At 35.8% G+C, this 72,089-nt stretch overlaps 2 protein-coding genes and 4 pseudogenes across 2 annotated transcripts; all 6 read left to right on the top strand.

Moving 5' to 3' along the window:
• Window positions 1-3,087: 3,087 nt before the first annotated feature.
• LOC143616812 (uncharacterized) lies at window positions 3,088-4,895 on the top strand. The gene is made up of 3 exons (XM_077089533.1): window positions 3,088-3,335; window positions 3,414-3,900; window positions 4,495-4,895. Exons 1-3 carry the CDS (start codon window positions 3,126-3,128, stop codon window positions 4,767-4,769), a joined length of 972 nt encoding a protein of 323 aa, XP_076945648.1. The 5' UTR covers window positions 3,088-3,125; the 3' UTR covers window positions 4,770-4,895.
• Window positions 4,896-16,021: 11,126 nt separating this feature from the next.
• On the top strand, window positions 16,022-17,729 carry LOC143616813 (UDP-glycosyltransferase 76G1-like). The gene is made up of 2 exons (XM_077089534.1): window positions 16,022-16,674; window positions 16,835-17,729. Exons 1-2 carry the CDS (start codon window positions 16,071-16,073, stop codon window positions 17,686-17,688), a joined length of 1,458 nt encoding a protein of 485 aa, XP_076945649.1. The 5' UTR covers window positions 16,022-16,070; the 3' UTR covers window positions 17,689-17,729.
• Window positions 17,730-40,940: 23,211 nt separating this feature from the next.
• LOC143616810 ((-)-kolavenyl diphosphate synthase TPS10, chloroplastic-like) lies at window positions 40,941-52,380 on the top strand (annotated as a pseudogene).
• Window positions 52,381-54,464: 2,084 nt separating this feature from the next.
• LOC143616811 (cucumisin-like) lies at window positions 54,465-57,961 on the top strand (annotated as a pseudogene).
• Window positions 57,962-59,712: 1,751 nt separating this feature from the next.
• LOC143616809 (cucumisin-like) lies at window positions 59,713-63,187 on the top strand (annotated as a pseudogene).
• A 439-nt stretch (window positions 63,188-63,626) lies between these two features.
• Window positions 63,627-64,809, top strand: LOC143616816 (cucumisin-like; annotated as a pseudogene).
• Window positions 64,810-72,089: the final 7,280 nt, after the last annotated feature.

Here is a 72,089-nt window from a genome sequence, read left to right as displayed (position 1 = left end):
ATCCATGAAAACTGCGGAATAGGCCGAACAAAGCGGTTAATGATACACACATACAAATAAACAGCCAAGTAAACGTCCTCAACACATGGGATACTGCGCGACTAAAGCTCATAAACAAGTTTAAGACTCTAAGTTTGTATGAACACATGCACATCCCAAAACATTAAAAGCAAAAAGGGATTAGGTACGAGATTACTCACTTGATAAACGATGCGGTGTAAGATAAAGCAAGAACCAACTTTAAACAAGCACAAGTTAACCTATAAATAAGATTATTGTTTTAACGATCTGTTTTAAGTCTTGATTATAAGTTAGCATAATTAATAAGTAAATTATTATATACAATATATATATTACCGGAAAAGCAGGGCAGAATCAGGGAGGAAGACGGAGGCAGAGAGGGAGGCGGCAGAGAGCAAGGAGGAGGTTAAAATAAGTGTTTGTGTGTGAAGTGTTAGGAAAATAACATTATTATTTATAGGGAAACCCTAGGAGACATAAATCCAGAAAAAGGGGAAAAGATTCCAAGACAAACAGAACAAGACAAAACAAAAGATAACAAAAGATATCAAAAGATATGGCAGCTGCAGGGGGCAAGATAAAGCTGACAGGGAACAGTAAAAAGCATGGGCGGGTCAGATAAAGGTACTGGTCAAGCATGGCAAAAGCAGATCTCAAAAGATTATGTCAGTCACTTTATCTGCCAACCAATGGGGTTGGCGCGCATGCTGCGCCGAAAGCAACTTTTCAGACATAAAGCAGATTAGGTCAACAGCTCAAAAGATAAGACAACACAAAAGCAACGGCTAGATTAAACAGAAGAAAAGACTCAAGACATAGCGCGAGAAGGCTGGAGCGCGAAGGCAGACACAGAAGGTCAAGAGAGCGCGAGCGCGAAGGCAGACAGAAACAACCTTAACGCGTCGCGGAAAGAACTACATTTCCAAGCGTGCCGCGGGAAGAATCACATTTCTTAGCGCGCCGCGGGAGGAACTAAAATTCCTAGCGCGCCGCGGGAAGAACTATAATTCTTCGCGCGTCGAGGGATGAACTACGATTCTTAGCGCGCTGCGAGAAGAATTAAGATTCTTAGCGCGTTGCGAGAAGAGTTCGTCTCGCGTATCGCTGAAACAGGTGGTCTTCACGCAGGATTCCTTGTAAGGGATCTGGCGCGTGGAGCTGCGCAGACAACCTTAGGCGGGAAGGAACAAAGGACAAGCAAAGAGTTAGAAGAAAAAGAGGGAAACAAGGCGTAAGGGCGGGACGGCGACAAGAGGGAAAAGAAGGCGGAAAGAGAGAAGAGGGACGGGACGGCGGAAAGAAAGAGAGAGAGGCGGGAAGGAAAATATATATTATTATTATTAAAAGTAAAATATAAGTATAAATCATAAAAGAAAGAGATCGGGTCAGATAAACGGGTACCTGGGTCGGGTCGGATCGGGGCAGATGTCACAGGGGGAGCCGTAAACATCGTCGATCTTGTTGAATCTCTCAATAAATTCAACAAAACCGTGGAGGTGGTCTCTAATGACAAAAAGGAAAAAAGTCGAATGAGAGATTTGGACTTCCTTACAAGAGACTTCAGTAACCTAAATCCGGTCGATCAAATGCTGGTGGAAAAACAAAAGGAACGTATCCGAAAGAGGTTGATCGAAGAAGACCAAGCCGAAGAATAAGAATAATGTTTTTTTAGTACTTTAATTTTTATTTTATTTTTAGATATTAATGTGTTTTTTTTAATGTGTGTTTTTTTAATAATTTATGAGTTTTTTTAATAATACGTCTTTTGAATATACTTATAAAAAAATTAAAAAAAAAATCCGCTGGAGCCCCTGCTGGAGCCCCTCCACACCAGGGCCAGGGGCTCCAGCGGGGGCTCCAACACCCATCTTATCCAGTTTCTCTCTCTGCCACACGTCACAATATTATTGGCTGGAGCCCCCACTCGCGCCCCCGTTAGAGCCCCCCACACCCCTCAGCCTAATTCATAAACACACATTCAATTCAATCAAAATAAATAAATGACAAAAAGTTCATGTTAATATGTAAAATCACGGGATAATTATGCAACAATTTAGCAACAAAAGACTGTTAAAGTTGATACATGTAGACTTTGTTTAGGAATCTTTTCCACAACCTAATCATTTCAGATCCAAATCTATGATCTCATTATCATTTATCATGACTTTCATTTCATATTTATTTATGCATCTATATATAAAAAACTTACAAAAAAAAAAGAAAAAACCCTGGAATCCTTGAAATAAAGCAAAGCTGTCTCATGAACATTCCCTCCACTCTCTTCAATTTCTTTATTCACCCACATCACTCACACACTTCTTCACCTCACCTTTATTATCTATAATATATATAAACGAAGATATAAGAATCCTACGTGTTGTGATGTGGTCGCTTTCATTTTTTTTAGAGTCACCAGATTTGTTTGATTTTTGAATGGAGGCTTCTTATGCATTTAACCCAAATTCATGGTTATAACATCTCATTTGACCCAAATTCATGCTTTCAATTTTTTGGAGTCACCAGATATTTCATAAACAGATTATAACATCTCATTAAATTAAAAATTATTCTCACCAAATTATTGATGTAAAAATCCTATAAAATAGGATATAATAAAAATGAATATATGATTTATTTTAAAAAAGATATATATATATTATTTAAATTAAAAAACCAATTTGATAGTAAAAAAATAAACAGGTCTTGGGTTTCATCAAACCATACGTATATTATTAACTTTCATAAATATTATTTAAAATTAAAAAACCAATTTTATAGTAAAAAATATAAACGGGTCTTTGGTCTCATCAAAACCATAAAGCTTTTGAACCGGGTTATAACATCTCATTTATTTGTGAAACAATTTATTATCAAACCATAAGTATATTATTAACTTTCATACAATAAAAAAATATAAATTTAAAAAATAAATAAATATTAAAACAAAAAATATAAAACAACCCCGTAATACAGGAATTAAAAACTAGTTATTATATATACATACATATATATAATCCTTCATATCATTCCATTTTATTTCTCTACCCACACAAACTCACCAAACCTCTCCCATTTCCCATAATAATAATAATAATAATAATATTATGTCTGACACTCTCGCCGACCTTGCTACCTGGCTCCCGTCGGACTTTCTCTCCGTCTCCGACCACCACAAACCACCCCCTTACGACTTCACCTCTTCGTCTTCCTCAGAGAGTGACGACGATGACGTTATCCTCCCCGGGTTAACTCACCACCGCTTCACTCGCTCTGTCTCCTTACAAGAGCGTCTCATAACCCCATACCCTCCCGAGGTAGTTAACGTTGTCTCTGGTCATTTTACATCTTTAAAATATAATAAAATATTAATTTGTTTTTTTTTGTTTTATTAGAAGAGGGTTTTTTTCTCCGGTTCACCGGAATCGACTTTGAACCGGAACCCAACGACGTCGTTTGTTAAGCAAGCAAATGAAGACGCTTTGAACTTATTCTACGCGGCTGCCGGAGAAGTGGCCAGAATGAAGATGACGACCACCGTCAACCACGGAGGGTTTGGTAACAGAACTCTACTCGGAGCTCCACGTCCTCTCGGACCTCATTATAATCAGAACGAAGCGTTTTTCTGGCAACAACTGCTTCGAGAGAGGGTTAACGGTAGTCGGTTTGTTTCCGGCAGACCGGTGGGGTTCGGTCAGTCTGCGTGGCCTGTTCAAAGGTGTCAACAACCCGTTAATGACTTCGGGTCGAAACCCGTACCCGGTGGATATAACTCCGGTTGTGGCCGTACAATCCCGGTGGTTAAAAAGGGTTGTGCCGGTACCGGCGTGTTCTTGCCGCGTAATTACAATAATGCGCCTCTGGAATTTAAGAAAACCCCAGGTATGTTTATTTATTTATTTATTATTATTATTATTATTATTATTATTATTATTATTATCATCATCATCACTAAAATGTAACGGGTGCAGTTTTACCCGGTTATTTGGGTTTCCGTATGTGGGGTTTCTTAGTAGGGCTGGTAAAAAAACTCGCAGCTTGAAGCTTGGGTTTGTGGCTTGATTGATAAAAGTTTGAATAAAATTACAAAACCAGCTACAACCCTAGCAGAGTGGTCTTATTTATGTAACCGAGCCAAAATTGACCAACCACTCGGCTCGTCTCTTTTCACTTCAAAATCGAGCTCAACCCTAACTAAGCTGCCCCGTTTAATTTCGAGCTTAAAAGTTAACACCACCCTTACTTAACCGTATATTTAGAAATGGTTATTTTTTTTAAGAAAAGGAGTTTGAAAATTAGTGGATTATTTTTGGCTCTTTAGGTTTCAAATTTTAAATTCTAATATCGACTGTTTCAAGTTTTTAACCTTCAACCCATTATTTTAGTTTGACTTTTTCGGTATTAATAATCAATAATCATTATTTATTACATTACGATTAATTTATTGATTAATAATTTGAATTAATATTTCAACAGCATGTTCGCCTACTAATCCGCCAGCTAAAGGGCCACAATATTTCAACAAATCCATGGACCACAATATCCCACAACCTCAAACAAACATTCATGGCATGTTTTCCCGACAACATCAAGTCCAGCCATTACCACACCACCACCTAAAATATGACGAGCTAGCAGCACTGATCATGGCCCACAGACAGAACACCTTGATGGTAGCACAACAACGTCGGAACAGCAGCCATGATGTTGTACAACCAGAAGTGGTCCTCCCTCAAGAATGGACATATTGACTCCATTTTTCATCCAAGGGTAAAATTGTAATTTCACCCAAAAAGTGAAAAGGTAGATATAGATGGTACAACACAATAGTAGCAGTAGTAGTAGTTGTGGAGGTTTAAACAAAATAAATAAAGGGGATCCAAGGTGGGATTAGGAGAAAGGTTTTGTTTGGGGGTGGTTTTTGTAAGAAAGGAAAAGTGTAATGGGTAAGTGGTGAAATAATAATAAGAAAGTGTTTGTTTTTTTGGTGAAAAAGGGTGAGAATTGTATTTTGGGATGTGGAATGTTTGGAGAAGTTGTCTCTTTTATTCAAAATAAATAAAAGAGAGCCAAAGTTTGGTTTTGAATGATTCTGATCTTGTCAGTGACTTGTCTTTCTTCATGCTTCTTAATTGTCTTTTTTATTTTTTCCTCAACGAATATATTTTGGAGTATTAGTTGTTTTTAGCCAGAAGTATAATGCATAATTTAGAAGTTCAAATTAGCAACTTTCAAAATGAAATATCATACATCAACCATTTCCTACTAAAGTTTGAATTTCTTACAGTGATGTTACAACGTAAAAGTAAATGACATCACAAGACATACACATGTGAGAATCAAACACATGACCTTTATAAGAAAAGGCAAGGGATCCTTTCACACCACCTTGAATCTCCATACACCATTTTTTGTCTTATACGGCTCGTATAGGGCTATACGGTCGTATAGGACCTGAATCGTGTAAGAGGTTGTCTGTCATCGTTTATCGTGCCTTGAATAGGCCTATACGGCCGTACAGGCTTATACGGGTCGTATAGGCCTATACGGCCGTATAAACACTTTAAAAAAAAAAAAGAAATGATGACCATATATACAATATATGTGATTTATACGGGTCGCATTTGTCTCGTTTATAGACACTTTTTTTTTTAAAAAATGATGACCATATATACAATATATGTTATTTATACAGGTCATATTTGGTTCATTTATCTTAACGAGTTTAAATGTTGAGCTCAAGCTTAGCTCGTCCAAAGCTCAAGACTGTCTAGGCATATTTGTTGCTTACATATAATAAAAATTTGAGGTTTTTTTAACATCTAGTCAACATACATTAAAATAAAAATGCATCCCAAAATTTGAGGTTTTTTTAAATCGTTTTCCGGCAGCGATTAAGGCAGTCTGAATGTTTCTGCAAATGTTTTCTATACGGTTGTATAGCCCTACACGACCATATAGCTTTTATTTTCTACACGGTCGTATAGCCCTATACGACTAGTATAGCTTTTATGGTTTTGTCTGAATGTAATATGAGACGTTTAATGCCTATACGGTCGTATAGGCTGCAAAAAGCTGTTTTTTTTGTCCCTTGTCAGGCATGTATACCCTATACGACCGTATAGGCCTATACGAGTCGTATAGGCATGTGTGGGTGGTGTGAGAGGATCACATCCCTAAGAAAAACCTTATGAGAAATCTTTTGTCCATATGAGCTAACTTGTGATTGCATTTTGAACCAGTTGTAAAACTAATGTTCTTATTTAACTTTTGTTTTATTTATTTAGTTTTTAAATGGATATCCGGATGACCCATTTGTTGCGGGTTTAATTCTTACGGAATGCAGTTGTGGTGATTTTAGAAGAGAGTTGATTAAACTATATATTAGTAGAACTATAAGGTTTTGTCGACATATCGACCTAGTTGGTTTTCGATTTCCGTTCTCTAAAACTATGGTCGGAGGATCAGCTCTTAATTTTCGAAAAATTCGATTAAATGAAAAGTTGAATATCCATAATTGCTAAACTAAGATTTATAATTTTACTTTATGTTGTGAACCTTTTCTCTTTTGTCCTAATGTATGTATTTATGGAGGTTATGCTTTCATTATTTCATCACGAATTTAGGCTGGCTTTTACGCTACTAGGCTACTATCATATACCCTTTAAAACCCATCATGCCTCACATGTGATGGATATTGGATAACCATCATCTAAGTCCTCAAGTTACGCTGGACACCAATTAATAGCTTTTGATTACATATAAAATCATGATTAGATATTAGTAAAGCGTAATTTAATAAATTAATAAGGTATTTAAACTTTTATTTCTTAGTTCATATATAAACTCGCTTTTGAACCTATGTATTACACGAGATTGTCAAATGATAAAACTAAATAATGTCTATCATTTCAATTGTGATTTTCAAATACGTATTAATTAAGATACCAAAGTTACGTAGTTAGTCAAACCTCATGTATAGAAATAACACTTAAATCAATAATGAATAAAATCCACTATGTCATAACCCATTTGACAAAATGGTTTTGACCTATAATCAATGGATAAGTAAAATGAATGCGATAAGAAATTATGAAATAGGAAAAATGTAGGTCTGAAACTTAAACTTTGACATTTTCTTTTATTAGTATAGTAAGAATAGCTTTTGAACCCGTGTAACACATGAGATTTTTCAAATGATAAAATTAATAAGGTTAGTTATTTTAAATAAAGACATAATAAATGGTGAAAATAAAATTAAGAAATTTGCACATTAAGTTGTTAGTGAAATCAAATCAACGAATATGCACATTAAGTAATTTCGAAATCAACTAAAAAACATAACGTGTTTACAGTACGTCGCGCACTACTATAACATATATTATTAATTAATACTTACTATAAATTAAGTAAATTATTTTAAGCAAAATAACCACAATATAAAAGATTATAACTAATCGGGGTTATACAAACAAACCAAATTAAACACATGACCCATGAATAGTATGAATTAAGGAGAACATATATTAGAAAAATAGAAAATAAATTAAAGTTAGGAATGAACGTGGTTAGAACATATCATCTTTTTTTATTTTTTTTTGTTTATTAAAATAGTTAGATATATGCAGATGAATTATTTTATCATTCGTAACTTCTTTTACCATTTTCATAAGTTTCATAGTAAAAAAAGAATAACGCATAGGTAACTTATAAAGAAGTATATACTGTGACATTCGTCAATTTCGGGTCACCTTTGTTATGTAAACTCGACCCGTTTGTAACCAGAACATTTCAAATATATAAAATATTGGATCTTGTCATTTAAAATATATAAAATATATAAAATATTGTTTTTTTTATATTATGCATTGTTTGACCATTTAAACATACCCATTTTTATGCAAACCATAAAAGAATCTTTATACCCAACCCTTCACTCCTTCCCTATATATACACACCCATCTTCTTCATTTTACTCTTGCTACATCTCCAAAAACTCTCTCAAAACTCCATAGATTCAAGGTTGTTATTTCTTATGTATTCTTGAAGTTTTGACTTCTTAAGTCAAACTAACTATAGTCTTTCATTCTAACTTGTTCATCTAACATTACTAACTCTTGAATATGGTGGTACAACATATATATAATACACACCCCTTGTTTCCTTTATTTGTTACTTCACCGACTTTGGTTGGTTAAGTTTCGAATGTCATAAGGCAAGGCTTCATGGAGGACTTCGTGTTCTTGATATATATTTACACACATAACTTATTATAAATATCACTTATGACTAACTTCTAACCCTTTAGTTTGTTCATCTTATTTACAAGTTCCATGGTGTGGGTTTGAATAAGACTAACCTCGGTTTAACCGAAACTAGTCCAAACCGGAAACCGAACTTTTGTTTACTAGTTTTGTTAAAATAGTTGTTTAAACATGTTTATTGTTAGATTTGAGTTTCAAAAATCATTTTTACAAGTTCTTTGATATTAAGCATATGGAATCCATCTATGAACTCGTTGGGAGATGGAAACCAAACTAAACCGAAACTTTTGCTTAAAAGACTTGTAGTTAACTTTTTTTGTTGTAAAATTTAAGTTTTCTTCATTTATAAACCAATATACAAGTTCTATGATATTTGGCATGTAGAAACCATCTATGAACTATTTGTGAGATGGAGACCGAACCAAACTGAACTATACCGACTTTTACTCGCTTAAGACACACAAGTGTGTTTTTAGCTATCAAGACTTGTATATTTCTTTAAAAAATAGTTTACAAATTGATTTTAATTATTTTCTTAAGTACTTGGAATAGTTGGATCCAACTTGATCTCATAACATAGTTTGGACCGACAAAACCGAACACTCGCTTAACGTGCGTTGTTAGTTTTAAACAATAGATCTACATACTTGGTTAAGTGTTAGTATGTTTTAATGAGTTATCTCCTAACAATTTAATTAATTAAATAATAGTTAACGAAAACCGAACTATGTGTACTCGCTTATGTGCTTATGTGTATACTAGAGTAGGATTAGTAAATTAAACAAGAGTTTTGTATAAAAATTAAAATCAAGTTTTTATCAACAAAACGTGTTCTAATATAGGACACGGGATTTTTGGAAAAGCTTCAAGACAGTGACTTTCTCTATCGAACCCCCTTCGTTTTTTTTTGAATGGAATCGTTTTTAAATGTTTTATTGTTTTGGGGGGAAAACATATTCTTTATTACATATTGATTTCATTGATATTTTTAAAGGCATTTTATTTTACAAACTGTGTCAAACGCGTGATGAGCCTAGTTGGCTAAATAACGGTTAACCCTAGAAAGGGGCACAGAAATATGGGTAGATCTATCGGGGTGACGCCCCCCACTTCCATCGCGTTGGGTTAGAAGTGGGCGTATTTTGAGTCTGGTATGTGTCAGGTGATCAACTATGATAGTCATACGTAATGTTGTATTCTTTGCTCGTCTACAACAACACGCTTTGTTTAAGAAGTAAAATGCCTATTATTATGTTGTATTCATACATTTCTTATTATTCACATAAGGCATACACTTATCTCTTAGGATAAACGTATTAACAACATATTGAGTATGCACACAGCCCCGAAAACATAACACATAAATGGGGCTAGAAACTCACCTGAATCCTGTTACGCTCTCCGTTAATCGTTATTCCCTTCTTGAGTTGTGCACGGCTAACTGTATAATATTTACATGTATCAATTAACTACTACTACTCATGTTGTATTTCTATCTTTATATAACCCACAACGAACGGGGGTCCGGGGGTAGCGCCCTGGCAGCGGGGTCTAGGGGCGGCAGCCCCTAGCAGGGTCCAAGGGGCAGAGCCCCTGGCTAGGGTCGAGCTGCCAGGTCAGCTTGGAAAAATTTTATTTACATTAACTGTCTTAACACATTTTCCATTAGGTTTTTAATTTATTTTCTAAGCGAACTTAACTTTAGGCGAAGTTAACTTGGCGAAGTTAAACACAAGCGAACTTAGCCTTAGGCGAAGTTATCATGGGCGAACTTTTCGCCAGGCGAAGTTACAGTTTGCGAACTTGTACCTCAGCGAACTTAACATCAAGCGAAGTTAATCAGTTAGGCGAACTTGCTTGCAAGCGAAGTTAAGCTTGCAGGCGAAGTTATGGCTTGGCGAACTTAGCTTGCAGGCGAAGTTAAGCTTGCAGGCGAAGTTGCCCAGCTGCGCCTCTGTTCAATCTTAATCCCCCAAAATCATCATCGTTTTACTGAGAAATCCATGGGTATGGTATTTGACTAACCCGCGATCATTCCTATGGTCGTTTTTGGTTAAGATTGGACCCGAAAACACGTAAAGTTTGGACCTTTAATTTCAGAAACGTTCAATACAATATCTACGGTTTATCTTAAACGAACCGTACATGTTTATGGGTTTATTAGGTTCGTTCTAGCATCAAGTTCGCTACTTTACACTTCGTTTAGATCCGATCTATTATCGTTTCAAGTTTCATGGCAAACCGTCTATAAAAACATGAACTTTAAGATTGAAATCTTACCTTTATGTGTTCGGTTTGCGTGGTTATCTCGTATCTAGCTCGTATATCGAAGATCTAATAATGGTTGGCTTGATTTTGGACTCGAGTCCCGTTCTCTCTCTCTCGCGGCCGTGTGAGGTGAAGGATGTGTGTGTTTTTGAGTGTGTAGAGATTAAGATGGAATGAAATGAGGTTTAGGGTTTTATGGTGGTTTAGGAGGATATTTATACCTCTTGAAGCCCGTGGACCTAAAGCCCATTACCACTTAATCCACCTTAATTAATCTAAGTCCATGATCCGTTCTTTACTCGATATTAAATAAATTAATAACGCGAAATCACTAAACGTAACTTTCTTTATTTAACATTATAATATTTTAGGATGTTACATAATATTGGCAGCGGATTCTTAATGGGTATCACAACCATCAATGGCGGTTTTGTTGTGGATACGGGTGGCGAGGAGTTGGTTGGAGGTGTTGTCAACTTGGTTTTGGAAGTTCCAATCACTATGCCGACAATCATGGAAGAAAAAAATGCGGAGGTGAATTGTTTTATCAAATCTCCTGTTCAAATTAAAAAGAAGAATATTGACATTACCATGTTTGTGAATATGTCGGTGGATTTTTCAAATCAACCTACACTTTTGGTTAATAACCCACTAAGTGATAATGGTGGACCCCCACAAGGATTGACAAAAGGTCATGCATGGGATGCAACGTTGAATAGGGGCTTATTTCCAAACTTTTATAAAGATCAAGAAATATTTCCATCCAATGCTCCTTTCGACCCAGGTGGTGCATGTTCGGAACATGATGAGACAATCCGTGAAGTTAAGTTATTTAGACAGGCCGTGATGATAAATATAAATGGGAATCGGGTTGATGTTCCGTTTGACCCAGGTGGCTTGCTTTCGAAGGCAAAACTCGAGGACAAGTTTTTCAAAGAAGGGGAGTATGATGCAGGAGCATCCGGTCCATTAAGTCGGCCCGACCCGGCCCAAATGTTTATTTTTATTTATAAATAAAGTTGTTAGGTCTTTAGTTTCATTAGTTTTTTGATTGAAATTTATATTAAAGAACTTTGTTCTTGGAACCTATGGTTCGGTTATCGGTCTTTGATTAACTAAAGTGTCATGAGCCATTTGAATGCTTCCGTTTCCGCATCACATACCCAATTATGAAAGCCCATCACAAACCCGTCATATTTTAATCGAGTAATTACCTGTTAGGTTTCGGGTCTTCCCATAGGTATATCGAATAATATAGAAAATATTTAGAGCATTGTGACACCCGGCATTTTCAGGTTATCTCCGTTAACTAAACCCAGTTAAATCCTGTTGATTATGCCAGTAAAACCAGTTAGTTCTGTTAACTACGTTAATGAACTCTTATGCATGTTGTGTCATGTATGCATACATTTGAGTTAGTCGTGTCGTTGGTAACCTAAACAAAAGTAACTTGTTACACATGTTATAATAATAATATGTTACATGTACCTTATATGATAGGTATAATGTGTTATATGATCAATATGTAACATGACTGGTTGTTATATACTTATGTGATTTAGAAGAAAGTTAGATGATTAAACTTGTTACATTATATGATATGTTACATGTTATGTTACCTAGCTAGACCAATAAACCTTAGACAATATAATACATAGAAATGGTTTATAAAAGTTGTATCATATCACCTATTTTAATATAAAAGTTACCTAAGATTGAATTTTATTAAAGTGAGATTAAAAGTTTGTTATTAATTTAAAAAGGAGTTACAAACTCTTGTTAATCAAACTTTTCCCTTTCATTTTTATCCATCTTAGCCGAAATCTATCACTCACACACACACAAAACACTTTTGCAAAAACTCTCTCAAATTATTCCCATACACAAGTATTGTTTTGGTGATTCTTTGAAGCAAGAGGATTGAATCTTTGGACTAAGCAATAGGTAAACATGATTAGTACATTTCTTTATTTATGTTTTTGATTTTGATTTATGGGATTAGTATCCAAATGATTGGATCATACGAATAAACAAAGTATGATCAAGTTTGATTTGTTTAAAAAGGATTTTTGTGTCTTGTTATAAAAGAAAAGATGGAATCCTTTTATATATAAATGTATTTTATAAATTTGGTATAATATTGGAAACCATGAGTTTTGATCATATAAAATGGTTCCTTGGTGATTTAGGATCATAGAGATATAAAAATCATGATTGTTGTAAGTTTTGATTTGGATCTGCTTGCTGACAGATTTTGTGATCTAGATTGTTAGTTGTATAACTTGTTGATACGATGGTATTTTTGATTGATTCTTGATTCTACGGTCAAGTACTTTGAGTCTAGTTTTTAAAAAGGTCAAAAATCCTAATTATTTGACATTGTTTGACTAGATTTTATTAATTTACAAAATCGGGTTGCAATCCTGATTGAAAGAGAAATTTTCTGAGCTCTCATAACTCGTCCAACACTAGTTGGCACCGTTGAGCATGTTATGTAACTGAGGGGAGCGACTAGCCGATTGAAGATGGATCCTGATATAATTTGATGTTTTAGTTACCAATATGCAAGTTATTTTGGCAAGCTTAAGACATCCTTTCCAAACTTTGTTAGGAAAATCATTTGAATTGAAAACCTCTCTAGCGTTTCGTTGCAAGACCTCTAACCCTAGTGTATATGCGAAGTTTTATGAACCCCTTGCAAACCGACACATTGTTTGTACGCCCCAGCTAAAGGTTCCTGTTGATATACTTACCCTGACCAATTGTTAACTCCCATTTTAGCTTAATGTTTTTTCCGACCATGACAAACTCTATAATAAGACCTTTCCATAAGGTGATCTCATTTTCTCGAGAACATTGGAAAACGTATTTTAAACCATTGAACTTCCACTAGAATGCAATGACTTTGAACAAGAATTTAACCCTATGCACGAATGGAACCATAACCCCCATAACAAAAATCTTTTAGAAATATCTTCCCTAAGACCCCTCATTGGCCAATATTTTTTTTAAACGCCAATTTTTATCACTCGCCTCATCTTGGCCCGTGAATTAGCTACTAGTATGGTCCTACCTCAACCCTCATGGAAATCGGTAACTTATTTATGGAACATGTCATAAAGCATTAAATCACTCTCTTAACTCATATCTCTAATGGTATCTCCCTAGTGATTGAGTAATTCCCTATGATCCCTTATCTAGAAATTTTTGGCCTCGGAGCAACAATTCTTCATCGTCTGAAGTAACGCCTTGATCGATGGCGAAAGCAAATAGTATAACTCATCTCATGTGCCTATAGTAACAACGACTCAGTTTCCTTACAAAACCTCCAACACTTACGCACCCTAGTTTGAGTCAAGACTCAAATAGCCTAAGTATTATTGAATGCCCTCATGAGGGAATATAATTTGATTTTCCAATTTTCCATTAGTTCACGCTTGAACCCACTATCGCCAACAGCTTGCACGCAAATAATGAAGTGGTAAATCTCAAACCTAAACTTCAATACATCAACGAGGATGACCCTAACGAGACATATGGATGAACTTTTCTTCTAGTAAACAAGGGGCAAGGTGATGGGCATACTCTCCAATAGTGGAACAACTTCCGATAATAACTTCGACCGTGACAAGCCTTAATTTGAATGAAACCCGAATAACAGTGTCCTCATTATGCCTTCTATTTCCCCCTAGGAACAAAGTTTAAGCAACAACGTATTTCTATTTCCGGGGTACCCTATACCGCACGACTGAGGACCAAATAGTTAACGTGAATAAGTCATGTCAGTTGGTGAAAGACCGTTCATCATCAAAACTCTCCTCTATCATATTAATCGAAACTGTTAGATCTGTAACTCACAAGGAACGACGAGTAACCGGTCATCCAACTATTCATATGGATTCATATTGGTCTATCTTATATTGAAAACATATACTCATCTTTTTGGCCTAAAGTGGAGAAGAAGAATTTATCTGTTACATTTGACATTGGCAAAATGTTGAATGGTTAGGATCGGTAATGAGAACTACCGGAGATGTGCTATTAGCGTGGTGAGTTAGCTGCGGTACACCCTATATATAAATGCTAACGGTATGTTGATTTTGGGGACATCACTAATCGTCTTTCCTACCTTGAGCATAGTTATATTCGCTTTAACCAAAATCGGTATTCACACCAAAGTGGTGGAGACATGAGCTACCTTACGACCTAGAAACGATCCGCTCTCGTTAGGAGAGATATTTTCTAAATATGTCTTATTCGATGTTGGACTTGAACCCCAATGCCCGCTAGAGCGGAGGACAGGGGAAATCGTTTTATTGTGAATGATGATTAGTATTCCTACATAACATACATTAGATGCCCATCCGACCTAATGACTAAGCCTGCTGACCGAGCTAGGTGATGGCGTCTTTTCTTTCGATACCTGGAACTAGTTAAGGCCAGTCTCAATTAAATAACCCACTGGATATGCATTTTGCATTTGGTTAAACGTCATTAACGTTGGACCACGTCTCTCATTCTCAGTTATAGCGACAAACTCTTAGGCTAAAGCCATATCATGTCCCTTGAGGCCAGACAAATATAAACATCAGAAGACGCTTGACTTGTTTCAAACAATCAGAAAACCTCATTGAAGATGGGAGCTAATTTCCATTATCTCTATTATTAATTTATCCTAAACTCCTATAGGATGCAACACCATTTGGGGTAATCATAATTCGATTGACTAGAAATCATGGGTATTAACAATAAAGAGGAAAGAAACGAACCTTTGACCATTCCTCTCAATTTCTAATATGGCAAGTATTTGATATTTACGATACCTAATTTTGGACTTCATTCAGTTAAAATGATTATAACACCGACTTCTTTTCACATACAATCAATTGCTTTATTTAGAGAGAATATGTTATCGTCACCTAAAATTAGCTAAGACTCCTATACATATCATTTGAATAGTATGTATAAGGTCTTAGAAATACTTTTGTATTGTATTGTATGAGATCTTTGTTAACAAGAGGTGACAGTTAACCCACATGATGAAACATATGCAATTAAAATAATTAAAGATTGCATGCTACTACATTTTTCATTTGTTTTTGTTTTCTGTTGGTGATTAAAGATAATGCTATTACCTTAGGCTCACTATCGTAATCCAACACATTTTAGCATGTATTTGAAATAGTACACGAATCATAGTAGTGTAGTGAGGGTAAGAAGTTGAAAAGTTATACTATTGACATAGCAATTAAAATATGAGTTAAGAACGTTTTGAAAATATATAAGATTTATTTTATTTTTTTATGTAATTTACAGTCTTTTTCTTTGTGCTAACTGCCAATAGAGTGGTGGTTATTGACAAAAAAATACTTAAATAGTAAAACCAACTAAGAAATACAAATATTATCGTCACCTAAAATTAACAAGTTTGAAAATTATGGCTATTTTGTTTCCATATATTGAGTTTGATATCAAAACAGCATCCAATTCAAAAAGAAATACAAAAGAAAGTGACACCAAATGGTTAAAAATTATCATGCATTCCAAAATTGCCGGCCTTCATTTTGCTATAAGAATACAACCACATTAATCTGCCATAAACATAAACATTTAGTTAGTTCTATGGAGAACCAAATGGAGACATCTGTTAGCCGTCACCGGAGAATAATTATATTTCCGTTGCCATATCAAGGCCACATAAACCCGATGCTTCAGCTTGCGAATATACTCTATTCCAAAGGCTTTAGTATCACCGTCCTTACCACCTACTTCAACAAACCCAAAACCTCCAATTACCCTCACTTCACATTCAAATTTATACTCGACAACGATCCAAATGATGAACGTTATTCCAAATTGCCGTTACAAGGCATGGGGGCTTTTGCTCGGATGGTCGTATTCAATCAATTTGGTGCTGATGAATTACGCCATCAACTAGAACTGGAACTGGCGGCAAAAGACGAACCACGTGTAGCGTGTTTAATCACTGACGCGCTTTGGCACTTCTCACAATCGGTAGCAGATAGCCTTAACCTCCCACGACTTGTTTTGAGGACGAGCAGCCTGTTTTGTTTTCTTACTTATGCTTCAATGTCCCGTCTTCTCGATGTTTCTGATCACAAAAGTAAGTTAATCATATATATCTTTTCTTCCTTCTTAACTAACTTGTAAAGGGGTCAGCTATACTGTTCGGATTATGATAATTATATGATAATAAACCATAGTAATATATTCTCCATAATAATAATGAACAATATTAATACATTCTCTTTAATACATGTAAGATCCGGAAGAACAAGTGGTAGAGTTTCCTGTGCTAAAAGTAAAAGACATTATAAAGACGGGTTTCAAAAGAGAGTACAATGACCTTGCAGACGTGGTCGGTAACATGGTGAAACAAACAAAAGCATGTTCAGGAATAATTTGGAACTCTTTCAAGGAACTCGAAGAGGACGGACTTGAAACCATTCGGCGTGAAATTCTGGCACCAAGTTTTCTGATACCATTCCACAAACATTTCACAGCTGCATCAAGTAGCTTACTAGAACAAGATCGAACCATTTTTCCTTGGTTAGACCAACAACCACGTAATTCTGTAGTTTATGTAAGTTTTGGCAGTGTCTCTCAAATGGACGAGGAACATTTCATGGAAATAGCTCATGGGTTGATCGATAGCAAGCAGTCGTTTCTATGGGTGGTTCGACCTGGTTTTGTTAACGATTCAAAATCGGTCGAATCATTGCCTGATGGGTTCCCGGGTGAGAGGGGGCGGATTGTGAAATGGGCTCCTCAGCAAGAAGTGCTAGGCCATGAAGCAGTTGGTGCATTTTGGACCCATGGTGGATGGAACTCGACAATGGAAGGCGTTTGCGAAGGAGTTCCTATGATTTGCTCGCCTTTTTGGGGCGATCAACCATTGGATGCGAGATACATGAGCGATGCGTGGAAGGTGGGGGTGTATTTGGAGAATGGATGGAAAAGAGAAGAGATAACAAATGCAATAAAAAGAGTAATGGTGGATGAAGACATTAGAGAAAGAGCAAGAGTTTTGAAACAAAAGTTGGATCAATGTTTGGTCAAAGGTGGCTCTGCATATGAATCATTGGAGTCTTTAGTTGCATACATATCTTCATTCTAACTTTTGTACTTTGGCATTCAACTTGATAGAGTTTTCATATTACAATATTTCAATCATCTTTATTTAGATCTTTCTGTTGAACAAATTTTTTTTTTCATACACCTAAATCTTAACTAGTTTGCACTTGTAAGGATGCGAGCTCACACCAGTTTACTTAAATAATTATTTAAAAGGTAGATCAATGTGAGTTAAACATGTGCTATATTTGGTCTAATTAAATCCCGGTTCTCCAAAATACCGTTAACTGCTGCTAAATTTAATCTAAGCAGTATAATGTCCTCAAATTTGATGGTTTCATTTTGTGAACGGCACTTATGATGACTCCCTTTCCGCTCCTCTTAAACACTACCACGACCTTATCGTCCTTGGATTCTTTATAATAATTGTACCTGATTAAATGTTTGTTTTTCAATGTAAGGCTTCTAAGCAAAATTGTCTATAGTAAATAGGACTTTATTGTCCTTGGTGGTGTCATATCAAGAGTGTGGGTAGCTCATGTCATGATTGGCTTGTGTAAACATGAACTAGATAGCTTCAATGTAGCTGTATAAAAATAAAACATACATTTATAGAAAAAGAAAACCGTTAACATAATCTTTTATTAAAAATACTGTCTAAAACTATAGTTTCCTTTATCGTAGTTTGGCGTTTATATTAATGTTGACAATTTTAAGAGCTTAACACTTAAGTTAATTGATTTGGTAATTATGTTATTGATTATTGGTTTGAAGAATTAACGACAACTGAAGCACACTGATACTCTCAACTCCTAAGTCTTCAATTTTTCTAATTGTTGATTATAGTGTTTGCTGAAATAACTTTCAAATTTATATCATCAGTGGTTCACGGCGACGGTCGTTTGGTTGTTGTCGTTGGTCAGTAGGTATTGCTTTTACTCTGATTGTTTTGTCATTTAAATATCATGCACGCCAGGTGTTTGTTGAAATGCATAATTTGTTTGTGGCTCATTCGTTAATAATTTTAGCAGCCCAGTCATACCCGAGCCCAACCTGTATGCCGATAACCGATTAGCGATTAAACTAATCCTTAGCAAGGTTGGTAATATTCTGTCTCCAGAACCCACCACCTAATATCCAACCTATCTTTGAAACAATTTGTTGGATCATTCATAATCAGATTTGTATAAGCATGAACAGAAGTTGCTCTAAGAAAAATTAGTATTTGAGAGTTTGAGATAAATGTAAAATTATTTACTCATACTTTTATTGATTCAAAATACTATATGAAACAATTTTCCTTGATTTCGCAGGCTATATTGCCAATTGATACCGTTGCCCTTATGTTTGCATGAAGACATCTTTAGCTCATATAACCGCTTGCTAAGGTATTATTCCATAATCCATATGTTCTTTGGTCACATGAACCGTAAATACACTACATATGTTTGCAATGCCACTTACTTGTAAGATTTGCAGTGCATCTGTACATGCCCATGCACTGAAATCTGAATCATGTCAATATGTTTTTAACCATAAATTATAACCGAAACCAACCCGAAATAAGATTAGTTACTGAAGCAACCTACCCAGAACCTAGGAAAAGAACATCTGACTTACCGAACCAGACCCGAAGCTGCCTTAAACCCGGTTAAACAATTCTTGACTTACATCTTAGACTAATTTTGAGTCAAACAACTGACTGCAAACTCTTGCAGATTATACATTGCTAAAAATTTAAAGTGATATTAAACAATCACAAGTAAATTTAAGACTATAGCCAATGCAGCACACATGAAGCGAAGTAGAGCAAAAAGTGCAACGAAATCTGTTAACAGTTTTCCGATTATACCTTCGAACCGTCAATTTGCTGTAGCAACCTGTTAGTTGCTGAAGTCCGAAAATCGACTGTTAATCACAAATTTAAGTAGCCTTAAACCTGATTACACAATACCCAAACAATCCAACATGAGAAAACTAAAACCCGAGAGGTATGCAAAATTGTAGATGTTTGCAAGTTTTCCCAAATTGTGAACTGTTTCTTTTCTGCGAATTGTTTTATTTTTTTGTGACTTGTAATAACTTTATTATGCGATTAGGCACAAGTTAACTCGAGCTATGGCAAGGATTAGAAGCCATTGAAGAGCCTTACAGCTTTTTTCTAAGAGTCATTAGTGAAGGAGGCTGCATACACTTGCAAAGCTTTGTTACTTGAATTTTATATCATGATATTATTCGTAGTAGTATATATGAAGGTGCTCAGTGAGACAGTGACACCATAAAACACAAAAAAAGGAAGGAAAAAACAGGGATGTGGGGTGTGCTTCTACATTGATGTGCTTCTACCCAAGGTAGGGGGTTTATTATGAACATCACTTGCATGTTGATTAGTGTTTTTGATGTTTATGATATGACAATTGAATGTTTGTTTAGGTTAGACCAGTAGTTGAAGATGAGATGTATAAAGTAGTCAGAACTGGTTAAAGGAAAAGTGAGTATCCAACACTCCCTTTAATTGTTGGCTATTTTGTAAAATAAAAAAAATATGAAACATGAGATGATATTTGCAGCCAAGCAGTTGAAGAGAAGCAGTTGAAGAGGATGATCACAAAAAGTAACATTTGTAGGACAAGGATGATCATTTTTGTTCGTGCAAGTGAAGACTAGCCCAACATTCGGGTAACAAGTAAAAAACGGAAACTTTGATTCGTGTAAAAAGCTTATATATATGCGTAACGTTTTCGTGTTTTAACGCGCAGCAACGTGCGCGGGTTAGTCTACTAGTATATTTACATTTTTGGGAGATTTGGTGCATCAGGAGTTGTACATGGTGTTGCTAAAGTTGTATTCAACACCTCCACGTGTAAGTCACCGACCTTCAACCCACATGGCTCCCGTTCCTTTCACCGTCACCAAAACAAAAATACCTCCTGATCTTCTTCATCTCTCTCTGGTTCTTTCTTCATCAAGAGGTAAGTTGTTTGTGTTGAGTTTTGAGATCACTGAAACTAAGGTTAGGTCGACCTCATTTATCCCTAATCGTACGTCTTAGGGCTTCAGGTGTTTGTTGGTGGTGTCGGCTACGTGACAGCACAAAACACAGATTGTGAAGAAGGTGAACATGACGATGATCAGTAGATCCTATCTCAAAATCAAAGGTAGCCCTAAATTTATCTCCAATTTCGTTTTCGTGCTCATTGGATGTTACTATCAACTAATAGTTAGAAATTTAAGTTTCAATTTTGGCAAGACGATTGAGTTGTGATTTAATTCAAGAATGATGCAATTCGATTCGCAGTTAACTTTGGGTATCTGATTTGTTTTTACCTTTTAATTTTTTTTTCAACTTCTGTTTGATTATACCTGCCTATCTGCACAAGTTAAGGTAGTGTTCTCTCTTGGTAAGATTCGATACTAGATAGGACTTTAAGTGCCTTGTTTTTGTGTCCGTTAGCACTTAGCACCTTAGGATTCTGTGTTTGTTGACCAATATTAGTGGTTATAGCGTTTGCCTGACAATAACCATGATAACCACCATACAGAAAACATTGTCTACTCTGATTTCCTTTTGAGAGTTAGACATAATTTTGATGATCAAAAACACATAATTAGTTGTTAATCATTAGGTAATGAATGCATACACATGTTATTCGTTCATTTACAGGTAACATGAAAAGGATATATAATTTTTTTCTTAATTTAGATTTACTTTCTTCATCCAGGTAATGATGACCCTCCAAAGAATCGCTGCAATAAGAAATGGAACTAATGGCTCACCACTTGAAGTTAGGGTTGTTAGAAAGTGGCTGCTTCCTACTGGTCGACATCAACGTAAGTCTACCTTACCATCTCGGCCATCATGTCTACCACACATTTACCTGATATTTAGCCTAATAATTATCAAAACGTTTTCAGGAAGATGCAGTTGAGGTTGTGGCCCCTGCAAAAAACATACAACACCTGATTGACTAACTTCAAGTTAATTGGTGCTTCTCAATCCAAAAACGTATTTGCACTTCGAAGCGAAATACGATGCGGACAGTCGATCACAAAGCTTTCATAATACTGGAAAAATACATGCACGCGGTCCCAATACAGAAAGACAACATACCTGCATTTCATTTTCACCTGCCACACGAGGTGGTGCATACCCACACCAACAACAAAGATCTCTTAGCAGGTACTTAACATGTCTTCCTAAAATTCAGTTTCTGGTTCTCTATACAACTCTAACTTAACTAACTCGGAGTAACAAACGGGCCCGTTTGACCTTCCTGTGTCAACATGATCAAAAATATCCTAACCAGGCCCGTATCCAGAATTCATGCTTCGATAGCCCTGACACATCCCACATACTAGACCCAAAGGCCATAGACCCTTGGCGGATCTACATATCTGGTGTCAGGTTCAACCGACACCATATGTTTTTGCGTTTATATATAACGCAAAAGGCCAAATTGTAGACGCTGACTTAAGAACAGGCCCTGCCTCGCCTTTACTCATTACTGATTTGGACTAACAAAAGGGCCCATTTAACTATGTATAAAGAAATAATTAAATAGAGGATAATTACCAACATGCATAGTGAAAATAAGTCAACAAATGTGGTGATTGTGTTATAGTTAACTTTTCTCAATTCCAACGACTTAGGTCCTTAATTTTTGAATTAAACAATGTTTTACCTGTTATGGTTTAAAGGAAGATTATATAGGAATTGTTTTGTTTTTTTACATGATTAATGAGGTCAATCTCTGAAGATTGCATACATTTGTTACAATTTTAGAGGATCTAATTAATTTGTTGATAATGATGTGTGCACATGAGTTTTCTGGAATTAGATTTATATTTTTACATTTGTTTAATGTTTTGACAAATTGATATGTAGTACCATGAAATATATTAGACTTTCTTAGTGGCCATTAGTATTGAAATATATTACATCCTTTTTAATTTTGAAGTAAAAATAGTATATTTGTCTATGCCTATTTGGTGGTGTTTGAAAAGTATGCCATTGATGTGGTCACTATGCATAATAATTCCCTGCTTCATTATACTAACACCACCTTTCAATATAGGTTATGTGAAACCTATCAGTTACTAGGAGCATCGACTTTGTCTTGAAAAAAAAAAGCGGCAATTCTGCTAAGAAATATTTTTTTGACTGCCACAGCAGCAGACAGCCGCTGGCAGGAAAACAAGTACAATACCAAATATCCATCTGTTGCAACAACGGCTTACTACACGCACCTTACAAACCTAGAAGCTGGGAATAACTATATGTAATGCTCCGTCAATACCTTGATGCTTGTTCAACGCTACTTAATGTTCTGTAAATAATGGTAGTTAATCATCTATAAATCATAAGCGTAACTGCAACTCCCGTACAACCAAGCCCATCGCAACATTAATATTATGTAATTAATGTTCACACAAGTCGAACATTAATTGAACTACCCACGCTCAAATTCAAATGTAATGTATTGATATGACACCACTTCACTAGAAGACAAGTGATAGAAACCAATTAAATTCGAATGTAATGTATTGATATGATACCACTTCACTAGAAGACAAATCTAGAAGTTGGGAATATTTATATGTAATGCTCTGCCAATACTTTGATGTTTGTTCAACGCTACTTAATATTATGTAAATAATGGTAGTTAATCACTTGATCATCTATAAATCATGAGCGTAACTGCAGCTCCCACACAACCAAGCCCATCGCAACATTAATATTCTGTAATTAATTTTCACACAAGTCGAACATTAAGTGAGCTACCCACACTCAAATTCAAATGTAATGTATTGATATGACACCACTTCACTAGAAGACAAATATAGAAGTTGGGAATATTTATATTTAATGCTCCGCCAATACTTTGATGTTTTTTCAACGCTACTTAATATTATGTAATGCTCTTCTTCTCCGGTTACTCAAGTCATTTCTTCAGATTCTCGAGTCGAAACTCGGCTTCAAGTTTGTATTCTTCAAAACATTTTATCACAACTTAAAGCACCGACTTCTCTGTGCGTGCATCTATAATTTAAGATGGATGGTATAATCATCTGGCCTTCAAGGCAACATAAGGAAAATCTTGGAACAGATAGCCGGTAAGATTTAATAGTTCGTTCAGCCATGGGCGGATCTATAGTAGAAATGGGTGGTTCTCCGGAACCACCCGAGTTTCGAAATAATGGTGTATTTGTATATATAAAAATATTAGAGGAACCACCTTATAAATTTGGAAGGAACCACCTTTAAACTCATTTAAAATGCTTGTGCAGTTGGTAAGGTGATGATTTTGTAACTTGAAGGTCACAAGTTTGATTCTGGATTTCCATATAACCTTTGAACTTTTGTTTTGAACTTTTCCTTTTTACTAACTACTGCACAACCCATTTAGGGTTTTATTAGTCAAAAAATCAGACACTAAACACAATGGCGCCTGCTATCTCCCCTGATCCCTCGTCCCCGTTGGCCGTTCTCCGACCACCACCACAGCTTTTCCGGCCGTTCTCCGACCTCCTGCCTTCCTATCCTACGGTCTTCTACTCTTCCTCGAAGCTCGATTGCTCGAATCCTCCCACTTTGAAAGTAAGTTTGCATTCATTTGTTAAATGTTAATTGTTCTTGATTGCAAACTACTTAATTGTTAGGTTATTTATTAAATTTAGTTTTAATGGCTTGTGGTCACGATTAATATGTTTCAAATCATGGTTGTTGGTGTTGAGTGTTAAAATAGTTGAAAAGACAAGAGTGGTGGAGCGGGTGGATGTTTTTTGTTAAGGTAAGGTTAATTGTGTGAATATGGTTTCTAAACGACCCGAACCTCAAACGGACCCGGAATTTGTTATTTATCGTATTTTTATTATGTAATGAACTTTGTCCGAACCATCGAACCGACCCGAACCTCAAACCGACACGGATTTTTTTATACCCGATTCTATAGAATTGAGTCATCTAAAAGTTGTGCACCACTTGAAAAAAATCCATGGATCCGTCACTGCGTTCAGCATACCACAGCAGTGCTCCACCTGCATACAACGTTAAACAAACATGAGGACTCATAGGGGTATTTTCAATCAAACTTCAACACATCTAGAACTATTACACGTATATATAGTGATATATACGATTAACATGTAGAATACGTACATAGATCAATCTAATAATTATTATACGCCAAAGAGAATTGAGTGATACCTTGCACATTGGTTGCAAATATGTCAAACCCGTAGATTCATCAATTCCAAAAATACCCTGAAAAACAAAAACATTATTTTTTCAAAAACCAAAATCACAAACACACCTCAAGGTATGCTCCAAATATAAATTCTTGAAAAAAATAGTTATAAAAGAAACTAAAAAAATCCATTGAAATACAAACCAATGCCTTATGTATTGGTTTTAAAAAAAGAGCTAATACACGGGGAACATTTTGTCTGAAGTGTCAACAAAATTTAAACAAAAAATGTAAGGAACAAATAACAAAAAAAAATTTGTATGACCCAGTGAATAGTTTGTAAAGTGTTTGTCAAGAAGTTTGTTTATTTAATAAACGTACGATCATGAACAAAATTTGTTCATTTAGTTAAACAAACGAACATGAACGCATGTCTCGTTCGTTCGTTTAAACTCGTTTATGCACATTCGTTTACTCTCATTTATGTTCGTTAGTTTAAGTTCGTTAATATATTCATTTATTATTTTTTGGCCCATTACCCAAATTGTATCGATGCCCATTTTTACATGAGTGATGAGCCAAAGCTGGGCTCAGGCCTTGCATAGTTGCACAGGAAGATCGTGTAGTCCCGTTGAGCCTTAACTATTTTGGACTTCTATGTATGAATTTCACACTAAACAATCGAGCTTGAGCCGAGCTTTGGCTCGTTTTAGGGTACTGGACACGAGCTCAAGCCAAGCTTAGGCTCGTTTAAGTTTTTTCTCGAGATACATGAAAATGTTTAAAATGTATATAAATTAATTACTAACAAACGAACCGAGCTCTAGCTCCCATAAATCAAATGAGCCGAGCTCGGGCAGGGCCAAAACCCACTGTATCGATGCCCCTTTCTAAAATACACTACTTGGCAACCTATATATATATATATATATATATATATATATATATATATATATATATATAATTTCTTACGTATCAGCAGACTTGAAAAATGATACTGCAACAAAATCAACACCTTCTACAATCCCAAAATCAATATCCAACCAATCCTGAAAACATAACACAAGACCCATAATTGTATTAAATCAATAAAACGCTTATAAATGTCACATTTTTATCTTCTTAGGTATAAAAACATTATTAACCTTTGAGGAAACTGTTGGAAGCATGACATGGCCTTCACGAACTTTTATCTCGCCAAAAAGTCAAATTAGCATGAAGCAGCAAAAGATTCAATATTTCAATCACAAAACATAAAATAATAATAATAATAATAATAATAATAACAATAATAACAATAACAATAACAACAACAACAACAATGACAATAAGAGTATGGGTCTTAAACAACATTTATACACGTATTCAAACTTTAGAGGTTACAGGAATACCTTCTTGGCAACCGCTGACGAGTAATTTTTGCCCTTGAACAGTATTTACCATAACATTTGGTAGAAATGCCCAAACGGTCCAAGATACGCACACCCAAAAACCTGCATAGAAATGAATCCGTATATATGAATCAGTTCCAACTTTCAAGTGATTTTAGCACAAGAATGTTCAAATTGACTACATATTTAAATAAACAAAGATGAGCATGAGTTAAATGCATTACAAATATTATTTTTGGCCACACATTATCATATAATTTTACAAAAAAAAGTCAAATTTTACAAAAAGTCAAATAATTATTTAACAAATATTAATCCAACTACTTATTTTTGGCCACACATTATCATATAATTTCATTAACTCTTTGGTAAAAAAAAGTTTCAATGGTTATTTTTTCACTTTTGTTGGTCAAAATTGTTTAAATGTTAACTGCAAGAACTAATGGCATCATCAAGGAAGATGTACCTATGAAGCATCAACTCCAGTTGCTCGTCACCAATGCTCGATCCCCCAACGGATCTATCTACCAAAACTGAGCTCACTTTTTTCATCTTTTATGTACATACCAATATTGATCTGCAAATAATCCAACTTTGAGTTAAACATGTGTAACTCAACTTGAGTAATGCATGCATAATACTACAAACGTTTAAAACATACAGTATAATAGTTTCCTGCAATTGGTTCATTCACTTCAAGATCCCCGTCAGCTCTCTATAGTCTCGAATCTGCCACAAAAAAATTACCTTAAATTATAACTAACATGTTTTTTTCAAGAATCACAAAAAGTTTTGATCAGATACCCATTGAATAAAATCTCGACCGTTGGAATCAGAGTAAAATGTTTTATTGCTTTTAAAGGTGGTTGTGATCTTAGTTGTTAGTTGTATTTAGTTATGGTTTTAGCCCATATAGTTGGCTAAAGCCCATGGGCCTTTTATGGGTTGATAGCTAGGGTTTAGTTGTGTATAAATAGATGTAATTGCTTATGTATTTCTAACACCTTCAAGTAATAAACATTACTTCACTACAACCATTTCTTTACATGGTATCAGAGCTACGGCTCTCGATCCAAACCCTAGCCGCCACTTAATCTGAACCGAACTAGCCGGCCCTAGATCTGAAACCGAACCCGTCTACCTTCTGTCCAGATCTTGTAATCCTTTTTTGAGATATATTCCGCCGTCACCGCCTCTCCCACTATCACCACCACCCTCCGATTAGCAAACCCTGAAAATCCGACGCCGGTCCGCCGCCGCACGCGCTCCCACGCGCCACCTGAAGACCGCCGCTGTCACCCACGCGCCGCCGCGTGACGGTGCGTGCACCATCCTCTGGCCGCCGTATTTTTTCCAGGTTACTTATTTCTTGCTTCCGCACCACCCTGTGTTGTTAGTTTTTCAATTCGGGATCTTTTAGTTTTCAGTCTCAGTTCGCGTGTGTATTCGTTCGGATAAGAAACTTTCAGATCCAATGGCTGATAAAAAGGCTTCAGAAAATCAGATTGCTCCAGGTATTATTAATTATTCAGCTGTTCTTCGCATTCCGATCAAACTTGACTCAAAAAATTGGGGTTCGTGGAGTCTCTTTGTCCAAAAGGGTCTTGAAAGTATGGACAAAGACGATCATCTCACTAAACCACCCCCGGACCCGATTACCAAAGAATGGAAAATTGATGATAGCGGAATCTTAATGGCCCTATGGAATGCTATGGATACACAAATCCTTACTATTGCTCAAAACTTTTCCACCGTAAAGGAAATGTGGGATCACCTCTCTTCATCCTTTTCGGCTAAGGAGTCTATCTCTCATGCTTATTCTGTGGTTCAAGCCTATGGTCGGGCCGAGCAAGGTGATTCTACATTTACCGACTATTTCACACGATTCTGCAAACTCCGAGATGAGCTTCGCACTATGTTTCCACCCACTACTGATTTGAAGATTCAAGAGGAGCGAAACGCCAAGATGGATGTCATGACCTTCATTGCCGGGATATCACCTAAGTATTCAAGCGCCCGACCCCTACTGTTGAGCAACTCCGCTGCCACATCTTCAGTTGCATCAACCTTTCACCTGTTACGGGAAATGTATGGTCCTGGTGCAACTCTACCTCCTACTGATACATCGGCTATGTATACATCTACTGGTCGGGGTACTGGTCGAGGTTCTCATATGACCCACAAAAAGGCTATTGGACGGGGCGGTGGTCTTGTTTGTCACTATTGCAAGGAACCAGGTCATACGAAATGGGACTGCCCGAGCCGCCCTCCTGGAAGTCAGCCACCTCCTCGTCCCAAAGCTCGTTTGGCTGCCGCTGGTGAGACTTCAGGTCCAACCGCCACTCCCACCTACACAGTTAGCGAAGAAAACTATTGTCGTCTCCAGCAGCTTCTAGCCTCTCAGACTCCTGCTCCTGTTCCTGCTCCATGTGCCAATACGGCCGATTCAGGTACGCTTCCTAGTCCTTCTTCATCTTGGATTATTGATTCGGGTGCCACTCATCACATGACTGGGAATTCGAGTATTCTGTCCAACCTTAATAAAGTCTCCCACCAACCCGTTCGACTGGCTGATGGGTCTTCCTGTCCTGTACTGGGGGTTGGATCCATTAACACCTCATCCGACTTAAACCTCTCGTCTATCCTATATGTTCCTAAATTTCCCGATAACCTTTGTTCGGTAAGCCAACTTACTAAACAACACAATTGCTCTGCTAAATTTTATCCTACTCACTGTATCTTTCAGGAACTAGGGACGAACCGTCTGATTGGCACAGGTTTTGAATCTGGAGGCCTCTACCGCTTAATCTTCCCGTCAGGTCCTACATGTTCTACAACAACTGCTTCAGTCAAGGAGGACCACTGTCGGTTAGGTCATCCCTCTACAGCGGTTTCGAGACAAATGCGTCCAGATTTACCACTTTCGTCTTTTATTTTTCATTGTGAGTCGTGTTAACTTGGTAAACATACCAGGCGTCCCTATCCCCCTAGAGTGTCTAATCGAGTTAGTTTTTGTTTTGAACTTTTGCATTCTGATGTATGGGGGCCTTGCCCTACCAAATCTACTTTGGGTTTTGAATATTTTGTTAGCTTTATTGATGACTATTCTCGCACTACTTGGATTTATTTGATGAAATCTCGTAGTGAAATTTTTTCCATATTTCAAGAATTTAATGCTTATGTTCAAAACCAATTTAACACCACCATTAAAACTTTCCGATCCGATAATGCTAAGGAATATTTTTCCACCGACTTTTCTTTGTACTTTAAAAACAACGACATTATTCATGAATCATCATGTGCATATACATCTCAACAAAATGGTGTGTCCGAACGCAAAAATCGTCACCTATTGGATGTTGCTCGCACACTCATGATCCAATCACGTGTCCCTCATCGTTTTTGGGGAGATGCCGTTCTCACAGCTGCATATCTGATTAACCGTATGCCCACACCCGTTCTTCATGGTAAAACACCATTTTCTGTACTATGTCCCACCGGTACTCCTTTTCCTCTCGCACCTAAAGTCTTTGGTTGCGTTGCCTATGTTCATGACCATCGTCCGAAAACAATCAAACTTGATCCCCGAGCCCTTCGTTGTATCTTTGTTGGTTACTCACGGGTTCAAAAAGGGTATCGGTGCTATAGCCCATTTCTTCACCGATACTTTACTAGTGCCGATGTCGCTTTTAATGAGCCCTGTCCTTACTTTCCTGAGTGTTCCACTCCTGTTTCTGACCCATTTCCTGACCTCGATATACCCACATCTCCCTTCATCCCCACCATTCCTGTGTCAATTCCTTCTACCGATCCAATCTCTACTGACCCACCGACAGAATCTCCGCCACTGCTTTTCACATATGCTAGGCGAGGTAGGGGTCAAACATCAGCGACTCTTGATTCACACCCTGGCCACGACCCCGAAATACCCTCCGATACTCCACCTACATCTGAGCAATCCACACCTCTCACTAATACATCCTTACCCGATCCAACAAACTCTGATACACCTGTTTATGATCCTCCTGGTGCCCCACTTCCCGATATACCTATTTCCTTTCGTAAGGAACCCCGGACATGTACTCGTTACCCAATTCAGGACTATGTTGCCTACACCCACCTATCTCCTGAATCTCATGCGTACACCACTACCCTTGATTCCTACCCGATTCCCAAAAATGTGACGAGCGCTCTCGCTCACCCAGGATGGAGACAGGCTATGGAAGATGAAATTGGGGCTCTAAAGTCCAATCATACATGGGATCTTGAAACACTTCCTAAAGGGAAGCGTATTGTTGGTTGTCGTTGGGTGTTTATGGTTAAACTACACCCGGATGGCTCCTTACACCGCTTAAAGGCTCGGTTGGTTGCAAAAGGGTATTCTCAGGCATATGGCATTGATTACGATGAAACTTTCTCTCCGGTTGCTAAAATGCCATCTGTCCGTATTTGTATCGCTCTTGCTGCCATTAATCATTGGCCGCTCCACCAGCTCGATGTCAAGAACGCCTTTCTTAATGGTGTTCTTGAGGAGGAGGTATATATGGAGCAGCCCCCAGGGTCGTTATTGAGGAGGAGGCCTCAAAAGTTTGTAGACTACGTCGTTCTCTGTATGGTCTTAAACAGTCTCCCAGGGCATGGTTTGGTCGATTCTCTAGTGTTATGGGACAGTTTGGGATGACTCGGAGTGCCTACGATCACTCTGTCTTCTTTAGACACCAGAAAGGAAAGAGGATTATCGTAGTTGTTTATGTGGATGACATTATAATCACAGGTGATGACGAGGTCGGGATTACCGAACTCAAGCAGTTTCCTCAGTCTCAGTTTCAGGTCAGCGACTTAGGTCGATTGAGGTATTTCCTTGGCATAGAAGTATCGCGCTCTCCACAAGGAATACTTCTCTCCCAACGAAAGTATGTCCTCGATATGTTAACTGAATGTGGCTTACTGGGTTGTAAACTTGTTGATACCCCAATGCTTCCTACAAAGAAACTCCTCCCAAAGAAAGGAGATCCAATGAAAGATCCTGAGCGATACAGACGGCTGGTTGGTAAACTTAATTATTTAACCATCACACGACCGGATATCTCCTTTACTGTCAGTGTTCTGAGCCAATTTATGGCTACACCATACACCGGTCACTGGGATGTTGCCCTTCGTGTCTTAAGATATCTTAAGACCTCACTTGGCTTGGGTATATTATACTCCGATCAGGGTCATTGTCGTGTAGGTGCCTTCACGGAAGAAGGAGATGGTCGGATATCAGGGTTCTCAGATGCAGATTGGGCAGGTTGTCCGATTTCTCGACGATCTACCACCGGATATTGTGTGTTTGTTGGAGGAAATCTTGTATCATGGAAGAGTAAGAAGCAACACACGGTTTCCCGGTCGAGTGCCGAATCGGAGTATAGAGCCATGGCAGATGTAACCTCAGAGATGACATGGGTTCGTCGTCTTCTCAGAGAGCTCGGGGTTGTTGCTAATGACTTGATGAGGTTATATTGTGATAGTCAGTCAGCCATTCATGTAGCCAAGAATCAAGTATTTCATGAGAGGACAAAACATATTGAGGTCGACTGCCACCTTATCAGAGATCGTGTAGTAGGCACACAAACTGATCCTCCTTCCATTCAACCAGTTCATGTGAAGACAAATTTTCAGCTAGCAGACATTCTAACTAAACCGCTCCGAAAAGCTCAGATAGACTTTATTTGAAACAAGTTGGGCATGATTAACATCTATGCTCCAACTTGAGGAGGAGTGTTAGTAGTATTTAGTTATGGTTTTAGCCCATATAGTTGGCTAAAGCCCATGGGCCTTTTATGGGTTGATAGCTAGGGTTTAGTTGTGTATAAATAGATGTAATTGCTTATGTATTTCTAACACCTTCAAGTAATAAACATTACTTCACTACAACCATTTCTTTACAGTTGTAATCACTTTCCCAACTCCGTCTTCCGTAGGTATGGGGCCCACCTGAATTCAGATAATTAGTTATAAGAATGTCCCAAAAACAAAAACTTAAAAAGAGTTGACATGTTGAACTTACAGTGAATTCGACTTCCGCATGTTCCTTATTTTTGTACACTCTAGTGGTCTAAAAAGTGATTAAAACAGTAAATTTTTTAATCCTTATCCAAAGCCTAATATTCAATTTGGGATCTTATCGGACTGCCAGAATTTAATTCAACTCATAATTGAATTAATCATGGACCTCTTGTTAATTAAGTACCAAACGCGGTTCTGATTTTGAGCAATACTCTACAACATTCACATAATACATCCATGTGACTCCTATCTTTTACATAATTTGTCCAGTCTGCCTATCTTTCTATATAATGGAATGTAGTGCATGAGAAAACTACACAAACAACCTACAACTCTCTTTTTCCTAGTTTCTCTCACTCTCGGTCTCTTTTCTAGCCAGTAGCCACCACCATAAGTCACAAAGTTGATTTGTGTGCAATTTTGGGCAAACTCTTTTTGTTGACCTTCGGCTATCTTTTGTGTTGTATCTTGTGTATAATCTATCGGAACCAATATCGATTACACAAGTTCTAATACTCCATTTCATAAAACACAATCAATTCGATTGGTTGGTGTTTAATCCAACCTAAACATGCATTATAATTTGTTGTGCTAATTATTAGATTTTTTTTATTAATATTGTTTTATAAATCTCGCATTACTTCTTCCAACATAAAGTAAGTTGTTAAGCCATGCATAGGATGGGAACTGTGAGCGCAACAATACATATCTTGAAATGGCTAAACAAGACTACAATAACTGTTAAGCCATGCATCAGCACGAGTGGAACATTTTTCAACACTAAAATTTACCAAGTCTTTCAAAAATTTCCAGATGAACATTCTTAAATTTATGATGATGTAAAAAAGTAGAATCATCTGGTTTATTTATTTTTTTTATGCAGATGGTATTTAGATTCTGGTACCAAACAATTCGCCAAGAGTGATGATCTCACAAGCCTTTTGGTAACGTATTACCAAGTTGCAGCCAGCGTATTTGAGCCAGAAAGGTCCAAGGAGCGACTATCATGGGCTAAAACTCCATATTAATCGATACGATCTCCAGATTTTTTGATTCGCCACAGCTTTCAAGTGAGCACAGACGAGCTTTTGTTGACGAATTTAAAAACATCAATTCTGCTTCCAAAAAACATTCCAGGTATGAGCTTTTCTTAAAACTCAGCAAATCGAGTGAGTTGGTCAAAATAGGACGTTATTAAAAAGTTTCACCCAAATTGATCAAAAGTTTTTATTTTTTCTCGTTTAATGAGAGAGCCTTTTTGTAGTCTCATTGTATCTTAATAGTGTTCTTGACTTATTTGATTTCAAAGAGGCGGAGAACCATGGCACGGGGTGATGGTCGCACTGCAAGGGACCCTACACGATCTTGCGTTGGAGGCGCTCATGGATCATAATCGAGACATCTACCAACAACTCCACCATGCAGTAATTAAGCTTGATATAACTGATCTTATGAATCTTCTTTTGTGACAAACCTTTTGTTGTTTCTAAATAACACTGATGATTGTGTATTTGTGTTGTTTGGAAATAGTGGGAGATGTGGTTGATGAGGTGGCAGGACGGAGAAGATAGGCGTGTTGAACTGGGCGTTGTTATGGGTGACTTATGGAGTCTGCTTCTTGTTCCGGGTCCATATTTGAGGTAGTAGTCTTTTAACTCTTTATTTCTTTCAGGCACTCGGATGGTCTGGTCCATTTTGTAGGAGTATCTGGTGTTGTAGAAATCGCTAGGCGCTAGCCGGGCTGTGGGTCGGCCGACTTTCCAAAGAACCTTACCACTCAAGACTTGATAACGGATTCTCAAAATGTAAGGACTCGTAAGTGCAGACTTGAAGAGGTAGGTCCCAGCAGAGCCCAGTTGGACCCGCAAGACTCACCTTGAAGAGGGACGTCTGCGCAGAAACCAACTGGATCCGCAAGACCAACCATGCTCAGAGACGTGACGTCCTTACGCGCAGTACGCAAGCTGTTCCCGCAGGAAATGCCTCCCAATGGTGAAGGACTCCGCCTGTCCCCGCAGCCTCGGATACAAGCCATCAGGGAAGGCCACCCGCGCAGCAAGGCTACACGCACAAGGCACTTAGCTCTCAAATCACTCAGTGTCACCTGAAGGAATGAGCAAAGCCGGGAACAATCCCGCACAAGGGCGGGAGGGGGAATACTCCCGCCCAAATAAGCCAGTCCGTACGATACGGGAAGATCTTCTGTACAGTACCTGACGAGGTATGGGAAAAAGATCTGACTAAAGATACGACAGCTTATTGACCACAGTATGGCGAGCAGCATGCTCCTGTACTGTGTCACTATTAGCCGCTGCCTACTCACCAACTACTGCCATACCACGTGCGTAGCCGGCAGTTGGTAGAAAATGAATAGTACACAGCAGGCCTGGTCACTATCAGCCGCTGCCTACCCACCAACTACCAGCAGGGCACGTGCGTAGGCCACTGTTGGTGGAACAGGAACACTGTTGCAGCCGGCCACACCTCCTTGGAAACCTACCTTCGGCTATAAATACCACAAATGGTATGACCATCTCATCTTATCACATTATCATCATATTATACCTGATATCTGCTCTAGCAATCTCTTAATATACATTTATATTTAAAGAGCAATCTAGTCTGATTCTCACGCCGGAGGGTGGTCACAAGGAGGAACCCCCCCTTCTCAGTGACAAGCTCACGGTGTCTGTTTTGCAGGTTATCAGAAGAACCATCTTCTCTGGGTCTAACCCCTCGTGGGAAACATCTATCTAACCCCCAGGTTACCAGTAATCTGCCCGGGGTCTGGTTAGTGTTTCTTCAAGACCATATCTATAGTGTACGTAGGATAGTCAAAGGCAGTTGCATAATAGAATTTAGTGTAGTGTTTGTATCAAGCATCTTGCTGGGCTTGGCTTTATACTCTTTGTGTGATAGTTTAATGAAAGTTAGTTTTGTTAGTAGAAAAAATTAATAATTTACTACCATTTGTTTTTTTAGTTCTGAACCAAAAATTATAAGAGAAACCAAGGGCTAACTCTTGAAAAGGTATACTTTTGACTTTACAAGGTCAAACACATCAATTCATCTTCAAAATTTAGTTGAGCTCTTCAGTTACTTTAACAAATTATTTATAGCTATTTTACCCGAAAAGGTGCAAGAAAATGAAGAATGTTCACATGCAATTTCGTGTTTGGGTAAACGTTAAATGTTACAAAAATTAAAATTTCGTGTTTGGGAAAACCTGTGAATATGCGATGTGTTCGGTCCACATGTATGATACGATTTTTCGGTTTCAAGTCGTATCAAATTTCGTGTTTGGGAAAACCCGCCGAACCTTTTAATGCTGACCGAGTTCATGTAAGACTCCCGGTTCGGGTACCCTACAACAGCTGGATTTACTTATAAAACATAGTTCTCAAACTTAGCTAGATTTCATTCATCATGGAGCGAAAAGAAAAGTACATAATATTAATCAACATTACACATTGGCTTAAAACATAACGATAACATAAATTGTCTTAACATGAATTCTTATATGGATGCCAACCGATCGATACTTGGATAGCTAGCCTGCTAATGCACTCCTAGACCTGCAATCAACATGATGCTCATACTAAAAGTTATGGTGAGTAAAACATTTAAAAAAGCATACATTCCATTTCATAACTCATAGAAATATGAAATATAGAATATCAAGCAGAGAAATGGATCCTGGAATTTTTGCTACGGGTGCACAAAATGGATCCGATGAAAAATGGGTATGGACAGAGAGAACATGTCTGACAAACTATTTTGGAGGCCGAAGCCAAATAAACTTTAAAGGGCCCAATAATGAAACCAGAAGCTTTTATTCAGATAGTCACAATATACTTTTTATTTAATCATATAGTCATGTGTAATGATAATATTTTTGTTTTACAAACTAAAATTATAAATCTACCCAAATAATGAAATTGTTATAAAATTGTTAAGCAGAACATAAAAAGAAATTTCATACCCAATTGCTATAATATATCAAACAGAATATTAATAAAGTAACAAATATAAAACCATTATTTTTTTTAACGACCAACAAACAGAGAATTGTCTATATATTCAGTATAGAGTGACCCAATAGCAAAAGGCTACCGGCAGCTAGCCCAACCCAGTTGTACGGATCCTTAAGCGTCTCAAGTTATCTCTAGTTTCGGGGAAAACTCAACCGTCCGAAGGCCCAACCCGGACGCCCTTAGGATTGAACTGGACGTCACAAAGATCTCTGTCTTTCTTCGAGCCACTTATACCTTATATAAAGTGTTGTCTGTAAGGATCAAACCTGATTCTCAATAAAAAAAACTATGTTTCTTACCATCACATCACATTTAAAAAAAAATCATTACTAGAATACGCACATAGCAACAAGCGTATGGTTAATTTAATTACTATAATAAGTTTTAAAAAGAAAAAAATATATAATAAAATAAATTAATTAACTCTTTCATCTTAATTCCCCATTTCTCTCGCTACTTTTCACAGTTCATTGATTCAACAACATTCGATATTTCGATCGCAAAGGCCAGGACCACCTTGTAAATCAGCCGCCGACGGTAACTGACAAATGCGGCACGAAACAGATTTGGCAAAGGCCAGGCCTACCGTAGTGATGCCCTGGGTCCGAGTTGAATCCATAGTTCAAGTGACCCCCGGTTCACACTTAACTCTTACTCAATACTCATATTTTGACAGGCAGTACGAAACAGATTTGGCAAAGAAAACAACAAACAAACAAAAAAGAGATGATCATCTTCTTTATAATAAAGTTGAAAAGGCCTTATGGAATGCATGGGCCGCTGATATCTCTTCGTGAATTAAAGATATATAGCTGGATGTGACATATGCTCCTTGCTACTTAATGTTGCTATATATACACACACGAATATTTCCATTTTCATCTTCATGTTCAAAGCTTTGTCCATAAGCAACTATGATTTTGGATACTCCACTTATTTGTTGTCAGCCTGCTCTTTCTCAACCACTTAAAACATGACACTCAACTCAACATAAAGCATATATGTACTTGAAGATATACAACAAATAAACTTTCCCCTAGGCAATATAGCCTTCTTTTTCAAGGGTTTAAACAACCAGAGAGAGAGAGAGAAGAAGAAGATCGTCCGAGTTTTCCATATATATGTCACTAGGTGAGACTATATATATATATATATATATATTACTAGTTTGTTCGTGTTTCAATCTGCTATATATATGTGCAGTGCATACTGGTTGCTAGTTTGTTTGATTAATCTGTTTATGATTAGAACAAAGAGGTTTAATATCGATCTGTAGGTGCCAGCAAGCAAGGATGAAATCTGTACCAGCCGGATCTATCGGGTTGAAACCCCACACTACCCAAGTGTATGATTTTGGGTTAAAATTAGTACCCTTAGTAACAACCAGATCCATCCGCCTAGTTAACAATAACGGCCTTCCGGAACTGAAGATAAACCACCCAGGTAGGTATATATTTTCTAGAATCTTAGATTTCCATTCTTAAACACTCATACGTACAGTTGAATAATGACTCAAAAATTACCTTTACCCTATTATTATTATTATTATTATTATTATTATTTTATATTTAGGGCGAGTTCGGCTCCAGAAAAATCTCGAGCCTAAAAGTAAGCACGTAAATTAAATAAGCCCGAGGCATTACTTTACTTATCGAGCTCGAGCCGGTTCGCCAACCTAATCGAGCATGTTATTTATATAATTTTTTAATATATATATATATATATATATATATATATATGTCTAATAATTATTAGTTAATATATATAATGTTATGAAAAATAATTAAATAATATGTAATACATTATACATAATTATATATATATATATATATATATATATATATATATATATATATATATATATATATATATATATTCTAATAAGTATTCTCCATATGGATTGACAAGAGACGATTAGTGAATTTTGAAGTGTTAATTATAGTGTTTATTATGGTTTATATTTAAAATAATAAACAATAAACATTCGATTCATAATATGTGGAATGAGAACAATCGACTTTGACTAAATTATGATAACGTCAGCGGCTGATAACGTCAGCGGCTAAGACTTAGCCTTTAAAACTAAAAGTTTTCGGTTGACCCGAAACCTAGAATTCGGATCCAAGAACCAGCCCTAACTTCTTCGGTTCAGGTTCGGGTTAGTATTTTCTTGGGTTCGAGTTTCTCGGGTCAGGTTAGTTTGGGTTCAGGTACGGGTTTTCTTGGGTTGGGTTTCATGTTACGAGTAAAAGTGACAACCCTACTTTCAACGATTATAAATAAGAATCACTTAATTCATTTTATACAACTTTAAATCTTCTACTTTTCTTTTAACTCATAATAATCACTATTATTTGAATAAGGTTGTAATGTTAGTGTATTTTTCATTTTTCTGACAATTACATTCATATGAAATAAACAAATCATTTTGTTACATTTAAATTTTTGGTTTTTATGTTGCTTGATTATACAATTTTAATTGTGAAATATAAAGTTAATTAAAAATTTGTTAAACACAGAATATTAATGACAACAAATTTATCATGATCAATCAATTTAAATTGTAAAGATTCTAAGGATAATTATATCATCAAAGTTCAGGTATATGGTTTTGGGATAATCATGTTTTTTTAATAAACATGAGGAGACGTTCTCAAATGACATCATATTACTTGATTAAAAACTATGATATTTTATGTGTATGAATATTTTTTCTTAGTATCATGGATATATATTATCATTTCTCTAGAGTTGGTATGTACTTGGAGAACCTTTTTGTCACACGGACAGCTATATATAGCTATATTAAGAGTTATAAGCAGACCTATATGTTACTTTATTAAGAGTTCCAAGTAGACATGAAATAAAAATTTTGATTTTTGATAAACAATGTATATCTGCTAATACAATCACAAATGTAGTGTAAAAGTAAGCTTTTACCTATTTGTAACATATTTGGGTAATCTTATTTATGTAATTTTAATTTAATTATAATTGTATTAACAATATATAGATCAATTTGTTGACTGTATTTCACTTAATTGTCTAAGTTTAAAATTTTTAACAATTATCCGTGTAATACACGGACCTCAAACTAGTGTATATATATATATATATATATATATATATATATATATATATATATATATGCGTGTGTGTTATTTGTAAAAGTGAAGTTTTACATCTTCTGTGATAAAAATAGAAGCAAATTAATATCAAATTTGGGTGGCGAATCAACTTTTACCAAGGAAGGAAATAAACAACTCGATGTATATTAAATTATAGTCATTGTTTTAAAGTGGTCTACTTCAAAAGCTCCACTGTGAAATTAAACCGGAACTAAATCGTCGTTAATGGTTCGGTTTTACATATCAACGGTTCGGTTTCGATTTCTAGTTATCAAAGCCGTTACTAATGGTTTGGCTCACGGTTTTACCTAAAACCGGCCAAACCGGACCGTGAACACCCCTAGTTTTAACTAACAAAAAATATTGCCACATAGCCTAGACGAAGGGACATTCACTAACTGTCCACTCAAAAACACGTAACGGTTTAACTAATAACACAAGTGTGTGTATGCGTGTTTACTATAAAATTTCAAACTAATTACTTTAAACATGTATCAAACAGTTATGAAAAAACTAATATAAGACATATTTTGAATTAAAAAACACAGGCCTTCACCAACACGGATGGCGCACGTACGTTGATCACAAGGACACCCAAAAGGTACTTTTTATTTAATTTGGCATTAATTTATAGTAGAATAATGATTTGTAAGTAATTGCATAATGTGTAGAGTGTTCTAACATAAAAACATAAGACGGTACCTATTTACTTTCTAACTCAATATATAAACTAGGGTGCGCTCACGAGCTACTCGAGATCATGTTGTGAAAAATCTTGATTGAGTTGAGCTTAATCGAGCCTCAGCCCGAGCTCAAGCCTAAAAGTAAGCTCTTTTAATAAACGAGCTTAGGCGGGTTCGCAAACATAAATGAGTTTGTCATAGATGTAATTTTTTAATATGTATTTAATAATCATACATACATACATAGGATGAGTATCATTATAAAACTATTAAATTAAGGAACACTTGAAAACCAACGTTTTTTATTAAACTAAATAATACATTATACACAATAGGATAATTTGAAGAAAAAAATAAAAATATTTATAAGTATATAAAAATTAATAAATAAATAGTAAACGAGTCAAGCCGAGCCGACCTTAGCTTGAGTTTGAAAATCTACTCACGAGCCGAACTCGAGCTTTGAAAATAAAGCTTGAAATGAGCCGAGTATGAGCTCGGCTAGACTCATTTACACCCCTAAACTACCAAACACTTTATATAAATGCATCATATGGTTATTACATTTTTCTAATTAAATTTGGTTATATATTAAAATACCTACAGGATAAATATTCTACAAAAAGTTTTGTAACTCATTTTTAACAACCTTTTCAAAAGTACGATTTTCTAAATAATGTAGAAATGTTGTACTTTGTCATATAATAACAGTTTTTAAAGTTACATTTTGTATCTTCTAATATATAGTTACTTTGTTAAAGATTGTGTCTCCAAGCGGTGAAATTGCACATTTGGTAGAGAGAATTAAAACAAGGCTACGTACAATGGACGATGGTGATGTAACCATGTCGGCTTATGACACCGCTTGGGTGGCCCTCATACACAAAGTCGATGGAAGCGGCCATCCCCAGTTTCCATCAAGCTTGGAATGGATTGTTAACAATCAACTCTCTGATGGCTCATGGGGCGATTCTTTAATATTTTTGACTCATGATAGGGTTATTAATACAATGGCTTGCATTATTGCTTTAACTTCTTGGAACGATCATCCCACTAAATGCCAACAAAGTAAATCTGCATCTCTTAGATCATTAATAACAGTTCTTCACCTCTGTTGGAAAAAAAAAGTATACAAGTAAAAAAAGTTTGCATTTTTGAAATTTTAAAATAAACCCAACTATGGGGTTGGTGTCCTATTGACATAGGCAAAACCCTTAAACACATTTTGAGGCGTTGTGTTATGTCATTGTTATAGGGATCGAGTTGAGATGTTAATGCTCTTATTTAGTGCATAGTACATACCTAAAAATCGTTGTTTGGTCGCATCCTTACTAATTTTGGGACATTCAATATGTATTAAAAGGTGTTTTGCAACAGAAAATATGGACTAATTATGTGGTGATGTACTCTATGATCAGGACTGAAGTTTCTGAAAGAAAACATAAGCCAACTTGAAGAAGTCGAAGGGGAACATATGCCGATTGGTTTTGAAGTAACGTTCCCTTCGCTAACAAACTTGGCTCGGAAGCTAAAACTTGATGTCCCTGTGGATACTCCATTCATGAAAGAAATCTATGCTAGAAGAAACATAAAGCTTACCAAGTAAGTACTTTAAACCCTCGATAGCTTTTTTTCTTAAAAATAACTATATATGAGATTTTGTTAATTTTTTGTGATGAAATTAATTAAAGGATTCCAAAGGAAGTACTTCACAATGTACCAACGGCTTTACTTCATAGTTTGGAAGGATTGCCGAATTTGGAATGGGAAAAGCTTCTAAAATTGCAGTGCAAAGAAGGATCTTTTTTGTTTTCTCCATCCGCTACTGCTTTTGCATTCATGCAAACGAAAGACTAAAAGTGTCTTAGATACCTCACCAACCTTGTTACTAAATTCAATGGCGGAGGTACGTATGCTTTAATTAAATTTTGGTGGTTTATGGAACACTCCTGTTTTTGAAAAGGTAATTTATTAATGTTTTGATCGTGTTGTAGTCCCGGGCGTCTACCCTGTGGATCTTTTCAAGCATATTTGGGTTGTTGATCGCCTTCAACGACTTGGGATTTCTCGCTATTTCGAGCCAGATATAAAAGCTTGTACAGAATATATCCACAGGTATGAAATTACTACTACATAATAGTAAAATTTTATATTCTTCATGTGAGCAGGTTGTCATCAATCATCAGATGTCACTATATGCTAAATTATTGTAGTTAATGCATTGTTTAATTTGGTGGTGCACAAATCACCTCCTATATATATAACCCTATGAACAACCTTGAAAATAAAAAAAAGCATAGAATTGGTAATAAGATTGTTTCATGACCCCGAACGAAAATGGATTTCAGGTACTGGACAAAGGATGGGATTTGTTGGGCAAGAAACTCAAATGTGCAAGATATTGATGATACCACGATGGGGTTTAGGGTTTTAAGAATGCATGGTTATGAAGTCTCTCCAGGTTGGTTTTCAGTTTCAGTGTATGTGTCAACTAGCAGGGTGTTCATACACGGTTTCAATTAGGTTAAACCGAACCAAAATCATTTAAAACCAAACCACGTATATGTTTGGTTTCGGTTTTAAAATTATCCGAATTCTGTCCAAACTCCAAGCCTGATAACAAATTTGTTTATTCCAACTCAATTATAATTTTAGCTCAATCTTATTTACCCCAACCTAATCCAATATCAAATAATGGTAAAAAATAGTTAAAAATCTAAAGCAATATATATATATATATATTAATATGTTCCATTTTTTTGTTTGGAACACAAAAAACGAACCGAAATTGAATTCGGTTTGTTTCTCATTTCTGCCCAAAAATCCGTAAAACCAAAATCAAGACTAACAAGTACCAACTGTTTCTTGTAACAGATGTATTAAGGCAATTTGAGAAAGATGGTACATTTGTATGCTTTGCGGGGCAGTCTACACAAGCTGTCACCGGAATGTTCAATTTGTACAGGGCTTCACAAATGCTCTTTCCTGGGGAGAAACTTCTTGAAAATGCCAAAGCATTTTCTTACAATTATTTGAGAGAACAAGAATCAGCCAACAAGATTCTTGATAAATGGATCATCGCCAAGGACTTGCCTGGAGAGGTATACCCATATATTACTTTAGAAACGTTTATTATAAACTTGTTAATTATGGTGTCTTAAATCAACAGGTAGGATATGCACTAAACGTGCCATGGTATGCGAGCTTACCTCGCCTCGAAGCAAGATATTACTTGGATCAATATGGAGGCGAGGATGAAGCTTGGATTGCCAAAGGCTTATACAGGTATTGCTTGCCTTTTAAACGAATATTGCATAAATTTTTAAATGAGACTAAATTTAGTAACACAGCCGGACATTTTGTTAATAATGCTACGAATAATCTCTTAAAGGGTTCGATTTCATTGCTCCACGACACCAAGTTTTCTGGTGTGTAGGGTGTGGTTAATTGTCTAGTAGTCCCCTTTTCTTCACAGAACTGTGTGAATTCAGTTGAGTTGAATTCGCCTCCTCAATCTGTTTTCAAACACTTTGAAAACATTGAGGCTTGTTTCTTGGATTTAAGCATATTAATACGACCATTAACATCGTTTGTAATCATCAACTAGTACAAACACATAAATGTTACCAAAAACTAGATCAAGAACCCAAGTTGACCTATAAGCGGTCGCCAATAGAAAAGTCTTTCGAGGCTTCATACCCATCAAACATAAGTCACAAAGTTGATTTCGGTGTACATTTTTGGGCAAACTTTTTCGTTGATCTTTGGCTATCCTAATTTGCATTGTATCTTGTGTACTAGCTATTCGAACCAATTCCGGTTACACAAGTTCTAATACCTTGTTTCATAAAACACAATCAATTCGATTGCTGTTTGATCCAACATACACATGCACTCTAATTTGTTTTGTTAATTGTCGGATTTGTTTTTTTATTAATATTGTTTTATAAATCTTGTATTACTTCTTCAAACATAAAGTAAACTAATTAGTATACAAAAATCTTTAGAATGGGAACTGTGAGTAACAATACATACCTTGAAATGGCGAAACTTGACTACAATAACTGTCAAGCCATGCATCAGCGCGAGTGGAGCACTCTTCAACTGTAAGTTACCAAGTCTTCAAAATTTCCATATGAACATTCCTAAATAGGCTAAATTTATAAATATACATCAATATGTTGATGTAAAAAAGTAGAATCAGCTGGTTTATACATATTTTTTCATGCAGACGGTATGTGGACTCAGGTATCAAATAGTTCCCAACACTACAAATAAAAAGCCTTTAGCGACACACACTTTTAATGACATTTTGTTTTTGTGCCACTAATTTAGACTTTTAATGGAACTTTGAGAATACTATATTTGTTTGACAAACATTTTAGTGGCATTTTAAATTATGTGTCACTAATCTATATTTTTAATATCACTTTGTATTTGTCATGACACATTTTTAGTAGCATTTAAAATTCTTATGAAATTGTTTTGATCACTTAGTGAGTAATTATAAAACGAGAATTATTTTACTATAACCAAAAAATCTGACAATGAAAGATTTAAAGTCATTTTCAAAATCATTTTATATCCAAATAAATATGATTCAGATAACAAAGATAATTGATGACTAAAGTTCAATTATTTTGATCATAAAACATAAGCCAACGAGTAAAGACGAAATTTTAAAATTAAAAAGTTATCTCCTTCGCAAATTCAGTATAAAATATTCTCACTCGAATTTGAATATATCCGCCCCCAATTTGCAAATTTCCCTCGTCTCTCCAAAAAATTATTGATGTCCCGCTCCTTTGTAAATCACCCCCATTTTGAATACCAGTCGATGAAGTCATTCTTATCATAGTTCTGTCTCGAGAAACCCTAATCCCGAGCCGCCAAAGATTTTTTCAACGACTTCTCCTTTCCTGAATCAGTGAAGTCCTCTCATGATCAATTGGTAATTGGCAATTGGTGAAACATTCGACGACCCTCACAATCGAATTTAGTCTCACAATAGTCTCGTTATCCTACTCGATTCAACAGGCTCGACGCATCCTAATCTACAGATTCTTCATCCTAATATTGTTAGCTTTAATCACAAATCACTTCAACTTGACAGATTCACAACCATAATCGAGTAATTGCTTGAAATCCTAAGACGGAGGTTCGTGTTTTTTTACTAGTTTTGACTATGGTGGTTTGATGAGTGCATAATTTTATTTTGTGTAGGCAAGAACTATTCATCCTGCAGTTTCTCATTTGTGAAAAATTTTGTGGTGAGTTTTTGACTTTTAATTCAATTCATTTTTAGTTTGACATATTTTTGTTTTAAATAATGCACATGCTGTATAAATTAGACCCCATATTATGTGCCTTTGTTTTCTGGTTGCTGCAGGTTGAGACAATTTACGGTGGTGGTCGAAAGGATCATTAGATGAAAGTAATGCATGCTTCATTACAATAAATCAAGGTTAGAACCAAATTGATTGTGCCATATAATAGTCATTCTCTTTATACTATTTACTCCATCCGGTCTCATGATAATTGCAAGAATCTTTTTCTTAAACATTGGTTTGACAATTCAGGGTTTGTTCAGGTAATTATTTTTTAGCAACATGATTTGTGTGACCTTTCTTTCTTTTTTTTAAAGGTTTTATCGTTTTACACTTAAATTTACTTAATGGTGTCAAGAACATAAACGCAAACGTACCATTTTAGGTTTGGTTCATTCGATTAACATTGGTTATTTTGGTTTCATGCGCACCACTATGTCAACATATATGTTTAAAAACACTACTAGAAAAAGGGTATCATTGCTACAGAAATTTGTGACGCAATTTTTTGTGTCGGAATTTGCTACACATTTCCGACACATTTTTGACAAAAAGTGAAATCCTAATTTTATGTCGTACGTTATGAGAAATTTCTGACAAAAACTAAATTGCGTCGGAAATGCGTTGGAATTTCATACGCAATTCCGACACATCATTTTAATAGTGTATTTTATTTCTTATATTTACATGATAATACAACTTGTGTCGGGAATGTGTCGGAAATTCCAACTCATTTATGACACAAAATTTTAATTTCATAATTTTGTTTTTTTAATAAGTTAAATTAAATCATAATACAAAAAGCGTCATAAACGTGTCGGAATTTCCGACGCAATTTCGACACAACAATTTTATTTTCTAATTCTAGTTTTTTTAACATGTTAATCGAAATGATAATACAAACTGCATCGGAAAGGTGTCGGAATTTCTGACGCATTTCCAACACAACATTTCAATTTTGTGTAATGTTTTTGTTAATACACTAAGGTAAAGAAAAATACAAATTGCGTCAGAATTGTGTCGGAATGTCTGACTAATTTTAAGCGCAAAATCTTAATGTTGTACTTTATCAATATATTTATAAAAGTAATAATATAAGTTTCGACACATTTCCGACGCAACGTTTATTTTGTTGAAAATGCGTAGCAAATGTGTAGCAACTTGCTACGCAATTCTGACGGCCTAAGTATGTTTTTCGTTTAATTAGACTCCAACATTTATTTTTTCATCCATAATTTGTATGTCTTCACTATACGGGGAATACTTTCATTTCCCTAACTTATACATATTATACAATTGCGTACATACATGAGTAACATTATCATATTGTAAAAGGTCGTTATTAGTTAGAGTTCTAATGGCACATACGTACACAAACATTATAATATGTATAACTTTGTGAAGGAAAAGTATTTCAAGTTTAATGAAGTTGGTGTAAAAGATGGAATAAGGAAAAACGTCTGAACCTCGAGAAACAAATAAAAATATTAGACTACTTATATAGACTGTTGTAACTTATAGGTTCTAATGGTACACACGTATGTATGTAGATATATTGTATGTATAAGTTTGGGAAGTGATAGTGTTTCATGTATAATGAAGTTGTGCAAAAAATGGAGTAGGAAAAACAACGTTTGAACCTCAAGAAACGTAAACAAAATTGTATTGCGTAGGAAAGGTGTCAGAATTTCCGACACAAGCATAATTTACGTCGGAAATGCGTCGGATTTACTTTAAACTCTTTTACCAAGAAAAAAAATGATTTCTACTTAGACTCGAACCCAGATCGATCAATTAAATAAACAATCAAATTAACAATAGAATTTGATGTTTAGTTTTCCTTTTTAATACTTAGCTTTTAAAAGAAAAACCAAACCCTAGGTTCATTCTCACTGTCAGTTTTCGCCGGTGTCTATTCTCACAACGGCGGTCGCCGGCTAAGGGTCGCCAGGTATCATCATGTCTACCACATCCATTCTTCGCTCTATTTTACTTTTGTTTTATTTCTACACATAGCAGAAAGGGATCTACTGTTGGCGACGCTTCAAATCGACACGTTGTTCATCGACTTGCGAATCGATTTCTTCTCACCGACGGCCTAAACCCTACACCAGAGGTATGCAATTTGTATTCAATTCCTCTTCCGAATCATGTGTTGAACTTTAGGGTTTGAATTTCATTAGTGAAGATATTTCGTACCCCTTTATAATACCAAATATTCATTCTTTTTTGAAAACCTTACTGTCATTAAACACAATTGGGTTTCTCTTCAATTTTTACACATTTAAAAGGAGACATGCCTCCAAAGTCTGCGAGATCGAAGCAAGTATATGATTTTGTTTGCTTATTATTATTACTTTTACAAAATATAGTTGATTGGAGTACTATATGAAATAATAACCTTTTTTTATTAAGTTTTCATTATTAGTGTAAGTTATAACTATTTCTTTCTTGCAGTGTTGGTAAGAGTGTGTGGATGTATGTAAGTGTCCGAAGGGGATGGAAGTGGAAGGTTTTATTGGAGTCCAGTTACGTATGCGTGGAAGGCTGTAAGGTGTTGACTGGTTTGATAGCTTGCATCACTCTTGGACAGTTACTTTTGATAGTGAATTTATATGCAGTTTTCATTCAGAATTTTCGTTATGTTCGCCATTCAAGTTTGAGTCTCGTGCCGAAGGACATCCCAGGTATCTTTGATAGAACTATGACTTTAAATTTGTATCTCTGTAACGGATTTAAGGCTGCATATGATATCAAATTATGGTCTCCTGTTATATAGACAAGTTACAAGTTTTAGGGTATATTGTTTATTATAAGTGGACAAAATGATGCTATTAGTGAATTAAATTTAGTTAGAAGCTAATTATTGTCCCATTTTTTTATATATGTTTTAGTTTTCGACTTGAGTTATTGAATTTATGAAAGAACACTTGCATACAACTTTGTAACTTTGATGCATCTTTGTTAATTGATTGGTTGGTAGATGTCTCTATTCCATGATTTGGATACAAAAACTCCTTTTAGGAGGTGTAAAGGTAGCAAACTTAGATGCAATTACTTCTACAGTTAATAGGCCTATGAAACTGGTTATATGTTATTCATAATTATAGTTATCATGTGTTGTTTGTTTACTGATTATCGTACATGTTTAACAAATTTGTAGATTCAAGTTCAAATGGAAGTTGAAAGGAGAGCATGGAATGCAATAACATGGGCAAAGCGATGCAAAAAGGTGTAGAAGTGGCCGTAATTTTTTGTTTGTAATTCAAGTAGTTTTTTATGTTCAATTTTAGACATGTTAGTTTGTAATGGATTTGTAATGACTTTGATTATATTTGAGTTTCAATTGGAAAAAGTTGTTTTGTGAGTGAATTTGTGGTTTTTTAGGTATAACAGTTTTGTGGCTTTATTGAGTATTTCTACCAAAAAAAAAATAATTAAAAAAATCTGGATTATTTTGAATTTAAAAATAAAAATATATTAAAAATACAAATGCGTAAGAAATTCCGTCAAAAAATAATTCATATATGCGTTGGAATTGCGTCGGAAAATAATTCATATATGCGTCAAATTTGTGTCGGAAAACAATTCAAATATGCGTCGGAACTGTGTCAAAAAAAATGTAAACGTGTCAGAATTGCGTCGGAAAACAATTTATATATGAGTCAGAATTGCGTCGGAAAACCGAAAATTAATACCGTATTTATACATATACGGTAATATTAATACGATAATAATAATTATTAAAGGTTGTTAAAATGTGTCGGAAAAGTGTCGGAAAATTGCGACAAAATTATGCGTCAGAAATTTGTCTTAATTTGTGTCGGAAATGCGTCATAAACGAATTTCCGACGAGGGTTTTTCTGACACGCAAAATGCGTCGGAAATGCATCTGAATCACTCGTTTGTAACGCTTTTCCGACGCAATCTGGCGTCACAACACCATCAGTTTTCTAGTAGTGAAAGTAGTAAAATATATAATTCTTATAGTATATTTGTTTTTTAAGGATGAAGGCCCACATAGTCTTTTAGCAAAGAGCTTGGCCTATTAAAGAATGAGATGAAGAAACTTCTTTTCACTGTACACATCAGCTCATCGGGTTCAGGTGTACGCAATGTTTTTTAAAACATTTTATTAAATTTGGTGTTTGTGATAATGATATTTTAATTATTTTTTTCTATTGCTTAGATGCTTTTGATGGTGTTTTGGAGATTTTAGTGAGAGCAAGCTGAGTCTTCTGCAGGCTGTTATGACGATGATCCTGAAAGTGTGGCAAAATGACAAACATTGATCTCAACGTAAGGCATCATATGAATAATTCCCGGCTTTAATAATCCGTGTGACAGGCCCGCTAGAGCAAGTTCAAGGTTTGTAAATGTATGAGTTAATGGTTTCTCAACAATTTTATATATGTATTTTGTGTTAGTTGCCATTGTAGTAATACTTCAAATCCTATATCAAAGTGCATTTAGAAGCATAGTTATTAAAAGCTCTCACTTCTTGCACCTCGGCTCATTTTACAGGCCAGGCCCAATATCCACGCTTCTTGAAGGTGACAACACATTTACTATCATTGATGGCGCATCAAGAATAATAGTCATTTGAACGTTTATTATTTATACTTTTTGACCGTTTGGTTTGTATGTTTTGAACATTTTGGTACTTTACTTTGAACAATTTGTTATTCAAGTTTTGGAATTACATTTGAATTTCGACTCTTTTAAAGCTTTTGGTACTAATAGCCTTTGTTTATTATATATGAATAATAGTATTAATTTTCAAATACGCAATATATATTTATATGTCTTTTATTTAAGTGCACTTTTTTTTGTCTTAGGCCCTCACTTATTTTGCGCCTAGGGCCAGGTGAGGCCTATGCGCCTTAAGTGCGCCTTTGATAACTAGGTTTAGAAGGTTTATATGCTGAGTTTTACTTTGGGCGCCTTTTGCTAAATATACGAGTTAGTTATTGTTCTATATAATTTTTGTAATGCTACTTTTTAAAATTTGATTTTGTTCAATTTGATGCTTATGTGAAGAGTTTTTGAAAACACAGGAGATGATCTTACTCTAGGTCTTATCTTACTGTAAGATACATTGTATTGAATTTATTTTGTGAACATAAAATTATATAATCTAGATTGATAGGAAACATTTGAAGGTGGTAGAGATGGGGTTGCAAGCCTTGAAAGAATGGACTCGGTTAAGACAAATGCTAAACATGTTGATGAACCTGAGGATGCCTTCTACTTTTCTAGGGAGATCAAGTGACAAAGTAACACTAGATGACTGACTGGAAGCCACATTGGAAGCGAGGAGTGTTGTGTTAGTTAATCTTGCAACATTTGTTAGTTTTGTGTTTATATGTTTGATAACTTAGTTTGACACTTATTGGACATTGTTTGTAAACATTTGAAATAAGTTTAAGACGATTGAACTTTTAATTAAAGTGACGATATTTTGTTTTTTATATCTTATGGTTTTATTCTTATTTTATACTATAAATGATTAATGGAAATTCTGTCACTATAATTAGTATGAAATTTACCTACAAATGATTAGTGACACAAAATTTTTGCCACAAAATGTTTTTTTTGTTGGCAAAAAAAAGTGCCACAAAAGCTCAAAAAGTTTGTGCGGCACATTTAAAAAGTGCCTCTAAAAGGCTTTAGCGTCACCGCTTCTAGTGACACTTTTTTTTGTATGCCGCACATTCTTAATCAGGAATTTAGTGGCATTTTTTTGTTATTTAATGACACTTTTTGTATGTCACTATACGGCATTTTTTTTGTAGTGCAACGAGCAATGATCTCACAAGCCTTTTGGTAACGTACTACCTAGCGGCAGCTAGCATATTCGAGCCAGAAAGATCCAAGGAGCGACTAGCATGGGCTAAAACCTCCATGTTGGTCGACACGATCTCTAGATTTTTTGGCTCACCACAGCTCTCAAGAGTGCACAGACGAGCATTTGTGAATGAATTTAAAAACATCAATTCTGCTTCCAAAAAACATTTCAGGTACTAGCTTTTCTTAAAACTCAGCAAATCGAGTGAGTTGGTCAAAATAGGACGTTTTCAAAAAGTTTCACCCAAAATGATTCAAAATTTTTATTTTTAATTTTTACTCGTTTAATGAGTGAGTCTTTTTGTAGTCTCATTGTATCTTAATAGTGTTCTTGATTTGTTTGGTTGCAAAGAAGCGGAGAACCATGGCACAGGGTCATGGTTGCACTGCAAGGGACCATACACGATCTCACGTGGGATGAAGTCATGGTTCGTAATCAAGACATCTACCAACAACTCTACCATGCGGTAATTATTCTTGATATAACTGATCTTATGAATCTTCTTTTGTGACAAACCTTTTGTTGTTTCTAAATAACAATGACGATTGTGTATTTGTGTTGTTTGGAAATAGTGGGAGATGTGGTTGATGAGGTGGCAAGACGGTGAAGATAGGCGTGTTGAACTGATAATAGAAACATTAAACATAACCGCTGGTAGATGCGTAGCTACTGAGCTCTTAAGTCATCCTCACTACCAACGGCTTTCAACCGTCAGTAATTACCTCTGCCAAGAACTAATTAAGTTCTGTGACTCCAAGGTAAACATAGGTTCTTATGCCCGATTTGAGTTTAGTTAAGATTCCTTCGTTGTTTGTTATATATGGAAAAAATTAAACATGTTTCTTCGTTAATCAGGAAAATTTCACTGCACGATGTGAAAACGGGACAAACACAAAGATTGACTCCAAAATGCAAGAACTTGTGCAACTTGTGTTGAGCGACAATGATCTTGATCGAGATCTAGCACAAATGTTCCTGACTGTAGTAAGAACATTCTATTACAAGGGTTACTTTGACCCTGAGGCGATAAATGTTCATGCCTCAAAAACACTGTTTGAGATTGTAAATTGAAAATACCGATAGGTTCCTTATTTCTTGTTTAGCATATGCAAATAACTAGCTTTATATATGGAGTATTCCAAAAATACCAAAAAATTATCAAACCTTATGGAACTTATCAAGTCTAGACTTGCCAAACTTCTAATATGGAGTATTCCAAAAATACCACTGATCATTAATCACATAAACTTTGAAGATACATCCAACTTGTATACGCCATACATATAGTATAAATTTAAATGTGCATATAAACATACATGTCAAGGTCACGTGAATTAAAATTTACAAAAGAATAAAATATCACTTTTAAAATGACCCGTTTTAACGTATCCAGTACCTAAACTTGGTCTGCTGTTGTTGATGTAGTAGAGAAATTTAACATTTAAGCATCTGTGTCATTAACCTACAAATGCATATTTTGTTGGCTAATGCTAAAAAACATAATACTTTAAATCAATTATAAAAACTTCACTCAAAACACAGTTCGGCGTGCAGCTTGTTTTATAAATTTGTGCACTTAGATCTGCATGGTCAACTAGTAGTCCTCAATGGGATGTTTAATACGAAATAGGATAGTTTATAGTTAGTAGTTTACGAAAATATATACTTAATTGATCTTGGAAGACAACAATTAAGTCGTTATTCGTTTTTAAATTTAAAAATATGGATTCATAATGAAGTCAAATTACTGTTTCAGAAAGTTAATTGATATATTATTTGAAAAATCATGAGATCTAACGTGATTGGTAATGCTAAAATGTTTTATTCAAGATTTGGAATTTTTAAAGTTGTAATACTGACGTCTTTAGTACATTTGTGTATTCTTTGTGTGCATTATTTGTGTATGCTCTAAGATTAAAAAAAAAACTAATGGTGTAAGGTTACAACAATATATCTAACCAGTTTAAAAGAAATGTTGATAGTAATTACAGTAGTTAAACGTATACTAAAATGACATTAGAAATAAAACTTCGTATTCAACATTCTTAAACGTTAGTCGGTTCATATAGCAACAATACGTAGGGTCATTCGTACAATAAATAAAAATAACATATATATATGCAATTTGTATAATAAAAATAGCATTAATAGGCTATCCTATATTAAGAACGTAGTTGCAAGCATGTGTATATCTAAGGTGTTTCTCGAATACCGTGGCGACCTTAACATTTCATAAATGTTGCAACTAACAGTTTTGGTGAAGGACGTGTGTGTCTAAAATATGAGACAGTTTTTTGTATTTATAGTCATGTGATGTAATAAGCTAGATTGGATGTCAGTTTGAGTGTTTGACTTAAATATTAACTGACCAAGATGGCTAGCACAACCTTGTGAAACAAAAACGAATGTTTATGGATGAAGATAAATGTGGTTCAAAACATTTAAAGAATAAATTAATTGAAATTATATTGAAGCGTGGTCAATCATATATCTCAATATCATATAAATATATTTTATTTAAAATCAAAATCATACTTTAAATTCAAATTTAAGTGCATTTAAACTCGTTTGTTTGCGACACATTGAATTTGATTATTTGTTTTGGATTATCGAGTTTAATGAATTTGTTTTGATAATTTGTGTGATATCTCAGTCGGACAAGTTAGAATAGTATCACCATGTTTACATACGCTCCTTTTAGTAGCATAAAAAAAGGTCCAATAACAACTTATCACGTAGTTAAAAATTTTCACACCTAAATTAACAAACCAATTATGTTTTGTTTTGAGCAAATATAATAAGACCCAAACATTTCATGACCAGATCCAGATCACCTCTAACCATTCATAACCAAACCGAATCAACATGTAAAAGTAATTAACCATAACAAACATGTTATCCTTCTCCAATTTACCAAAAATTCAGTTATGTGTACAATTTCGGGGCACATGACTTATCGTGATTGGCCAGTCTTATTGAAAAATCATTTTGAAAAAATGTCAAAAGAGCTATTTTAGTAAACTAACAGTCAATGTATTTTTGTTAATCCAGTAGTTAAACAAGGCTATTCCACTAATTACTCCTTATTGACAGCTAGCTCATAACATGCAAGATTCTTAGCTCATAACATGCAAGATTCTTAAAACAATAAGGTTGAGTTTGCTATATATATGTATGTATACATGCACAAACAAAGTCTCAGTACTACCTGCATAATATCTTCGAATCAATGGCGTATACTGCTTTAAAACTGTTCATGTTACTCACAGTCACATACTCTTTCATCTTTAGTGACACATTAGCTGCTGACCCCAATGATCTCAAGGTATTATTTCACTTTCATAATTAGGTGTTTTTAATCGTTTTCTTTTGGTTAACATGAAATGATATTATTTGTGTTTGGCAGACGTACATTGTGTACATGGGTGACCTTCCAAAAATTGGTGTATCCGTTCAAGCACACCACACTAACATACTTCGAGAAGTTACTGGCAGGTAATTAACTATATATTATTTATGTGAAGGTGTGCTCTCTTGTATATATAAGGACACTAATATCTTTGATGATGTACTTTTGGCAGCTGGGCATCGGAATCTTTACTTTGGAGCTACAAGAGGAGCTTTAATGGCTTCGTCGCCAAGCTGACGCAGCATGAGAAAAACCAACTAGCTCGTGAGTTTTTTCTTTTTTGAACGAAATATGTAGGACCAGAGAACTAGAGTCAAAATACTAATTAACTTTATATAGCTCGTCAGTCAATTGTTCTGAATTTGGATTAAGAATTAATTTCCTGGATAATTCTCAAAATAAAGATGTTAATAGTCAACTATTGATAATTAAATTTACAATCCTAAACGTAAAATGAATTCATACAATGATTAAAGCTAAATGTTATGCATTTAAAATGAAATCACTAATTTTTTATAACGAAGTTAATATAGAATTAAATTTACTAGAATAAATAAATTGATTTTAACTTTTGAAAAATAAACTGAAAGTTGAACTATTTTTCAGAAAGAAAATCTTTAATAACATTTGAAAATAAGTTTTTTAAGTAATGACCTCAATCATCACAAGTTAATTACATAAAATCTTATTTATGTAAAATTATTATAATACAATCCATGTATATTATCGTTTGCATTCAGGCAAGGAGGGTGTGGTATCAGTATTCCCAAACCGCAAAAAGCAACTACATACAACAAGGTCATGGGACTTCACTGGCTTCCCTCAAGATGTCAAAAGAGCACCTCTTGAGAGCGACGTCATTGTCGGCATGCTTGACAGCGGCGTCTGGCCGGAATCCGACAGTTTCAAGGACGACGGGTTCGGTCCTCCACCAGCTAAATGGAAGGGTTCATGCGATACCTCCAATTTCACATGCAACAAGTAAAAAACTAAGTTCATTATTAATTAAATTCGGTCATCTATACACGTTATCAAATGACCATTTTGACTAATAATTTTGATACTAGTCAAACTTTGATCTTTTCTTGTAAAAACGGTCGTCTGAGTGTTTTGTTACAACCATTTGATAGTTCAATATTTATCTTGTTATTAACACTAAATAAGGCGTATTATATGACAGTAAACTCATCGGAGCACGATACTATAACACGGAGAAAACCGAAAGCAAAGGGCTGTCAGCAAGAGACACCGACGGCCATGGCACACACACTGCTTCCACCGTGTCTGGACGAGCAGTTAACAATGCAAGTTTGTTAGGTTTTGCTAAAGGAACGGCTAGAGGCGGTGTACCTTCGGCACGTATAGCTGTTTACAAGATATGTTATCCTGATGGTTGTGCAGATAGTGATTATTAGCGGCTTTTGACGATGCAATTGCCGATGGAGTTGATATTATTTCACTTTCGGCTGGAGGGTCTGACCCTCTAAACTATTTCGAAGATCCTATCGCCATAGGAGCTTTCCATTCTATGAAAAATGGGATTCTTACGTCGAATTCTGCTGGAAATGATGGCCCGACTCCAGGATCGATTACTAATATGTCACCTTGGGCGTTATCGGTTGCTGCTAGCAGCATTGACAGGAAGTTTCTAACTAAGGTTGTGCTAGTCAACAATGTGACTTATGAGGTGAAAAATATTATTATTATTATTATTATTATTATTATTATTATTATTATTATTATTATTATTATTATTATTAACTGTATATATGTGTAGGGACCTACGATAAACACATTCAATGGTGGGATATATCCGATAGTTTATGGTGCATCTGTGCCTAATATTAAGAATGGATCTACATCAGAGGACTCTAGGTAATGAAACATAACATTAACAACTTAAAGTGATCACAAAAACTAAAATCATTATTGGCAATTGCAGATTCTGCATAGCAAATTCCTTAGACCCCGATTTGGTACATAATAAAATTGTGGTATGCGAGTTTCAAGACACGGTACATGCGTTAAAGTCAGGTGCAAGTGGTGTCGTGATCGAATTTCCTGGTTATGGCACTGACGATTTCGCAGATACTTATCCTCTTCCAACAACATTCTTGAGTGACAAAGATGGAAGTGCGGTTCTAACTTACATAAACTCCACCAGGTATATATATATACCAAATGCGCGCATTGCTAATTACTTGTTTTGTATTATTAATTTCCTATGGATATATGCCAAGTTTTAATTTTGTTATTGTGTATGATAGAACGCCAACTGCAAACATCCTAAGAAGTTACGAACATGTCGACAAAGCAGCCCCAACCGTGATTTCCTTCTCGTCAAGAGGCCCGAACCTAATCACACCGGATGTTCTCAAGGTACATGAGATTATATATATTATCTTAAAAAAATACTATGTAATTACTTGTGTTAACTAGCATTTTATATATTTATGTGTAGCCTGATATAACCGCACCTGGAGTGGACATTTTAGCCGCATGGTCCGAAGGTACAACCGTCACCCGACAAAAGGAAGACACCCGTGTTGTCCCATTTAACATTATTTCTGGGACTTCCATGTCTTGCCCTCACGCCACGGGAGCGGCTGCTTACGTTAAATCATTCCACCCGACTTGGTCCCCTGCTGCTATAAAGTCGGCCCTTATGACTACAGCCGCACCAATGAGTCCCACCAAAAATACCGATGCTGAATTTGCATATGGCTCAGGCCATATCAACCCTTCAAGAGCCGTTCACCCGGGTTTGGTCTATGATGCGGGAGAGCTAGATTACGTGTCATTTTTGTGTGGCCAAGGTTATAGCGCCACTGCTTTGAAAATCGTCACTGGGGATTCAAGTGCTTGCTCTACGACTACTAATGCAGCCGTGTGGGACCTAAACTACCCTTCATTCGCTCTCTCATCTAAACATTCGCGTAGGATAACCCGAACCTTTAACAGGACGGTTACTAATGTGGGTACAATAGGTTCTCCATACGAGGCTCGTGTGGTTGCACCGTCCGGGATGGTGGTGAAGGTTGACCCGAGCTGCCTTGTGTTCAAAGCAGTGGGTGAGAAGCAATCGTTTGTTGTGACGGTTACTGCGAAAATTAAATCGAGAGCTCTTTCGGGTTCGTTGGTTTGGAGTGATGGGGTTCACAAGGTTACAAGTCCGATAGTTGCGTTTCGTAATCGTTAAGTAGATAATTAGTTCATTGTTTTTATTTTGGTTGAATAACTAGCTACTTTTGACCTTGGGTAAACTGGTTTCACTTTTTCTTATGTTTGATTTTGGATGAATAAATAATGTGTCATTTTATAACGGTTGATCATATTAGCAAGAAAATATAAGTCTTGCGTTGAATTACCAATTCCATATTTATATATAGTGGAGAAACACAATGGAATACATGATATGCATCTAAAAACGGATAGAATATATTCACAATAAAATCATAATACAATTATAGTACATCATTAATGGCATGACTTACCAAATATAAGCTAAATTGATTGTCAAATGGTGATGATGTTAACATGAATTGCGTCCCTTGAGACAACCACAACTATATATGAGTCTTGAAATACAAGCGAACTTAATTTGTCATCAACACTAGGTCTTCAAATACAAGCGAAATTATGCCCTTCTGGCAACAACACTATTTTGTTCGTGCACATGAATGCCAACGGAGGGGTCGGTAGATTGGTCTACATCAATTTTTTTTTCTTCTTCTTTGTTTTCTTATTTCATTTTTTTTATTTATTTTAAATTAGATATATATATATATATATATATATATTTATTCGGTAACTTTAATATACTTTTAGGGTATTAAATAAATTGAAAATTATTTAAGTGTTTGTAAACCTTTATAAATATTTCGATATATTTCAACTTACCGATTTTGTAAAGTTTTTGGTCCAGGTTTGGCGAGTTTATTTTACCAAAATGGGTTGGGAGAAATAATTATTTACCAATATAGATTCTTTATAAATTTATTTATCAAAATAGGTTAAACACCTCCAAAACCTTTTATTTTGTGTAAAAAGGCTGATCACTCCCTACCAGCTTCTTCTCCAATCCACCCTAAAACCCTCTAGAGCTCACAAATTTTGTCGTGATCTCCATTGAAACGCCTCCATGCTCGAAATCATGATACACAATGAAAACCACTCGTCGGAAAGAGTTTTCCAGAAAATCAACAAACTTAATCTCCTTTTACAGTCGATCACACCATTCTTTTCAACATACAAATTACCCAAATTGAAGAAGTCAAAAAGCCATTTTTAACACAGGCCCAAGAAAAGGGGGAAATATTTCTGATAATGCTGTAATTGTAATTTTAATTTTGAAATTAAGATAATGAATGAATTTTGTGCCACACAACCCAATCGATGTTCATATTCTTTCTTCTCTTTGTCTGATACAATACATAATAGAACCTAACTCAACTCAATTCCTCGTTTTTCTTTTGTTGGGTTTTGTTGGTTCCTTAATCTTCACCAGATTTTAGAGAATTCGTGCGCTGTTGTTAAACGATTGTACTGTGGTAGTCGATCAAAGAAAATTCTAGTCGGTTGTTTATTTTGGTTTAATGATTGATGAATTTGATAATTTAAGGCTTAACATCTTCTGATTCTTCTCCGTGATGAACTGTTGTATATGAGTTGATTGATAAAAGAGAAAAAGTAATTAAAGAAAATAAAAACCTATTTTAGCAAAAAACTCCAGCTTTGGCAGGTGTCACGACATATCGAAAATATTATTGAAAAATGTAAAAAAAAAGCTATTTTAGTAAACTCTAACAGTCAAAGGTTATTTTTATTAACTAACTAGGTAAACAAGGATATTCCACTAATCTTCTCTCGTCGACAGCTCATGACGTGCAGGATACTTAATTAACATTATCAAATAGGTGAATTTTGAGATAACGATGAGGTAAAGTTGGCTATATATATGCATATGCATAAACAAGTTTTAGTACCATCTGCTTAACATCTTCTTCGAATCAATGGCATATTATTCTGCATTAAAACTGTTCCTGTTACTCACAGTCACATACTCTTTCATCTTTAGTGGCACATTTGACTCCAATGATCTCAAGGTATTATTACTCTTTCATAACCACTGAAGAGGTAGGTCCCAGCAGAGCCCAGTTGGACCCGCAAGACTCACCTTAAACAGGGACGTCTGCGCAGAGACCAACTGGATCCGCAGGACCAACCATGCTCAGAGACGTGACGTCCTTACGCGCAGTATGCAAGCTGGTCCCGCAGGAAATGCCTCCCATGGTGGACTCCGCCTGTTCCCGCAGCCTCGGATACAAGCCATGAGGGAAGGCCACCCGCGCAGCATGGCTACACGCACTAGGTACTTAGCTCTCGTTCAGTGTCACCTGAAGGAATGAGCAAAGCCGGGAGCAATCCCGCACAGAGGCGGGAGGGGGAATACTCCCGCCCAAATAAGCCAGTCTATACTGAAGGACCTTTTACTGTACCTGACGAGGTATGGGCGAAAGATCTGATCAGGGATACGACAGCTCACTGATACAGTATGGCGAGCAGCATGCTCCTGTACTGTATCACTATTAAGCCGCTGCCTACTCACCAACTACTGTCATACCACGTGCGTAGCCGGCAGTTGGTGGAAAGGGAATAGTATACAGCAGGCCTGGTCGCTATCAGCCGCTGCCTACCCACCAACTACCAGCAAGGCACGTGCGTAGACTACTGTTGATGAACAGGAACACTGTTGCAGCCGGCCATACCTCCTTGGAAACCTACCTTCGGCTATAAATACCCCAAATGGTATGATCATCTGGACACATCATATCTTACTACATTATCATCATATTATACCTGATATCTGCTCTAGCAATCTCTTAATATACTTTTATATTTAAAGAGCAATCTAGTCTGATTCTCACGCCGGAGGGTGGTCACAAGGAGGAACCCCCCCCTTCTTAGTGACGAGCTCACGGTGTCTGTTTTGCAGGTTATCAGAAGAACCATCTTCCAAGGGTCTAACCCCTCGTGGGAAACATCTCTCCAACCCCCAGGTTGCCAGTAACCTGCCCGGGGTCCGGTTAGTGTTTCTTCATTGGCGCCATCCGTGCATAAAGCTAGAACTACAATTTTCTCCAGTTTTTTCAAAACTTTATACAAAAGATGGTTAGAGAAATTCCGGTAACCACAACCCCAGCTATTGGGGGGAATACCGGCAACACAGTTTTTACGAACACTACTCCGGCTACCGAAGCCGGAGCAAGTGAAGTAAATTTTACGAACACTACCCCACTTACTAAAGCAGGGGCAAGTGCAGTAAATGACCGCCTACTGGGATCCACCGATACCCAGTTTGAAAAACGAAGACTCCCCCGCCAGACTCTCGACGAAGTCAAGGCATGGGCGAAACCTGCCCGGGGTCCGGTTAGTGTTTCTTCACATAACCACCATTTTAATATTATGTGTTTTTAATCGTTTTCTTTTGGTTAACATGAGATAATATTATTTGTGTTTGGCAGACGTACATTGTGTACATGGGTGACCTTCCAAAGAGTGATTTATATTCGGTTAATGCACACCACACTAACATACTTCAAGAAGTTACTGGCAGGTAATTTAACTATTATTTATGTGAAAATGTTATTTCTTGTATATTTTAGGACACTAATATCTTTGATGATGTACTTTTGGCAGCCGGGCATCGGAATCTTTACTTTGGAGCTACAAAAGGAGCTTTAATGGTTTCGTCGCCAAGCTGACGGAGCATGAGAAAAACCAACTAGCTCGTGAGTTATTTTATTTTATTTTTTTTAACGCCATATGTATTATAAACACGGACCAAGTGTCAGGCCTAGAGAACTAGAGCCAAAACCACATACAACAGAGAATAAAAACAATTACAATAGAACCGATGCGCGCATTCAATCTATTTTTCAACCAACTAGCTCGTGAGTTAATTGTTTTGATTTAGATAATTCTCAAATTTAAAGATATGAATAGTCAACTATTCAAATTAAATATAAATTCCTAAAATAAGTGTAGAGCTTCTTGATTTAGATTGTACAACGCTGTGCCTAGTAAGTGGACATGTGTAATCTTAATGTAGACCGTACAAGTCTTCATAAGGACCGTACATTGATAAAAGCTAAATTTCATGTATTTAAAATGAAAACTAATATCTTTTTTGAATTATTAATTAAGTTGATTTTTTAAATATTGAAAATAAACGGAAATTTGAATTATTTTCATACAAAAATCTTTATTGACATTTGTAAAGTAAGTCTTAAGTTAATTACATAAAATCTTATTCATGTAAAAACTAAAAAGTTTCATAAGAAAAATTATTGTAACATAATCATGCATATTATCGTTTGCATCATTGCATGTAGGCAAGGAGGGTGTGGTGTCAGTATTCCCAAGCCGCAAAAAGCAACTACATACAACAAGGTCATGGGACTTCACTGGCTTCCCTCAAGATGTCAAAAGAGCACCTCTTGAGAGCGACGTCATTGTCGGCATGCTTGACAGCGACGTCTGGCCGGAATCCGATAGTTTCAAGGACGAACAGATTCGGTCCTCCACCAGCCAAATGGAAGGGCTCATGTGATTCCTCCAATTTCACTTGCAACAAGTAAAAACACTCAATCCGTTATTAATTTGATTGTGCCAACGTACTATACATACATTGTCTGACATCTAACCCCATTTTCAAACAGCTATTGGACAAAGGTCAAACGGCTGTTTTAACTAATAATTTTCAAAGTTTGTTTGACCCATCTATGATCAGAATATCCGTTTGGATAGCTTTTTTTCCTTTTCAAAGCAGTCATGTAGTTTTTTTTGTGGATGGCTCTTTGATGGTTCAATATTATCTGGTTGTTAACATTAGTAATTATGACATATTATATGTTGTTTGACAGCAAACTTATTGGAGCAAAATACTATAACACCGAGAAAGCCAATCGCGGAGGGCTATTGTCAGCAAGGGACACCCAAGGTCATGGCACACACACTGCGTCCACCGTGGCTGGACGTGCGGTTAACAATGCAAGTTTGTTAGGTTTAGCTAATGAAACGGCTAGGGGCGGTGTTCCGTCAGCACGTATAGCTGTTTACAAGATATGTTTTCCGGATGGTTGTGCAGATAGTGATATTTTAGCGGCTTTTGACGATGCAATTGTCAATGGAGTTGATATTATTTCACTTTCGGCTGGAGGGTCTGACCCTCTAAACTATTTCGAAGATCCTATCGCCATTGGAGCTTTCCATTCTATGAAAAATGGGATTCTTACGTCGAATTCTGCTGGAAATGATGGCCCGACTCCAGGATCGATTACTAATATGTCACCTTGGGCGTTATCGGTTGCTGCTAGCAGCATTGACAGGAAGTTTCTATCTAAGGTTGTGTTAGGCAATAATGTGACTTATGAGGTGAGAATTATTATCATTGTTGTTGTTGTTGTCGTCGTCGTCGTCTCTTAACTGTATTCGTATGTAGGGACCTTCGGTAAACACATTTAATGGTGGGATTCATCTGATAGTTTTTGGTGGATCAGTGCCTAATTCTAAGAAAGGATATACATCAGATGAATCGAGGTAAAGACTTCAACTTATATTGACAGAATTAATGTTGTCCAAAATAATTAAGGACATTCATCAAAATTAAGATATAGCCATTTTGCATAGAAAACTAGCTTTTCTTTTCGAAATTACTACGTTGTTTAAATAGCTTGATCACCATTTCTAGCTAGAGTAACTTCTATTATTAATAAATTATAGTTTTGATTTTATATACATAACATTTAGGTAGCAAAAACTAATAATTACTGGCAATTGCAGATTCTGCCTGAAAAATTCCTTAGACCCAACTTTGGTACATAATAAAATTGTGGTATGCGAGATTCCAGGCATTAATATAAATATGTCAGATTCGGGTGGAAGTGGTATCGTGATCGAAGTTGATAATTATGGCATTGAAGATTTCACATATAGTTATCCTCTTCAAACAGCATCCTTGAGCGGCAAAGATGGAAGAGCTGTTCTAAGTTACATAAACTCCACCAAGTAAGTCTACCAAATGCATATTGCTAGTTACTTGTAATTTACAATCACCAATATTGGACACGTAACAAGTTTTAATTTTTGTGTTTAATAGAACACCAACTGCAAGCATCCGAAGAAGTTACGAAAATGTTGACAACGCAGCCCCAACCGTGGCTTCCTTCTCGTCTAGAGGCCCGAACATAATCACACAGGATGTTCTCAAGGCACATGAGCTTAAATATATTATCTACAAAAAAAAAATATATACTATGTAATTACCCGTGTTAACATATTATGTGTAGCCTGATATAACCGCACCTGGAGTGGACATTTTAGCCGCGTGGTCAAAGGGTACAACCGTCACAGGGGAAGAAGGTGATACCCGTGTTGTCCCGTTTAATATTATTTCCGGAACATCCATGTCGTGCCCTCACGCAACTGGAGCTGCTGCTTACGTTAAATCATTCCACCCGACTTGGTCCCCTGCTGCTATAAAGTCGGCCCTTATGACTACAGCCGCACCAATGAGTCCCACCAAAAATACCGATGCTGAATTTGCTTATGGCTCTGGTCATATCAACCCGTCAAAGGCCGTTGACCCGGTTTGGTGTATGATGCTGGAGAACTAGACGATGTCTCATTTTTATGTGGCCAAGGTTATAACTCCACCACTTTGAAAATTGTCACTGGGGATTCAAGTGCTTGCTCTAAGACTACTAATGCAGCCGTGTGGGACCTAAACTATCCTTCTTTCGCTCTCTCGGTTGAACATTCGGGTAACATAACCCGAACATTTAAAAGGACTGTTACTAATGTGGGTGCAGCGGGTTCTTTATACAAGGCTCATGTGGTAGCACCATCAGGGATGGTGGTAAAGGTTAACCCGAGCAGTCTTGTGTTTAAAGCAGTGGGTGAGAAGCAGTCGTTTGTGGTGACGGTTAATGCGACAATCAAATCAAGAGCTCTTTCGGGTTCGTTGGTTTGGAGTGATGGGATTCACAAGGTTACAAGTCCGATAGTTGCGTTTCTTAAAGTAGATATTAATTAGTTCATTGGTTTATTTTGGTTGCTGATCTTGATTCTGTATTCAAAAATGACACGTGAATACTTTATGCTTACATGGTTGATTTATTTTCTAAATTTTATAATTTGCTTAAACAGTATACTCATTAATTATCATATGTTATTTATTTATTTTATTTTTATTTTTATCATTACTAAAATAATTAATACACTGTCTTGCCATCTTTTTGTTTATATTATTTTATATAAGTTATACTCATGATAAATTGTTAGAAGGAAAAATAATGCTAAATGGCAAATATGGGAAAATGGTTAAATACTTTATACTTGTTTTGGGCCTTCTTCTAATCTTACTTGGGCATGGGCTCCGTTGAAAATGTAAATCAAGTAGATTTGGGCTATCGGTTATTGGCTAACGTGATCAAAACACATTTGAGTAGAGATAAGCCCAGCCAAGACACTTTTAAGTTTTAACCCAACCCAATATATATAAAACAAGTGGTTCCTGATTCCTGAACCGCCTCGATAACATGTTTGAACATTTTTTCTCCTAAACCTATTTATAACCCAACCCGTTTCGGCCCATTAACCAAATTGTACACATCTACATTTTAACCAACAACTTTTTAGCCTAGATAACCGACGGGCAATTTTCTCAATAGACACGTGGCCAGTCTGGGTATTTTTTAATCGAGTAAAGGTTGGAAAAATGTAAACACGTCCCAACCCCAACCGATGTGGCTTTCTAATTATTATCATCAGATAAATAAACAACACTGAAACTCATGGTTATGGTGTCTCCATCTGTTGAGTTCGATGTGAAAAAGGCATTTACAGTCTAGTGAATAAAACAAAGAAAAGTGGTACCGAACGATTAGTTTGTATAGGGTCTTAGGATTAGCTTTTCTTTTGAATTGTAGAGATCTTAATTTGTTAATAAGAGGTGAGAGTTAACCTATAGGGAGTTTGATTGAATGTGTCTTGTTTACGTTGGTTTATGTTTATGGTAACATATGCAACTAGCAGTTTGCCCGTCCGGTGGACGGGAATATCAACGCAGTAAGGTGATACTAACATTAAGTCAATAACACATGGAAACAACTGATCATATAAAAACATAAGTCTAGCTATGATAGTACTTAAAAACACAATATTAAAACATTAAGCGATGCGGTCCTCAATCAAGGTCAACCCGATTTACAACACGAGCATTGTTAGTCCTCCTCTTAATAGGCACCCAAGCCTCTTCTGATTCATCTTCGGAACTTGCAATCTCTATCATATCCTCACATTTTCACTTATCGAGTGCGTGAGACCGTTTCATGAGTCGGTCAGCATTGTGATTCTAAGACAAAATATGTTAATTAACTGTTAGTTATTTTCAAGTAAACACAAAGTAAGAAATAAGTACCTCATTCTTAATGTCGACAACAATATCCTTTTGGCAAGAACAATACAGTGGGAGTTTATCAAAGTCATTCAAGTTCCCCCCCCCCCCCCCCCCAAATAAATCTTCTTCCTGTTAGTAGCATAATGGTGCAGGTGTTAGCATTTGATTTGAGTACGCTAGCGAGCAAATAAGCAAGTTAAGCTGTTACCTGCTTAATATAAGTGGGTTCACCAACGACATTCTCAGGTTTGTGCAGCTAAAACACAAATGAAAATCAGTTAGGAAGTTCGCGTAACACACAAACTCATATTTACAAGTTAGATCCTTACAATTAAGGAAACAATACACATAAAAAATAAAAAAAATAATGATAATAAAAAAAGCCATTGATATGTTGGTACTGTTTTTGAGTTTCGTAGAAACTTAGTATATATACAAAGACACAATCATGGTATCAAATTTCATATATATTATGTAATATCAAAATAATAAAAGTTCAGCAACAACAAAAAAGAACACATTAGAAACTCAAATAACTTAAACATGCTTTCCACCACATGTACCTCATAAAGCTTACTTCCTGTTTCAATAACTTTGTTCTACAAGCAGGAAAATATCAATCGTTAGAGGATAAAGTATAAGAAACTTAGAAACAAAAAACTGAATTAAAGTACCTCCTCATCATACAACGATGTGTGATGATTTAACTCTTTATTCATGACGGAAGCACTTAGCAACACAATTAAAAATGAACCTCATAACTACATTTATAAGCAAACAAAATCCAATTATATAGAGTGGTATGCACTATAATTTAGCAACTGCAACACCACATCCTAACTTTATAGGAACCGCAATATATACATTAACTGCTATGAACTAAAATAAAAGTATGTAACTACTCACTACTACACATATTCCCTTCCAACACATTTGATCCACCACACAAAATAACTACCCAATACATACATAATTTGGACATGAGTAGTGGGAAGTTAAAACTAAGTTAGTTACATGCACTTTTTTAGATGGTAGAATTTAGTTTAATTATACTAATAGTCGAGTGGGAATAACTATGTCTAATAGTGGGTGGTTACCCATGTAAATGGGTTAGTGGGGTAGTTACATGTAATGAAAAGTAACCGCTTTTTAATCCATCCTTATCAAACGGCCCATATTCGATCTTTGATCTTATCGGACGGCCAGAATTAAATCTCACTCTTCTGTAACCTATTATTATAATTTAAGAATTTAAGTGATTTAAGATTACATAATATCTTGTGATGCATATAAACTTAGGCTCACTATTTAACCTAACACATTTTAGCGTATATTTGAAACGTGTACATAAATTATATATCAGATGGCTAGAATAGAGTTCAACCACTTCTTGGGTTGATCCTGGCCATTCAAAGTCTCCATCAGTTGATCTCATCAGTTCAAACTCTAGAATTAGCAGTTCATCAGGCAATTGTTCACAGTGGCGAAGCTTGAACTGAGGCACCAGGGGGCCGAGCTCAAAATCTATACAAAATTTCACAAACGAGGGGGGGTCGGGCTCAAACTTTCGGCCAAAAAATGCTAAACTTACAGTACGTATAAAAATTTTCGGACGAAACCGGGTAAATTTACACTACTGTGCAAAAAAACAGGGGGGCCCGGGGTCTCAACGAAGCTTCGTCCTTGATTGTTCAACCCTTGTTGAACCATTAACAAACCGAGGTTGAACTACCCATTTAAACGACTTCTTGTTATCATCCAACCCATGAGCAATTTCTAGGAAATTTTCCTCGTCCACTTGGGCAACATTACCAAAACTAACACACGCTACAGAATTTTGCAATTGTTGGTCTAACCAAGAAAATAAAAGGTTCGATCTTGTTCTAGTAAGATGTTGAAAGCCATCGTGAAGCAATTGGGAAATGGTATTCAAAAACTGGGCCAGAATGTCATGGCTAATGGTTTAAAAAATCCTGTAAAATGGTTTAGAAATATGTGAAAATTAAAATGTAAATGAATATCATGGCTATTCTAATCGTAAATATGTATGCATTAAATAAAACGTAATCTAACAAATAATAAATTATATGATGAATGACCATGGTTTGTGATGGTGGCCACATCTTCAAAGTTTTTAACGTGGCCAGCGGCGGACCTACTAAGGAGCCCTCGGGTGCTGTTAATAAAACTCAGACGGTGGTAAAACCCAAGCATTTAGCTGTTAAGTCGACGCAAATTCGGTCGGTTTCGTGACATGCATTTATTGTACCGGAAATAAAACTAAATATAAAAAAAAACTATAAAATTATAAAAATTGAGGTGAACCAATATGGTGGTGTCGGGTTCAGTCGGTTTCCGTTGTCGATCTCAGGTGTTGAGGCGGTGAGTCTACGGGTTCAGTTGGTTTCCGTCACGTTTGTTATGATACTGGAACTAAAAAAAAAAAAATTAATGTTCGGAACGTAATTTAATGTTCGTTACGGTGACTAAACTAAAAAATAAAACAAAATTACGGACTCGTCGGTGCCACCAAGTGGCCCAATAGGGCACTTGCGACACCAAAGATCTTATTTGTTATATAGTAATAATACTCTACCAGCACAAAGAGGAAGATTGTGATTTACATGGACACACCTTATAAAATAATGACATGTGATATAAAAAAACAGGTGCGAGTACAACTACTTTAAAGAGGACAAGCTCGTAAGATGGTTTTATCATATTTAGTGAAGTTCAAATTTTCATTGTCACGATCTAAAGTAGTAATAATTTTGACACATTTTAACTTAACACGTTTTTTACCCTGATATAAAAGTAAGATGTGTTGTTGACCACCACACAATTAAAAGATGTATTGTTTGGCCGAGTTGTAATTAGATCCTGATTAAAATTGATGCATTGTTTGGTCGAGTTGTAAACCAAAAAAAGAAAAGAAAAATGTGTGTCACAAGAAGTCACTATACATATTGATTTATCATGTACCTAATTCGACTTAACACATTCATGATCATATGTCAAATCATCGAAAACACACCCGTGAAGTTAGGCAGCTGCATCATAGTACACACATGTGATGTTGCTTGTAGAATTATTGACAACACCATTTTCTCAACACCAAACATTGCTTCTATTTCCTCTGTTTTGGATTTGAGGATGAACATCAACCAGATCAGACATTTCTTGATTCCAAAAAGGTATCAACTTTGCTTCTCATTATCATCCATTTATTAATAAACTTCTTGTGTTTTGGCGATTTGGTAAACAGAATGATTTCAGAGTTGGTATTATTATTATTATTATTATTATTATTATTTTTAATTCATTCAATTATATCATCTTTTCATTCAACCATTTTAAAGTATCATAGAAACATCCAAACGATTTACAATTAAGTGGCAGGTAAGCGGGCAACAAGCTGCGCCGCAACCCCTTTTGGAATAATTGGAATAATCGATGATGAATAACTCATGAATGTGTCTTGATGTCCTCTGAAAATTAGCACTAATCTAGAGAAGTTAAATTGGTAAAGTTAGAGGCTAGAACAGAATTGACAAAAATATTCACACACCACCGGTCTTCGGGTGTTAATTATGGGTGATCGCCGGAGTTGATGTCGGATAGTCGATTCTCGTCCAAGTGGGAGGGAGAATGTGGGTTGGCTAGGGGAAGAAGACTAGGGGTGCAAATGAGTCGAGCCCGAGCTCGACTCATTTAACTTACACAGAGCTCGAGCTTGGCTTGTGAGTAGAGTTTGAAGCTCGAGCTCGGCTCGTTTGATATTTATCAATTATTTTTATATATATTTTCCTATTATAATTTTATGTATAAAATGATATATATTATTTAGTTATTTTATTTAAATTATCATAATTATATATATATATATATATATATATATATATATATATATATATACATATAAATAATTATTAAATATATATTTTAAAAAGTTATATAAATGACAGACTCATTTAGGCTCACAAGCCGGCTTGGGCTCGTTTATTAAACAAGCTTACTTTTAGGCCGGGCCCGATTCAGCTCGGCTCGATCGAGTTTTTTAACAAGCCGATCTCGGGTAGCTCACAAGCAGCTCGGCTTGTTTGCACCCCTATAGAAGATGAAGATAGAGGAGATTGTGGGTAGGTTCACCTATTTACTTTTATTTGTTAATTTTTTTATAGAGGGTATATTAGTAATTTTACACCCACTTTACTTAAACTTAACGATCATCCGCTAGGGAGCACCCGTGATACCCGCTTCAAAGTGTTAGGGAGCATACATGTAATTTATCAAAGTTAGGGACTATAGTACTATACGTGAAGCAAATCACATGAAGCAGTAGTGTAATTAACTCTATTTTCTATATATATTTTTAATCATTTCTCATAGATTTAAGAATGGAGTTGGTAAAAGAGGATGACATGTGAATGCTCTAATGTAAATGAATGTTCCCTCTTTATTTGGGGGTTGAGAAATGGGGATGGTGTTCTTGATACAGAATATAATATATATATATATATATATATATATATATATATATATATATATATATATATATATATATATATATATATATATATATATTTGATGTTAAATTAGTAATAGTTGGTGAAATTGTGAAATTGGATTACGCTGGAAAATATGACTAAAATGTTGATTTACCAGTATGCTTTTCAATAATCAATAGTATAATAAGCTGTATTCATGAGGTTCTCTTATTAAGTTTTGTCTGATGAGGAAATTATTAATCTTTTAGGTATGGTTCGGGTTGCAAGTATGAAGGCGTTAGTCTGGGTTGCAAGTATGAAGACGTAAGTCTGGGTTGCAAGTATGAAGACATCGGTTCGGCTTGCAAGAACGAATTATGTAAAGGCATCACAAGGTTAGCCCAAATTCTACCATTTAATGTTCGTTTATATCTAACGGGTCAACTAAAAACTAGCTTATATACAAGTATGTAGTATTATTATATGTATATATAATTATGTGTAGTATAAACTATAAAACATGCATACTTAAGTGTATGTAGTGTAAATTTGTGTGTTATATATATACACGCAAAAATGTTTTAATCTTCATTATATTAATGTAACTTTATGGTTTGTTAGGCAGTTTCTACGGTTCGGGTTGCAAGTATGAAGACATAGGCTCTGGTCACAAGAATGAACTCCATAGAGGCGTCTCAAGGTTAGCCCAAATATCCATCTTCAAGCTGTAAATGAGATTGTGTTGCTTTACAATTTCAACCATGTTCCTTGAGTTTTTCACTTCATATTGGTTGTTCTAGTGTTCCACCATTGGTATCGGACTTGAGAATAATTATGTTTCCGTTGACGTATCAAGACCGCATACACCCGATGCTTCAGCTTGTAAATCTACTTTACACCTAAGGCTTTAGTATCACCACTTTTAGCACTAACTTCAACAAACCCAAAACCTCCAACTATACTCACTTCACTTTAAAATTCATCCATTCACATGATGAAAGTTATTCCAAATCAGCCTTACAAGTCACTTCTGCTTTTTCCGGATGAACTTGTTCGATCAACGCGGTGCAGATCAATTATGCCACCTGCTGGAACTAGAATTGGCGGTGAAAGATGAACCATTCGTTTCTTGTTTAATTAATCATTGATGCTACTTTATACTTCTCTTAATCGATCAAACGAGTGGTTCATCTTTCGCCGCCAATTACAGTTCCAGCTGGTGGCGTAATTGATATGCACCGCATTGATTGAATAACTTCACCCGAGAAAATGTTGTCGTGACTTGTAAGGCTAATTAGGAATAATGTTCATCGTGCCATTGGATAAACTTGAAAGTGAAGTGAGGGTAATTGGCGGTTTTTGGTTTGTTGAAGCCTTGAAGGTGGTGTTAAAAATGGTGATACTGAAACATTTGGAGTAAATTAGATTTGCAAGCTGAAGC

The sequence above is a fragment of the Bidens hawaiensis genome, unplaced genomic scaffold (genome assembly GCF_021521415.1).
Source record: "Bidens hawaiensis isolate Kalapana, Puna unplaced genomic scaffold, B.hawaiensis_p1.1 tig00049908_1, whole genome shotgun sequence".
Taxonomy (NCBI): Eukaryota; Viridiplantae; Streptophyta; class Magnoliopsida; order Asterales; family Asteraceae; genus Bidens; species Bidens hawaiensis.
This window is presented reverse-complemented; position numbering and strand designations above follow the sequence as displayed.

Excerpts from the sequence above, each read along its gene's own strand:
- LOC143616813 (XM_077089534.1), top strand. The coding sequence starts at position 16,071 with ATGGTTAAAAATTATCATGCATTCCAAAATTGCCGGCCTTCATTTTGC. Across the intron at positions 16,675-16,834 it reads CGATGTTTCTGATCACAAAA|ATCCGGAAGAACAAGTGGTA; the intron begins GTAAGTTAATCA and ends AATACATGTAAG.
- LOC143616812 (XM_077089533.1), top strand. The coding sequence starts at position 3,126 with ATGTCTGACACTCTCGCCGACCTTGCTACCTGGCTCCCGTCGGACTTT. Across the intron at positions 3,336-3,413 it reads TAACCCCATACCCTCCCGAG|AAGAGGGTTTTTTTCTCCGG; the intron begins GTAGTTAACGTT and ends TTGTTTTATTAG. Across the intron at positions 3,901-4,494 it reads GGAATTTAAGAAAACCCCAG|CATGTTCGCCTACTAATCCG; the intron begins GTATGTTTATTT and ends ATATTTCAACAG.